This window comes from Carlito syrichta, unplaced genomic scaffold (assembly GCF_000164805.1).
Source record: "Carlito syrichta isolate Samal-C Ts95f unplaced genomic scaffold, Tarsius_syrichta-2.0.1 Scaffold289150, whole genome shotgun sequence".
Classification (NCBI taxonomy): Eukaryota; Metazoa; Chordata; class Mammalia; order Primates; family Tarsiidae; genus Carlito; species Carlito syrichta.
In genome coordinates this window covers 1-72,089 of record NW_007233246.1, presented here as the reverse complement: position 1 = coordinate 72,089, position 72,089 = coordinate 1, and the positions used below count along the sequence as shown (strand labels likewise).

The following is a 72,089-nucleotide window of genomic DNA, read 5'->3' as shown; positions in this document are numbered from 1 at the left end:
AGATGAAACAACTGCAGAATGTGTCAGCCATGGGCACTCTGATTTTTGATTGCAGATTAGACACAGAAAACTCTATCATGTATATTGCAGAATGAACTTGTTTAGGTTAATAACTGGTTTGGTGACTGTGATAGAGGAACTATAGACAAGACTTTGAGACGGTGTAACATGTCATGCGGTCATTGCTTGGGCCATTAAGCTAAGCCCCATGTGCCTCACAGCTCCGTCTACCTCAGTATTTGCTGCCACATGGGAAAGCGAAGAAGCTGATGACAATTCTGCTGTGTGACCCGTATTTCTATCAAGAGTTCAGGAGAAGCTTGTTCCTGAGTGAACTTTGGAACGGAGGATTCTTTTTAGCCTTGCTGTAGTAGATGTGTTTAAAGATATTGGAATGTTCACAAATGTTTTCCCTCTCTTTTGTTTCTCTGTCCCTGTGTTTATGCAGGATATGACCAAAGACCAGATTGCTAATGAGAAAGTGGCACTGCAGAAAGCTCTGTTATATTATGAAAGCATCCATGGACGGCCGGTATGTGATGGAGCGCTTTTTCTGATTGGGGTCAATTATCTGGCTTCAGAAATGGACTTTCTATGTCCAGTGTCTTGCAAATGGGGTTCCCTAATGTTTGCTTTCTTTGCTTTTAGAATAAAGGTGGTGAGTCTATTACACTATTAACTAAGCCTTCTGAAGCCTTAGCTGACAAGAGAGTTCTGCTGTCTAGCAGATGCTGAACTTAATTGAATCCCAACAAAAAATTAGTTTGCAACTAAAATTTTGTCATTCGTGTACTGCTTTGATGGGGAGAAGCAGGGGAGGACAGAGCGTAGGGTGCACAGGGTGTAGTTCTGGAGTGAGATGTCCCTGCCCCCTTGACCTGTCACTAGCTCTAGACTTTCTCATCCTTAAAACAAAGGTGTTCAACTAGAATGATCTGCCCTAAAATTCAGTGCAGTTGTAACGAGTGTTTGTCAAGTTCCAGCTGCCATTCGGAACTAAGAGTGTGAGGTATCCAAAATATGGCCTTGCCTTTTCATAACCACAAGAAGCACTGGAGGTGTTTGTTATGCAGCAGGCATTTACTGAATCTTTGTTCTTAGCTGTGGGGGAGGCGTAGCATGATAGACTTCTGTCCTCTTCCTTGAGAAACTTGTAATCAGGCATCCTTCTTGTCAGTTACTCTTAATAACCTTTTGTTCAGAATGTTATCAAGAACCCAGCAAAACAAATACTTAAAAGCAGGTACAAGGAAGCATGGCATTTAGGTTTACAGATGATTTTATATAGTCAAGAAGCAGAGATCTCTTTTTCAGCCTAAGCCATGACTATATAACGTATAGTGTCTTTTCATCTAAAATATGCTCTATTAAATAAAGAAGCTTCTAGAATAATTCACTAGACTCTAAGGTATGTGAGGGCAAGGGTGCTGGACTTTGTTTATCTAGTGGTGAAGCTAATTCTGGGCATCTAGCACAAGACCTGACACAGCACACTACCTGCAGAATGCATTCTCTCTGGCATTTTGGTTCCGAATTTATCATGTTTAACTGGGGGGAAAAAATGCTGGTGCTGATGATGATTGATTTTGCTGGCCCATCCCTGCAGTGGAAAAATACCACCGCTCCGGGATAATGTTCATGTTTCAGCCAAGTTTTGTTTTGGATTTTTAAAGGCGTTGAACCAAATAGTAATTGCTCTAGAGCTCAGATATATTGTGAAACTGTGTCCTCTATGGGAGTATTCAGAACTTAAGAGGGAGAGCTGAGCTTCTTTTAAACGAGTGAACCCCTTTTCCACAATCGGCTCAAAACCCTTAAGTATAAATCTCCGTGTGGCCATCAGGCAGACCTTGGTTATGGAGGTGGAAGTTGTGTGTTTTCCTTATTTAGTATTTCTTCTTTTCATTATATGGGTTTGGGTTGTGACATTGATAAACTCCTTTAAAGGACTTCCTCATCCGAGGCCCCCAAGAGCTCACTGCTGCATTCTGGATGGACTTAACCTTGCTGCTAGTTGAGCGGTTTATGTAGCCGTGGTATTTGTTGCTCTCAGCTGGGAACAGATTCTCTCATCAGCCTGGACTGGGGTAACGTGCAGACACTGTGCGTCTTAGAGTGGGCAGACCTAGGTCCAGAACCCAGCCCTACTGAGACAAGCTCTGTGACATCAGGCTACTGGGGGAATGAATCTCAGAGCTGTGGTGTTTTGTCTATATGATAGATGTCTGTTACAGATTGTCAAGGACAGTAAACAACATGACAGGCACACACACAGACAAGCATCCATATATACTTAGCTGTGGATGTCTGGCACTGAGGAAAGGGACAGGGCAGCTTTCAGGGTTGCACAGTAAATGATAGTTTTCGCTCCTGTTTCAGTGATATGTTCTACTTTTGATTGAATGGTTAAATCAGGGGAAAGAATGCACATTTTATCCCTCTTATTAAGAGTCTGAAATATTAGTTCCTGGCCCTAACTTGCTATTCCTTTTCTTTCATCATTCTGTCAGGTGGGGCTGGATTCTAGCATCTCAAAGGCCAGGGAACAGATGCTCTGGGAAATTTGAGTACTTCTTTTTCTGGTCCCAGGCCAGACCCTCTGCCCCTCTCTCTGGAACATGTGATCCAGCCTCTTCAGAAAAAGCAGAGTTCATCTGATATCTGGCCAGTTTGAAAATCAGAGAGTAAACTTAATTCTAGATTGGTGATGTTACCATGGACCCTGGACAGTAAATACCATTTGGACAGTACTCTTCTTCGAAGAAATGTACGTGTACTTCCAGAGCTACACGATTGTTTTAAATCCCAATTTATCAGAAAAGCAGATGTTCAGAACCCATGGGTTTTTGCTGAATCTACAGATACTGACACTAACTACCAAAATCTCAGGCCAAAACCGTCACCTGCTACTTCCCTACACTTTTTTAGCCAAAGCTTTTGCTTCAACGGGGCATTCTATAGACTGACATATGTATGGAAACAGAAGCACTTATTTATGTAATTCCCCGGTACTTATTAAAGCGTGTCCTTTTCAACATTTAAAGATCTCATCAAAAGACCATGTCAGAGAAGAACAAGAAATAATTGCACTCACTGTTCTACCTTCCATAGGTCCTACTGTGTTGTGTTTTGCCTTTTTCTGAGTTGGGATCTCTCTAGCACCCAGGCTGTAGTGCAGTGGAACAATCACGGCTCACCTCAGCCTCTACCTCCTGGGCTCAGGTGATCCCTCCGCCTCAACCTCCTAAGTAGCTGGGACTACAGATGTGTTCTACCATACCCAGCTAACTTTTTTATTTTTCTTTTATAGAGATGAGGTCTCAATATATTGCCCGGGCTGGTCTCAAACTCCTGAGCTCAATCCATCCTCCTGCCTTGGCCTCCCAAAGTTCTGAGATTATAGGTGTGAGCCACCACGCCTCACTGTATGTCCTACTCTTTGATAACAAGTGTGGAGGGGAGAGAAGGGGCTGCCTGATCAAAGTCTGCTGGCTCTTCTGGATTCTTTCAGATTGGTATATTTTATTTTATTTTTTATTTTTTCAGTTGGAGTCTCACTCTGTCACCCAGACTGGATTACAGTGGCTCGCTCCCAGCCACCGCAGCCCCGACCTGCTGGGCTCTGGCAGTTCTTCCAAGTAACTGGAACTACAGGCGCGCGCTACCATGCCTGTCTAATTTTTTGATTTATTGTAGAGATGAGGTCTCGCCAAGTTGCCCAGGCGAGTCTCGAACCCGCGGGCTCAGGCAATCCACTCACCTCAGCCTCCCAAAGCGCGGGATTATAGGCTGAGCCACCGAGCCTGGCTCAGATTGGTATATTTTAATCTTGTGTTTTTCAACCTTAAGGGACTGCCATGACCCTAAACATGGCCATGTTCACATTTAAATGCAAATTCTGGAGCCATGTATAAATACTCTCCTTTGGTTAGCTGCTGTTTTGGATTTTCTGATCTCTGTATAAACAGCCTACTATTATTACCAAGAATGAAGAAGAGAGAGTTGCTATTTTCCAAATTAAATTACTGAGAATGCAACAGTTATCAGAATCCATCTCATTTTGTCTTCCCCTTCTAGCAGTTTTTTCCTGTTTTTTTTTTTTTCTTTCTCTTCAGAAATATACCTCTCACACACAGATTCAAACCACTCTGTTTTGGTAAGAAGATTCTGAGCCTGCGTTGTTTCTTTTCTATCGATGACATAATTTCTCACAAGGTGTGCTTTTATGTCACTGTTCATGAACAGAGACTTTTGTAAACACAATACAGACAGAACTCTTTATATTAATGATGAATTGGTTAGAACCTATTAGGGGATAATACTTCAGTGTCACACTGTGTTAAAGACCCTACTGCACCTCATGTCTTATTTGTGAAAGAAAACTGGACTGAAGTCAGCAAGCCTGGGTTCTTGACCCAACTCTGTTGCTGTGAGCAAGTCATTACTCTCTGTGGTGCTTAGTTGTAAAGGCTATAAAAAGGCTTTTCTAGGTCTAATATTTCATGGTTCTAATTTTATCTTTATCTTCAAAGTAAATGTGTCAATCATTTTACCTTTCACCTTTGTGGTTCTAGCCAGGTAACAACAGCCAAATTGATGTTTGGAAGGAAGTTTTATCTGAGGATAAGACAAAAACCATCAGAAAAGATAAAGGCAGGCACATGCAGCTGTATAATCAGGCCTTTGAGGTTTCCATTCAAGACTTGCTGCTAATTAAATGTGGGTCATTATTGGCTAGTGCTTGCTCTTTGTGTTTTGAAATAATGTCTGAGACTTATAGAGCAACCAAATAAAGTAGTGAGAGACCAGTACCAGAGTAGAGAAAGAGTTCTTTGAATCATAAGACAAAGTGGAAATGCTTCCTTCTCCCACTAGGGCTTCAGATCTAGATATCTGTGTTGTTTTTATTTACGGGTAAAAATACATCCAAATGTAACCCTGTTTCCACACATGGGAGAACATCCAGCACTGCCACTTGCACTAAAAAAGTTTTGAAGCAAGGAGTGCTTGGCCAGAAGTCATTTCCAAGCAGCACCTGTAGGTCAGAGAGATTTTCCATCTGAACTCTGCAATTTACCAGTCAGGAAACTGAGGCTCGGAGAACTTACATGGTTCATTCAAAGTTCCATTCAGAGGACTCCAAAATAAGATGTCAACTTCCAAACAGTTTTCCTGGGGTCCATTTAATATCATCTGACCCTTTTGTGACAGTTCAGTCAAGATCCTGCCTTGTTCGTTAGACTATTGGTTAGATTTTTGCTCTACTCACAAACCCAGTACTGACCATTGTTATGATGGGTGAAAACTGTATTAATGTTCAGTATCACCAAGACTTTGGCTTCAGATATATCATGAAAATAATTCTGATGTACAGGGGGGGACCCCTAAGAAACAGAACTTATTTATTTTAAAAATTGTGTATTTATTCTTCCATGTTTAAACTTCAGTCACCTTCAAAGTACTCTCTGTTTGATGCAATACACCTATCGAGATGCTTTTTCCACTGCTCAAAAGTTTTTGAACTTGTCAATTTCGATGCCTGTTAATGCTTCTGCCATTTTTTGTTTCGCCTTTTCCACATGGGCAAAATGTTTCCCTTTGAGGACTTTTTTCACCAAGGGAAACAAACAAAAAGTCACCTGGGGAGAAATCAGGTGATGAACAGAGAGGGTGAGGCACAGAGGTCATGAAGTTTTTGGTCAAAAACTGCTGAATACTCATTATAGTGTTGGCAGATGCACTTGTAAATCACCTATCATGAAATGGGCAAACATGTTGAAAGAATCTCCAAAAAAAAAGTCACTGAACCCAACACAGCCTCTCACAACACCAGCTGGAACACTGATGGCAATGGGCTCCTAGAACACTTACCTGGGAGGGAAGCCTGTACTACAAGGGGCCCGCCCTCCAAAATAAAATTTAAAAAAAGATAACTCCAGTGGGCTTTTGGGGGAGTTCCTCCCCGTAAATCAAGTAGTATTAATTCTCACCTTTCTATCCCCTCTTTAATATTTTTGGTGTTTAGATACTTTTATCAAATGCCATTGCTTAGTTTCGTGGTAAGTCCTAACTCTCCATAGTAAAACACTGGGTTTTATCAGATTCACCTGCTCGTGATTAGTTCCTGAGGGTCACTAATTTAAAACATGAGCAACTGGTAGGAAATCTGGATATCGGTGCCCTGAGCCAAAAAAGGAAGCCAGCGATCCTCTTCATCTACTCCAGCTAGTTTTCCTTGGTTTTTGAACAAGGAATGTATTTTTCTGTGTGTGTCTGACTTATTTTACTGTCAAATTTGTCATATCCAGTTGATTTTCCCGCTAAGTCTTTCTCTACAGTGCAAAGTTGTTTCTGCCAAGTAACTAGGAATTGGATGCTAGTCTACAACAGGGAAACACTGGCACCTTACTGTTATTTCTTTTTTTTTTTCCTGAGTTAAAGTCTCGCTCTGTTGCCCAGGCTGGAGTGCAGTGGCACCCTCACGACCACCGCAGCCTCGACCTACTGGGCTCAGGCGATCCTTCTCCCTCAGTCTTCCAAGTAGCTGGAACTACAGTGCATACCACCATGCTCAGCCAATTTTTTTGTTGTTGTTTATTGTAGAGACGAGTTCTCACCAAGTTGTCCAGGCTGGTCTCGAGCTCCTTGGCTCAGGCAGTCCTCCAGCCTTGGCCTGACAAATTGCTGGGATTACAGACATGAGCCACTGCACCTGGGTTCCTTACTGTACTTTTTTTTTTTTTTGTATGTCTCTAACTACTCGACCATCTATTGTTTATCTTGTTCATTATAGTCCACCCCATGTCATTACTGTGCAGCATACAGTTTTGGGAACACACCTTATGTGTTCTACTGTTGATGCACATGAGGGTGGTTTCTAGCTTGAGACTATTCTAGATAGTACTGTTGTGAACATTCTTACAAATGTCTTCTGGTGAACTGAAGGCCACATTTGTTTGAGATATATATATATATATATATATGTATTGTGTATGTGTGTGTGTGTCGGAGTCTCTGTTGCTCAGGCTGGAGGGCAGTGACACACTCACGGCTACCACAGCCTCGACCTGTTGGGCTCAGCCTTCCACCTCAGTCTTCCAAGTAGCTGGAACTACAGGCAGGCACCACCATGCCCAGCTAATTTTTTAATTTATTGTAGAGATGAGGTCTTGCCAAGTTGTCTGGGCTGGTCTCGAACCCGTGGGCTCAGGCAGTCCTCTCACCTCGGCTTCTCAAAGTGCTGGGATTATAGACATGAGCCACCGTGCCCAGCCTGTTTGGTATATTCTTAAGAGTGGAATTGATGGATCATAAGTTCAGCTTTAGTAGATACTGCCAAATAGTTTTCCAGAGTGTCCCACCCTCTCCAGCAAGTGAAGGAGAGTTGCCATTGTGTGACGTTCTCACTGACACTGGACAGTAGCTTTTTATTTTAGCCATTGTGGTAGGTGTGTCATAGGGACACCTGTGGTTTAATCTCAGTCTTTTTCATATAAAATAGAATGATTTAAACTCCCTTCTAGTTTTGACAGTCATTTTTCTTATGAAACACTAGTTTTAAAACTGCTTTTAGTATGGTAGCTAGAAGCAGAAAAATGTCACTTGCCCTTTAATAATGTGATAACAGAAGAGATATAAATAAAAGGCTATTGTTGTTACTGTTATTATTACTATTGGTAATGATAGAAAATAAGCCCACAAAAAGTGTTGCATGATGGCAGTATCTTCTACTAACTTGTGAAATTTACTTAATGTTGATCACTCTGAGAAAGACAAATACGAAAGGCAACCAAGGAGACTCCATTTCTGAGTAATCCAGAGGTCTCTTTGAAGCTGAAGGCCCACAGACCCATAAGAGAATCAGGCAGAGCTCACACTGCTTGCCCTCCTTTCCCTATAAAGCTCTTGCCTTCTTGTATGTATAATGGTGACAGAATGCAGGAGACTGGAAACAAAGGTCCTCCATCTCATCCCTGCATGCACACCTGAATTGGGCATACCTGTGTGCGAAGTATCCATCCACTTATTTCACAAATATTTATGGACTATTTCCATTATGTCAGGCACTGAAATAGTTGCTAGGGAACTAGCAACTACAAAAACATAAACTGCTCTCAAGGAGCTATAGTCCAAAGGAGGAAATTTGTCAGCAAAGAGCTATGGCAGAGCATGGCGTGTTTATGAAACTAAAGGGTATACCAGGGTGGGATGGTAACACAAACCAAAGGAGGAGGAGATTTCCCAGAACAGGGACTGTTAGAAGAAGGTGCACAGGGAGTTGGCCCTTAAGCTGGACGCAGTGAGGAAGCCAGTTGGGGGGCAGAAGGAATGAGACAAGGAGGTTGAGACAACCTCATTTATTTCTGGAACTTGCAGGAGGTTGGGGAGGAAGGAAGCAGCAGGTGGGGAGGAGAAGCTTCTACGCTATTACAGGGTGGGCTGGAGTGTCTCCCCCAACCCCACTGCCTACACAGTCCCACATTTCAACATTTGAGAGCCCTAGGCCAGATTTTGGGGATATATGGATTAATCCATGTATTTTTCATCAAATGTTTCTTGAATGCTTGCTGTTTGCTAGAATCTTGTTTTTTAAAAAAACAACAGTTTCATGGGGGAGCAAGACAAGTAAATAAATGGATGGCAGATATTCATGATAAGTATTCTAATAGAAATATATGCTCACTTCTTTCCTGGACACAGAGAATAGTCATCTGGGAACTGTGAACCTTGAGGAGCTTTAAGCAGGGACCTAAGAATGATCATAGTTTTGATTTAGAAAAAAAACAGTCCTACTGATAGAGCAATTTCCACTGATCTATAGCTGCAGTGGTATGTTAAATATCTACTGAATAAATAATATTAAATAATATTATCAGTTTAAAATAAATGTTGTAGCCAGGCTCGGTGGCTCAGCCTACAATCCCAGCGCTTTGGGAGGCCGAGGTGAGTGGACTGCCTGAGCCCACAGGTTCGAGACCCGCCTGGGCAACTTGGTGAGACCTCATCTCTACAATAAATCAAAAATTAGCTGGGCATGGTAGCACGCGCCTGTAATTCCAGCTACTCGGAAGGCTGAGGCGGAAGGATCGCCGGAGCCCAGCAGGTTGAGGCTGCAGTGGCAGCCATTGCACTCCAATCTGGGCGACAGAGTGAGACTCCAACTCAAAAAATAAAAAAAATAAAAAATAAAATAAAATAAATATTGTGAGAATGGTAAGTTGCATCACCTGTATTTTCTCTAGGAAATACAGGCCCAGATCTTGCTCAGACTTCTGGTAGAGTGACCCCTAGGATAAGGCTTTCTCAGCTCTCTTGTTCTTGCTTCTCAGGTAACAAAGAACGAACGTCAGGTTATGAAGCCACTGTATGACAGGTACCGGCTGGTCAAGCAGATTCTGTCCCGAGTCAACACCATACCCATCATCGTGAGTACCACACCTTCCTGTTGTTGATACACTCCCTTTCTGTTTGAGTGGGCCCTGGAGATACTAAGAGGGTCCTAACCTGCTTTCTCATGAAAGAATAGGGTTTAATAGTTGAATTAGCCATTGCCACCCATGGCCCACAAGCTTAAGGAATGAAGACTCAATCAAAGATTTCTGAGGCAACGTTTGTCAAAAGTGAGCACATTGGAAACTGATAGAATCTTGTTCTCTTTGGGGTGACATGCTTCGCCCATGCCCCTCTATCTGATGTGCTGGGCCAGAGACAGCACTGAGGGGACAGGGCTGTGCTGTCTCCAGGCCTCCTCACTCCCAGGAGTGCCTCTCTGTTCCCAAGGTCCCCTGTTAATGGTCTCTCCCCATCCAGGAGAGGGATTACTCCCTTGGGAATCATGTCCGTGGGAGAGGGATTACTCCCTTGGGAATCATGTCCTCTAAAGAACTTGAAAGAGAAGCCCCTCTCCTTGGAAGATATGGGGAAGTATGACAATGGGGCTAATAATTGAGACGCTGTTCTCAGTGGCTACCACCTGGACTCAGCTGCTTGTGGCCCCTGGATTTTGATTTTGTCAAAAGTAGGGAGCAGCAACTTGCCTTCAGCCACGGGAAAGCCTTTGGGGCCAGTCCCTGGCCCCAACCCTTACCCCAGTCTCGGCGCCTCCACCCTGGCTTGTGAATGGGGCATTCCTGCCCTGTCCATCTCTTGGGGGAAACACTTGCCTCTGCTTAAGGGTTCTCTCTTCTGCTGGCTTTTGGTTTCTTTAATGGGCAGACACAGCTTCGCTTTGATGCTGCTGTTGAGATACATACAAGGGAAAACCCAGAAAAACCCGGAATTTATTTATAAAATATTGTGTATTTATTCTTACATGCTTAAACTTAGGTCACTTTCAGAGTCCTCTCCATTTGATGCAATACACCTGTCAAGATACCTTTTCCATTGCTCAAAACTGTTTTTAAACTCATCGATTTTGATGCCTTTTAGTGCTTCTGCCGTTTTTTGTTTCACCTCTTCCACATCAGCAAAATGTTTCCCTCTGGGGACTTTTTTTTATCCAGGGAAACAAAGAAAATCACTCAGTGTGAGATCCGGTGAATAGGCAGGGTAGGGCATGGGGATCATGCTGTTTTTGGTCAAAAACTGCTGAACACTCAGCACAGTGTGGGAAGATGTGTTTGTAAATCACCCATCATGATATAGGCAAACGCATTAAAAGAATCTCCAAAAAAAATCCACTGAGGCCGAATGCAGCCTCTCACAACAACACTAACTGGTACACTGATGCCGATGGGTTTCTAGAACACTTACCTAGAGGAGAAGCCTGTTCTACAAGGGGCCTATGCTCCAAAAGATAATTCTGGGTTTTTTGGGTCCTCCCTCATACTCATTTTAGCTGCTGTTTGTATCTGGTCTTGCCTGAAATCACCTTGCTTACTGCTAGGCCTAGGGCATGGTCTTTATATTTCTTTGAAATGAAGGGGGATGGGGGCCCAGAGACCTCAGGCAGGTGTATTTGAAGAAAGCTACTCTTCAGGAAATTTCCCACAGGACAAACTAAACTAATGAAAAGATTAAATCTAAGGAGTCGTTTTTGTGCTCCAGGCAGGAACACGATGGCCCTCAGTAGGGTGGATGGATGACAGGGAAACCCGATTACCTTTGTGCTGCTCTCTGAGCTTGCGGTATTCTCCTTAGCCTATGACAGTTCCAGTACTCCTGCGGTTCCTGTGACCCGGGAGGCAGAGGGTGGCAAGCAGGTGCCCTCCTCAGGTTACGCTGAGTGCTTGGTGAATACATCCTGTGCTGTTCTTGCTCCTCTGTGTTCTTGATTCATGAACGTGGGCTCTCGGGGAAGTGGCACCTTGGAAAAAGAACTTGTGTTGTTTCCAGCTTTTTTGGGAGCGTTTGGCAGGGAGGGATTAGAATAGATCATCCGAAGACGGTCATAATGACTGGTGAGGCCAGCGGAGGCCAAGAGCTGGAGGGAGAGGGCACGGGGTTCGGAATGTAACCTACTTGTCAACGCCTGTCGCAGGGTTCCCCCTCCAGCAAGCGGAGAAGCCCTTTGCTGCAGCCAATTATCGAGGGCGAAACTGCTTCCTTCTTCAAGGAGATAAAGGTGAAGACCCCCAGCTGCTAACCATGCTAACTCTGCATCCCTCCCCTCCCTCCTGCCCTCCCGCCCTCTCTCCTGACAATGGAAAGGGTGTGATCGGCTCTCGGTGATGGCTGCCAGCGCGGTCCCTGGGAATCAGTGGCTGCGTGTAACCAACTGTGATCAATCCCTTTGATTTATATAGAGTCTAGCTGCTTTCCTTCGATTCCTTTCATTTACCCTTCTTGTTTGTTTTTGTCATTTGTTGTCTCTTTTGTTTTTACTTTGCTTTCAGGGTTCTTATTTTGTTTGGTTTTCCACAGTGTTTTTTGTTTGGTTTGGTTTTCCCTGTTTGGGGCATAGATTTTCTATATGCCAGACTCTGAAATTAACTCATTGGACCAACTTTAAAAAAAAAATAATCTAATATGCTGAGTTTATAGAGAAACCAGAATCAACAAAAGCACACCTATAATCCCACCACTTTGGGAGCTGGAGGCAAGAGGACTGCCTGAGCCCAGGGGTTCGAGACCAGCCTGGGAGACTTGGCGAAACCTTGTCTCTACAATAATTTTTTTTTTAAATCACCTGGGTGTGGTAATGTGTGCCTGTAGTTCCAGCTACTTGGAAGGCTGAGGTGGAAGGATCACCTGAGCCCAGCAGGTTGAGGCTTCAGTGGTCATGAATGTGCCACTGCACTCCATCCTGATCAACATTGAGATTCTGACTGGGGGAGGAAAAAAAAAAGACAATTTGCAACATAACACACAATGAAAGATTATAGTTGTATAGACAAATCTCTTAGTAGTCTTCAACAGATTTGCTGGTGCAACCCGCCCTTTCTTCCTTCTGACTTCCCCAGCACATTATATCCTCAAGACCAATTTCCTAATCTGTTCTTAATCTGTGAGTATGCTGCTATGACTGGTAGGCACTAGAACATATGCCTTGACTTTTTTCCAGTAGTAATTATGGATTATGTGCAGATAATCCTTGTCATCTGTGGCTACTTTTGCTGGAATGGGAGGTGTAATCTGGGTCACTGTGTCTCTGCGGGTCCTAATTGGCCTGTCCTCAGAGAAGCCTGTTTCATGGTTTTGTTTCTAGACAACTGAACAAACTGGACTGCTTTATACAGGACTCTAGAGGTGAAACATCAAAGGCAATCATTAAAAAACAAAACAAAACTGCTTATTGCTTTTTAGCAGTTGTTTAACTCCAAAGCAGGAGTTGAACCCAAAGCAGCAGAGAGCTTGAAGAGTTTCACTTCTCATGATTCTGTGATGGTTCAAAGCCTGGGGTTGTCATTTATTGACTGTAGTTAGGAATGACTATTTCAGAATATGAGGGCCTCTTTTCTGCTGAGGGACACCAATTGAGAACCTCTCCATTCTCTTGCCTGAGGTAAGGTAGGTACCACAAGCTGTAAAGTCTTCTTTTATTGACTCACTTCCTTTTCGTACCTCTTAGGGATCTTAAATACTTCACGTGCCTAATTTAAGATATTAGGCCATAACTGTGCTCACTGTTCATATGATTTTAAATGGAATTTGTTTTATGAAAGTGCTCTAAACTTGCTATACTAGGAAATTTGGGCCAGTATGTTATATTGTATCTTTAAAAAATTAGAGCTATTTTCTTACAATAAGCCTTGATGGTAATGAAAGAAGACAAATTTTGTCTAGTGGTAATTTCACCCAAGAATTAAACCACCATAATTGAAGAAAATTGGGTAATTGTGTGTATAAAAATTAGCCTGTTTGTCTTAGCGACATGCAGAAGGGTTACTGGATAAAAATGTGTTCTCGAATCCATCCAAAATATGACACTTAATGGTTGCCTCAATGAATCGAAGATATCCTAATGACTCTCTTTTTAAAAGAGGGCATTTCCCCCTTCTTATCCTTTAGCTTAAAAACTTGTTTTTTTCACAAGTATATTTTGGCCATGGCTTATCTGCTGGTCCACATGATGGTCAGAATTTCAGATAATGTTGCAATGATTGCATTGCTTTTGTAAACAGTGCTGCTTTGGCTCATTTTGTGCCTGTTGGCCAGGCTTGTTGGCATGTATTTGGGCCATACTAATTCTTGGTGATTCTGATACAGTTTAGAATTCGGTGTGTATGAAGATAAGAAGATTGCATCTAAGTGATTTCTTAAAAATTCACCCCTGGTTTTAAATGCTTATGAGGGAACCAGATGTATAAGAAATCAAGCCAACTTGAGTTTGGCCCTAGATTTTCCAGCCCAAAGAAACCCAGAGTTCAGCCAACCAGTCCTCCATCCAACATGAAAGTCCTCTCTCAGACTTCTCTGATGGTGCAGAGGCATCGTCCCTCCTGGGAGAGTCCCTCCTCATGCTTGGAAAGTTCACAGCATGGAGAGAGTAAGGTCACTCATCTCATGACTATCAGTAACAGCTAAAAACATATATTGTTAGTTTTTTGGGTTTTTTTGAGTTGGAGTCTCACTCTGTCACCCAGACTGGAGTGCTGTGGCCACTCCTGGCCACTGCAGCCTCGACCTGCTGGGCTTTGGCGATCCTTCTGCCTCAGCCTTCCAAGTAGCTGGAACTACAGGCGTGTGCTACCATGCCCGGCTAATTTTTTATTTACTGTAGAGATGAGGTCTTGCCAAGTTTCCCAGGCGGGTCTTGAACCCACGGGCTCAGGCAATCCACTCACCTCAGCCTCCCAAAGCACTGGGATTACAGGCTGATCCACTGAGCCCAGCTTATTGTTCAGTTTTATAATTATCATCATTAATTATAAAATACAATATAACTGTATAAGATGTAATTTTAAAATACAGAAGTTAGATAAATAGAAAAATCACAATGAAAATAGTTCAAATTATGATCTTCATAGTTATTATCCATTTATTACACTCTAGCCTATAGGCTAGCTTTTGCTCTTTGATGCAGCACAGCATAAACACTCTGCTTCTTCCCAAGAACACTGATGAATTTACACCCTGGGATGTACACCCGAGAGCACTGATGCATTTACACCTCCATTCCCTGAAAAGATCCTTTGTCTAAGCTCTTCTAACTGTTTCTTATGTGATATGGATTCAGACCTTCCAGCAGCCCCTAGCTCTAGTGTATACACACCTATCCCGCCACGTTGTTCTTCAGAATGATACCCAGAACTGGACATGATTCTACATACAGTTGAACTAGGGCAGTGGACCCTAGACCTTCACTTGGTCTGGACAGCTGAGGCCCTTTCAATCTCCAGTGCTTTGCTTGTGCACCGTCCATGCATTGGGAATTCATCCTGGTCTTTCCTTGGGTAGGGCGTCCTCATCTCATGGTGGACAGTGGGGCTGGACAGCTGCTGGGGGTGCTTTCCTGTGCTTTGTGGGATGTTTACTGGCATCCCTGGCCTCTACTCACTGGATACCAGTGGTGTGTCGCCCCCACCTCCTGCCTAGTTATGACAGCTGAAACCGTTTCCAGACACAGCCTGGTGTCCCCTGGGGATAGACTTACCCCAGCTGGAACCACTGCTCATGCCTGTTCTCTGCTAACTCACACTTTGCCAACTCAGGTACTTGTGCAATGCCACCCATGTGTCCAGCTTTGCTTTTTCCTGACCTAATTAGGGGACCTTGAATTTCTCCAGTGTTTTACTATTTCAGCCTTTTGAAACAGACTATATCTAGATTTCATGTTCCAGCATACCAGATATCCCTACTCGCTTAGTATTATCTATACATTTTGAGAGTATGCCTTTTATGTCTTTGTCTAAGTGTCTCAAATATGAGTAAAGCAGGGCTAGGCCTGCTGTGGCCTTCCCTTCAGGGTCACATCACCACTGGGTCATCACTGCAGAGACATGGGAGGCAAGCTTTCCTCTAGTAGAGCTGCTCACGCCCAATTCTTTACTGAAAGCCAGATACTACATCAGTCCTATCCAAAAAAAGGAAAAATGATTTGTTTTCATGATTTGGTTTTAGGGAGCTAATACTAGTCAGCTGATCACTGATTCTCAATTGCTTGTACGTTGTCTCTGTATTAATTCCTTCTAGAATCTACCCAGCATTCATAGCATTTATGATCTTACTTGAAGATTTATTTTACTATTTCTCTTTTTTCCCATGATTTTCAGAGGTTACTGAGAGTAGTTTTACATTTATCTGAAACAGTACTGAATATGCATTATGTACAAGGCACGTTTTCACATTTGTATGTTCTCTGAGGACTTTGGGATATAATTGATAAAGCCCAGACACCTGATTTCTTTAAAGGCAGTTAAGTTTTTATTTGTAACTCCATTTGTTACCTGTCTAAGGTGTTAATGCTCTTTTAATAGTAGTTATTTGTAGTTGTCTTTGACAACTGAATTTCTAGACTGCTTAGCAGACATTTATTGAACACCTCCTGTATGTAGTCATTGGCCAATCTCTGGGGACAGCAGTGAACAGACAAGCCCAAATTTCTGCCTCCAATTTATGGTCAGGTGATTCTACCCTGTCTTCCTCATCGGGGAAGCAGAATGAGGAGAAGGAACAGAAAACTGATTTGCACAACCAGTGTGCCAGATCTGCCTTATGAGATACCTGACATACAGCATCTCAATTTTACAAAAATGATATAGGTAAGAGTTGTTACTTACTCTTATAAAAAAAGAGAAACTTTAAAATTGCTCTTTTGAAAATCAGTTTTACTCTGTAAATTTTTAGTGTTTTTAATAATGTAAAATGAAAACTTAATTACTGAGGCATTTACTTGTACGGACCAAGCAGAGATTGAAAATCTGAAGTCAACAGCTGAGACAATCCAAGAAGGGTCACCTCTTGCCAGTGTTATCTTCATGCTTCCTAACAGTATTTCTGTTTTACTTATGCAATAGTCCTTTTTTGTTTTGCTTTGTTGGCTTGCTTGTTTATTCAGATTATTTCTCCTCAGAGGCGCCATCATAACACTCCCACATTCGTGGGGAGGAAGTCCACCAAGCACAGTTTACACACTTGCATTTGACCTCCAGTGGCACCTCCTGCCTCCTGGGACTTAACTGCTGCAGTGGCATCGAAGCCCTTGGGTCTAACTGCGATCCTTAATGTTAAACTTACTGTTGTTCATGCAACTGTATTCCTACCAACTTTAAGATTTGTGAAGATGTTCTCTCAGGTCTGACTACATTTGGGGAGTAAATTACTTCTCTTGACATTTTTCAGATTCTTATTTCTTCCTTAGGCTTTACATAATTTTTAATTGGCATGAAGCAACACTGACTTGACTTCAGTGTTTTTCTATTTGCATCATCATCAACAGTCAGAGAATAGCTTACTTGAAATCTTGGATGCTGAAAAATTCAGTCATGGCCCTTGAAATTTCCTTGAAAAACTTAAGAGTTGTATGATTTCAATCATGAGAATAAAAATGTTATGCATTTCTCAGCCGGGCTTGGTGGCTCAGCCTGTAATCCCACACTTTGGGAGGTCGAGGTGAGTGGATTGCCTGAGCCCACGGGTTCGAGACCTGTCTGGGCAACTTGGCGAGACCTCATCTCTACAATAAATCAAAAATTAGCCGGGCGTGGTAGCGTGTACCTATAGTTCCAGCTACTTGGAAGGCTGAGGCGGAAGGATCACCGGAGCACAGTAGGTCGAGGTGACACAGTCTGGGTGACAGAGTGAGACTCCAGCTCAAAAAAAAAAAAAAAATGTTATGCATTTCTCAAAAATTTTCTAAAATTCTGTGCATTAATCAACCTCAAAATATTTTCCAATCTCAACTCATAAATAGAAAGATTGCATTGTTCAATTTCAGAAAATGTTCAGAACCTAATAAATATCTTCTCATACATAAGTAGTAGACGCCTTCAGAGCACTGATTCCTGGTGATGGACTGTTTTTTGAACTGTCACAGAGCTGGAGCATGTTAGATTCTGTTGATTCATTGGATTTAGGCTATAAATTATGATGGTTCTTCCTGCCCTCAACTTTGACAACTGCATCATGCTATAGAATTCATTTAAAAAATAGCTTTATAGCCTATTTTCTCCACTGAGTGACTGTGTTTAGTGTTTGTGCTATTAAATGTGTTTATATAGAAGATGTTCAACAATATATCCATAATGTACATGTGTTGCTAAAAGTAGGTCCAGAAGAAACTCCATGGTATCTGGATAATTAAGTGATTATTGGATGATGCCTATAAGGAAAGAGTGCCCCCAAAAGTGACCAAGTTTTTCTTGGGGTTACTGTGTATCTCCAGGAAGAAGAGGAGGGGTCAGAAGATGATAGCAGCACAAAGCCAGACTTCACGGTCACTCTGAAGACGGATTTCAGTGCACGTTGCTTCCTGGACCAGTTTGAAGACGACACTGATGGATTTATTTCCCCCATGGATGAGAAAATGCCATCCAGGTGCAGCCAGGACACGGGGCTCTCAAATCTCCATGCAGCTTCCATGTATGTCGCCTTGGCACGGTGCTGTTGAAATATTTCGATGAAAATAACTTTCTTAAATATGATTCCAGCCTTTGTATTTAAATAACTTGGCTGACAAAGCAGAAGTGACTACCTGCAGTGACTATTTTGCAAGAAATCTGCCTCAGTATTCTTGATCTGCTTCATCCGTGGTATCTGAGGAGACTTCTGAGTCTTTCTTAAACAACCAGAGGCCTCTCTATAAATGGCAGCGTGTGTTCTGGCCACTGAGCACAGATGTCGTTTCTTTTTTTTTTTCCCCCAAAGAAAAGCATGACAAAGGGCCATGGGTTTTCACAGCCCTAAGACTCACTAGGTGGTCTATGCCAGTGTCCCCGTGTGTCCAGGAGACAGAAGCATCCATCTCTGCCCCTGGGTATCCTCAGCAGCTTTTGTGCTTACTTACTCCCCCTTTCTCCCCAGTGCCTGTCTAGCTGCACATCCATTACATTTATAACAATGCAGATTTCACTTAATTGACTTGAAATTCTTCCTCCCTCTTAGACCTGAGCTCTTGGAACACCTTCAGGAAATGAGAGAAGAAAAGAAAAGGATTCGAAAGAAACTCCGTGACTTTGAAGACAACTTTTTCAGACAGCATGGAAGGTAGTGTCTGTTTCCCCCTCCTTCCACCTCCCCACATGCCCCCTCGTTTTCTGTCACTTCTGTGGGGTGCCTTCAAAGGGGAACTCTTCTACATCCCCCCTAGACCCTGGTCCTTAGGCTTGCGAACAGAGACCCTTAGAGGTTGTCTGAGAGGAGGAGATCTGTGTGGCCCTCCATGAAGAAATGCTTCTTGGATGACGTCCAAGCCTGATGCAGATTCAGCTAACACTTATAAAATGAACCTGTCACATCAGATTCTCATCCACAATGAGCAGCCTCAAGCTGAATTTCCAGTTGATGGCACTAGGGTTTTTTCCTTAAAAACAAGCGGTTATCTGGGCATGGTGGCGCAAGCCTGTAGTCCCCAGCTACTCAGGAGGCTGAGGCAGGAAGATTGCTTGAAGCCAGGCGTTTAAGACTGCAGTGAGCTATGATTGAGCCACTGTACTCCAGCCTAGGTGACAGAGCAATACTCTGTCTCTAACAACAATTAAAAAACTAGGGGCAGAAGGAAGGAAAAGGAGACTCAAAATCTTACTGATTTTTTTTAAAGCTCATTTCAAAAACAAAGGTGATAGTTGCCAAATTTGGATGGAAAAGTATACATGAGAAGCAGTGAGTCTACCTGGATGAAAGGCTGCCTTTCCCCAGTGGGTTTTAAGGCATAATTTAATCATCCTCAGATAACGTGATGCCAAGAACTAGTCTTTAATGTTTGCCAGTGACTGCACCCAGAGCCTCTTACTCAAAGTCACAGTATGAACCCAAGGTAGAGCCAGGAATAGATCTGCATCTCTTACATTGGAGTTAGGTTTTACCATTTTAAATTGGTTTTATTTTAATACAGTTTGCTGAAACTATGTAAATACAGTATCTCTTGAATTCTCAAAAGTTTGGGGAAATAAAATCCCCATACAAATTAACGTTGGCATTTTAAATGTGTCATATTTCAACTTAGTTCAATTACTATAACAATTTACTTCTAGGATGTCTGATTTGGATGTGTCTTATAAAGGACTTTGTCAAGATTTGTGCATTTTGATACTCAAATATTGGCTTTTTATTCCCTATAGTTTTCAGGAGACTTGGAAAATATAGATGAGCAAATAAAATAAATAATTTCCAAAATAATAATAACCCCCAAAGGCAAATCAGGATTCATGGGTTTTTTTGTTTTTTGGTTTTTGGTTTTTTTTTTTTGAGTTGGAGTCTCACTCTATTGCCCAGACTGGAGTGCAGTAGCTGCTCCCGGCCACCGCAGCCTCGACCTGCTGGGCTCCGGTGATCCTTCCGCTTCAGCCTTCCAAGTAGCTGGAACTACAGGCATGCACTACCACACCCGGCTAGTTTTTGATTTATTGTAGAGATGAGGTCTCGCCAAGTTGCCCAGGTGGGTCTTGAACCCGTGGGCTCAGGCAGTTCACTCACCTCAGCCTCCCAAGGTGCAGGATTATAGGCTGAGCCACCGAGCCCAGCTTAGATTCGTGTTCTGATGTTTTTCCTTCTAATTCTTTTTCTTTTTCTTTTTCTTTTTTTTTGAGTTGGAGTCTCACAGTGTCGCCCAGGCTGGAGTGTGCAGTGGCACGCTCACTTCCATCACAGCCTTGACCTGCTGGGCTCAGGCGATCCTTCCACCTCAGCCTTCCAAGTAGCTGGAACTACAGGCATGTGCCGCCACACCCACCCAATTTTTTTTTTTAATTGTAAAGGTGAGGTTTCACCAAGCTGCCCAGGCTGGTCTCGAACCCCTGGGCTCAGGCAGTCTTCTTGCCTCGGCCTCCCAAAGTGCTGGGATTATAGGCTTGAGCCACCACGCCTGGCTGGCTCCAGTTATTTTTCTAAGCATATTTTTGGTTTGTTCATTTATCCTTTTTTTATATTATTAGTCACTTTATGCACAGATATCCTATATGTGAGGAGCTATGTAAAATTATGTAACCCAACAAGTCTTAAGGGAGTATAAATGGTAGAAATTAACTTAATCATTGTCATAAGGTGTAGAACTGTGAGGGCCTTATGATGGTATAAGATCTGATTCCACCAGCAGCTCCAAGAGTCCTTAGCACCCAGAGCAGATGTCCCAGGTACTGGACGCCTGGCCTCATCCTGCCCCCTGCTGAGAAGCTACTAGAACCTTCTCCTAGAGCAAGGCAGGGCATGGATGAAATCAGTTTATATTTTGTCCATGGAACTGATTAAGCCCCACACTATCCCCTTGCCCACACTGGCCTTTTAATAATAACAAAGGAAGCCTGTGTTGGAACGTTTGCCACATGCAGTTTCCCAGTGAAACTTGGAGCAGCCCTGCCCTGCACAGTGGCTGAGAGCAGCGGCGGGGACCCTCATTGCCTGCCCTGGGTCCATCGTACGTAGGATGCAGAAAACAGCCCCATTTATCGAGATGTTGTGAGGATCCCATGAAATATGCCCCATGGTGCTTAGCACAAGGTTTGGCCCATCATAAGCTCTCAAGTACTCGTGCCTGTAAATATGGTGCTTATAAAATGACTCAGCAAACTCTAAAGGCTTATTATATTACACAATCCAGCTACTAAACTCGAAGACTAATTTTATAATAAGTAGGAGTATTAACTTTTTGAAAACCCTGGAACCTGTGGGTGTACCAATTGCTAATTAGAAATTTAATGGCTCGTTAGAGGAAATATGTAAGAATGAGAAAACATTAAGTAAGAATAAAGGATTTCAGTGTATGGGAACTTTTAGCGTGAATGAATACTTAGCAGAGAGGAAATTTCTGCATTTCTTAGCCTTTATATCATTCACAAGTTGCCAGATTAACTATATAAAACCTCAGCTGAGAGTGCCTTCTGGGGGAATTTCATTCCGTATCGAAATCCAGCTCATCCTGTGACCAAGTGCCCCTCAGCAACACTGATTCTACAAGCTGATGAACCACCAATTTCCACATGATGATGATGTGCCTGATAGACGGCTTTGTCCTGGAGAGACAGAAAATGAGTCAGCCCTCTTTTTCTTTATTTCATCAGAAACGTCCAGAAGGAAGACCGCGCTCCCATGGCCGATGAGTACAGCGAGTACAAGCACATAAAGGCCAAACTGAGGCTCTTGGAGGTGCTTATCAGCAAGAGGGACACTGATTCCAAGTCCATGTGAAGGGCTGGGACTGGGCGGATGCGGGAAGTCACTGCCTCCCAGATAAAGAGCAGCTCTGAAGGTAGTGTGGGTGCTGTCTCTGGAAGCACACAGCCCTTTTGCCCTGGGCCAGTGGGTCGGGCTCCTGTTGCTGTGGCCTGCCTTAGACACTGGCTGCTTGGAGGAAAACAGTGTGACCTGACTTGGGAATCTTGTCATTGGAAGGTCAAGATTCCTGTGCGTGCCTGTGTGAAAACACACACAGACACACACCGACACCCCCCCGCCCCGCTCAGTGGGGCATTACTGACACTAGCAGAAATGAATCACTGCATTAGACACACTCATCGACCAAGTAGACACTGCTCTTCCCTGGATGACTGAGAAACACGAGACTGTTTTCTGTCTAACTGTGATGAAAATGCTCTCAGGACTTGACTCTTAGAGCAGGTGTAATGGGGAGGGCCGGGCTCCTGCACCCGGTCCGGGTGAGCGTGTGCCGGAGCCCCTTGTACCGCCTTGGCCATTCTAGTGACCTTCCCACGGCACCGCGCCTTACCCGCACGTGTCAACTGTCTCCCCTTCGGCTCTCAGGTAGATGAAAGCTGCATCTGCCCATGATGGCAGGGCAGTCATCCATCTGAGGGTGTGTTTCTTCAGGACTTTCTCAGCTGACATAGAATGTCAACCCTGACTCAGACCAGCTTGTCTGCCGAGGACAGAGGGATCCTAGCCGCAGCTGTGCTTATGCTGAGTGAAAGATCAGGTCCAGGGTGAAGATCCCAGAGGGTCCTTCCTAAACACGGACTGCATTTATCAGTCCCAGGCTTTAACATCCAACACAGAACAAGGCCAGCATGTACATGGCAGCCTGTATGGGTTGAGTTTTTGTTGTGACACTAGCCAAACATCAAGGGTCTCACTCAATCCTTAGTCTAACTGTAGAAGATCATGGGAGAGAGGGAGCCTGTGTTCTTAGCCTCCTGCATACTTATCAGGGTTTAATTTCAAGAAAAGTAAACCTGCACTAAAATCCCCAAAGTGATGAGTAAATGTAGCCTTCAGAGCTCAGCCTGAGGCAGAATCTAAATCATACTATTCTCAAGATCATGTATAAAAAGAAAAAAAAATGATGTGTGACCAGTTATAATTTTTTCGAAGACTGTGTCACAAAGCTGTCTGTCTATATTAGACGTTTCAGAGGGACCAGGGAATTTAAGACACCATGTCATCTCTTCAGTGTGCTTAACATCACTTTGTTATTTGTTGTTACTTTCTTACCCTTGTGTGTCTGCACTGAGGAACGTGGGTTCTGGGCCCCTTTTTGTGCTTGTGAGGCTGACACAGGTGTCGCTCGCCCACCGTAGCAGGTCTGCCCTCTGAACACAGTGCTGCCAGGTGACGGGTCAGCAGGGATGCCCGCCTGTGTTGTGGGAGTTGCCTTCTTAAAAGGTACAGTCTTGTCTTATTTAATAGAAAAGAGAAAAGAAAGAGAGCGTAAAAATCTACTGACCCGTTGTCAGCTTTTGAAAAGGGTCACAAGAGACTGGTGGGGAAGACTGATTTGCAGCCACATTTTCTGCTGTCGGAGTGAGGCAGCTGCTCTCCTATGTCAGCTGAAAGTGGTTTAGGGTGGGGACGGGGGCAGAGACACCTTTAGGTTTACTCTTAAAAATCACCATATGAAGCATGCGCTGTGTATTGGAAGTGCTCTGGTTTAATCCACACACTTTAAGATGGTACATAATCCCACAGGCTTCGATGTACATAAAAATAGAGTTTGGAATTCTTGGCTCTACTGTTTACATTGCAGATCGCTATAATTTCAAGGAGTGATATTATAAATAAAATGATGCACTTTAGGACATTTTCTATTTTTGAAATCTGAACATGAATCATTCACATGACCAAAAATTATGTTTTCTAAGTGAAATACGTGTCTAGCCTGTCCTTTTAAAGTAGGTGTTCTCTTAAATAAGCTATCAAAATCAAATCATTATCAGTTCACTTTTAAAGCACATCTGTTTAAAAGTATTGTTTTGAGAAAAGACGCTACAGAATTTTTTTAAGCTACATATAAATGAGAAGATACTAAAAATGTTCTGAAATCTGTTGTTTCTGCCAGAGGTGAACTCACCAAAAGATTTATTCAGGAATTCCAAAATTTGTGTGATTCAATAAAAGAAAACATCAAGTTATAGTAAAATAAGTGGTGTATGGGATGTCTGTGTTTTCCTCCGTACATTCTACTCAGTTATATTCTTCATGGAACACTGCCCATGCAGGGGAAGTCTGTCTACACTAGCTCCTGTTTGAAAGTGTGGTTAGTCAGTGGCTTCCAGCTCTGCCAAGGCAAATTTGTTTCCCCGGCAACCATCTCTGCAGCCCAGCAGCTCAGGGCACTAGAGGCAGTGTCTTAATTGGCTTCACACAGACAGAATGCTCTAGACTGGGGCTCTTCCTTGCTCTCTTGGGAATGTGTATGTGTTGACTAGCACATGCCAACAAAATAAATGTCAAGAGGTATTTAATAACGATAAGTAGAGGTAAAGCCTAAGTAAACCTGATTGTGAGATAAGAATTAGAGACGGCAAAGGCTTGCGATTTTCACAAGCACTTGCTATTATTGTGTTCTGTCTGGAGTAAACCTTGAAATAGATGTTTCTGTTAAGTGTGATATCACCATGTTTCATCTTTGAATCATTTAGTCTGGATTTTATTTTCCAAGACATGGAGGTGCGGGGTTTAGAATGTTTAGGGTAAGGACCTGCTTAGAAGTTTTTCAAGACAGTAGAAGTGTGTCCTGTCCTGGTAGGGGGAAAAAAAAAAAACTGGCACAATCTTGGTGATCTCCCAACTCAGGGAAAATTTCCATGAAAGACCCAATCAAATTTCAAACTGGAGTACTGATTTTTTAAATTGCCAGCTAGAATGCATCATGTGCTATGGGGAAGATTCTTTTCCTATGGCAGCCAGTTTGAAGTCTAAAAATGATTCTTTGTTGCCAGGGCAGGGATCGGTGAGATCTCTGTAACATCAGTGTAATTTTTTCTTGTCTCATCCTGATGCAATGCTTGGGTGGTAGGGATGAGCCTCCTGCAAGTGTGGTTGCTCCCAGGCATGACACTTCCAGCCCAGAACAAATGCCTCAGGGCTGTGTTTGTATCATAACTACTGCACTAGGATGTCCTGAGGCCAGCAGTCATGGGACCCCCCCCAGAGGGTTGAGCTTTTGTGGGTGTGGTTGAACTTGAAATTCCTTGTAAGATGGATATTTAGGTTTATTATCAGAATAAAGGCGTGGCCATTATGTTGATTAAGTTGGTTCTGTCTGGGGTTGCCTGCTTCTTGGGAGACAGAATTGGGCCTGGTATCCAGAACTGATCACAGATTTACATTGAAAACTCACATCTTAAAGTCTGATTAGATTTTTTTAGAGATTTAAAATCTGCTGAAGATGCCATTTTCTTACAGGTCTTAGTGCTGTTGATGGTGCATTGATAGTTGAACACTGCATTGTAAAGCTGGTTATAGGCTCCATTCAACTTTGTTTCCAAATGAGCTCTTAACATCCTGCGGATGGTTTTTCCCCCGGTGGGGAGGTGGTTTCTGCACCAAGGTTAGCACCTCTATGATGCTCTTTTGCGGTATCCACTCAGTTAAATCAATAAGGGGAACTAACCATACTGAAATGTTGAGGCAGTGTTTCCTTATTTAAAGCTCACATGTTTGGGAGAAACAGAAAGTGCTTTCCTTTCCTTCAATAATTCCGTTTTCCTGTTTTTCCCACTTGACCCTCAAAATGCACTTAAAAGTAGGCTGGCTAAACATGCTTGCACATTTTTGTTTCTTCAAATTGTACACACGGGCACCACTTCAAAGGGTAGCCAGCACCACACACTTCACACCAGAGTCACATGGATGTCGGGCACTGCATGGTGGCATGGCCACTCTCCCACACAGAGCCTGTGCCCCGTGGGCACCTGTGTTTCTCCACCCTGAACCTAATGACAGATGGATGGATCTAGGCTGAGATCAGAATGTCAGATGTACACAGACACATGTGAGACGAACGTCTGTGGACACATGCCACTTCATACTGCTGTGGAATTATGGCTTTGTCTCTAGAAAGCCATTCCTGGAACCTGGCCAGTTGTGGCCACATGTGTGGCTTGAGAAACAGGCTCAGCAGATCTAACTCTCCATCTGAAAACACCTATATAGTCATGAAAAGCTCCAGAAATCGGTAAAGTTTTAGTACATAATGTGGGCCCAGAGCAATGTTTGTGTGACATGTAAGCAGAAAGCGTTTGAAATTACCATTGTTCTTTTAAAAAATGTAAATGGAATGAAAAACATTATGTACGTTTTTGTACATGACTATTTTATATAAGTTCAAAATAAAATATTTTCAACCGTGTCAGTTCTGAAATGTTTGACGGTGTCACCGGATCGGATGACTGAACCTGCGGCGTCTGTCCTTTCCCCTCTCCAAGGAATCCAGTGATTGCCTTGAGCAGTCCCCCACAAGCCTCCTGGGATTAATTTTGTTGTTCTGTCTCCAGGCAGGGCACTGGCAGGTGGTCACGCCGATTGAGTGTGCATGTTAGGCGTTAACTAGAAAAATGGGATTGTGCTCCATGCTGTGGCCTTTAAAACAATTCATAGGTGAGGCTGTAGGGGTGCACATAAGAAGGTATTCAAGCAAGTCTCCTAAAATGAAGTATATTTGCAAAGGACAAGGCCATCATAGGTCAATCCATTAGCCATTTACTCTTCTGGAAGTAATATGGCCACTGGAAAACAAAGACATTAGAGAAAAGGCACATTTCAGTTGTGTGGAGTGAGCGTCTGGCACTCTGTGTCGCCAGGCGCATCGCCACTCAGGACCTGAATTCCTGGAGAGTTGGCAGGAATTCCACACCTTACCTAACAGCTGGGGACACGCTGCCTCCGTGGTGGGTGGGCATGCAGGTGTCCTTTAAGCTGTGTGTTGTAGATACTGTAAGTGACAAAAGTAAGCATTAAATACACTAAACCTGCAATTTTAAAAAGTTATGGCTTGGAATAAGCACTTTGTCCAAGTCCTAAAACCAGGATTCAAACTCTGCTTCAGACGACAAAGATGCAGTACTACTAATATGGACACGAGTAATGCCGATCTGCCAAAATTGAAGCCACCCTGAATAATTTTTCAACACTGGGTTCAAAGTATTAAAATTGGGGCAGAAGTGGCAAGCGGCATTTAGTGAGGCTTCATTGTCTTCGATATTTTGATGCTGCCCCTTTGCAGGGACCAGAACACTATACAAGCCCAGGTCCACACAGTCTGTGACAAAGCCCACCTACCCTCCGAGTCCACCCCCTTCGCAGTGTTTCCACTCCTAGTTCTGGAATGGTTTGCACAACTGTGGGCTACCTGGAAAGGCCAGAACAGGACCCACATATGGGGTGGGGCGGGCTGAGGAGAAGAGGCAGCCCCCTCTCCATGGGCTCATTACCTCTTCTCGAAATGGATTCTGAATCTCAAGACAAAGTGTCTGAGAGTTCACCCTGAGCAAGGCCAGCTTGGCACGGCTCCCTGTACCCAGAATTTCATGTTCAGTAGATGTCACAGTCCCCAAGTGCAGTTGTGGCATCCTGGCAGGCAGGCAAGGCAAATAGGGCTGGGCAGGAACTGGAACTGCTGACAGCTTGGGTCACTTTTTTCCTCCAGCGACAAGCATTGTACCAAGGGTGGCCCGCACCGTCCTGCAGGCCCTGGGGACATGGCCATGATGCAAAACCCAACAAGAACCAAGTTCTGGGATTGCAAAGACCCCCAGGTCTCAGTTGGTCAATATGTGGATAAAGCAGATATACTATGAATTCTGAAATTCATCATTTTTTAGATGTTTGGAGTTTTCTTGATTTCTCTAATGCAGTTCAAAGCCACGCAACAATCCTCGAGTCAGGCTTCCAGTGCCGCAGCCATTAATACTTCTTGGTGAGACATTTTTGAGACATTGTGACCTTCTAAAACTAACTTCTAGAGAACATAAAATGACCAGACAAAATTAGACAACGAGAGGGAAGGGACCGTATGAAGGACATAGCCCTCATCGTGGCAGAGGGCAGTGCTTCTCAGATTTCAACACACCTGCAACTGTCAGGGGAGCATGTAGCCCTTGGCTCCCAGGGCCCTGGCGCCCTGCATTCATGACAGGTGCGGGTGCAGCCATGCTGCTGGCCTGGGGCCTCCCTTTAAGTGGATGCTGTAGTCTGCAATCTGGGGATTTGTGGAAATGGGAGCAGCTCCAGCTATTAATCCCAAATCCTGAGTTAACAGCAACAGCCAGTTTGACCACACCTGAGGAGGCCATGTGCCTCCTGATACTTGAGGACCACGCTGCAGACAGGCGTAGCTGCATGATCTGGGTCCCTGCCTCACCCCGAAGTCTTGGTTTTGTCATCTAAAAAGTGGTACCTGCCTTACCAGGTTATGAGGGAAATGTGCTTGGATGACCAGAACAGGATCACGTGGTAAGTCCTCAGCAGATGGGAGACAGGGTTGCTATTAGCTGCTTGGAAGCAAAGATCCTTCTTGCCTTGAGGTTCAGTGACACATTCTGAATCCCTGCAGAAAGGGAACTGTGTTTCCCGGTGGCATTTGCTCAACCATCATCCTCTGACTCCTTGTTTGTGTAAGCTGGAAACCGAATACACCTCTCGCACTTGAATTACAAGTTAGTGCCAACAGGATGAGCAAAATGTTATGGGAAGATAATCTCACTCTCCTGGGGAAATGGTAAGATAAGTCGTAATGACTGCTATTCTCCAGCCAATCACATCCAACCCACAGGCCGCTTTCTTGGAAGGATGAAACTTGCTAAATTCCCTCCCTCCCAGAGTAGGACAGACCCGAGTCTACTTTCCCTCAAAACATTTGGGAGATCCAAGAGAAAGTCATGTACAGGGGAGAAGCAGAATGACCATGGAACTAATTTCTAGGTCATTGAGGTGTCCTGGAATTTCTGTCTTGGTGTATTTTTAACAATTAAAAACTAAATGCACCCTTGGGAGGGATGTTGCTCTGATTTCGACAAGCTTCTAATCAATATCCTAAATGTCATCAGAACCTGTGTCCAAGACTGAGACCGGGAGAGGACCTCGGGTCCCCATTACCTTGTCATCCCAGACAGGGGACAAACTGAAGGTGCCATTGCTCTGCTCAGCAACAGGGCAAGCCTTCCGATGCCCATGACTTCAGTCTCATGGAATGAGGCTTTGCCCCTCATGACCTCACACATTTGGAAACTCCAGGTCTTCTCTCCAGACTGCCTGCCAGTGACTTGAACTTGAGAGGCCTTGAACCTTATTCACACACATCTGAGCTCCTAGCGCACCCGGGCACGAAAGGTCAAGAGACCCATTTTTACCACCACCCAGAAGCTGCAGCGGGCCAGCCCTGCAGGGACCACGAGTCAGTACCTACCTGGCACTCACTGTCAACCTTTGTCCTCAAGCACGCCGGCCTCTTAGGACCCAGTGGGGAACATTGTTTCAGAATTCCAGAATCTGCTCTTTTGCTTTCTTTTCCTCTTAATCCTGAAGACAAGGTGACCATGAAGGACTAATCTGGTTTAGTATTTGGCTCCATCTAAGCAGGGGGAGTGTGTGTGTGTATTTTAATTCTTCTTTAAGTTTCTCAGGAAGTTCAGCACCAGTGGGAGCTGAGTAAATAATGATCACAGATTGTATCCAATGCACATGGGATTAGGCCCAGGAAAATCAGCTTTTAGAAGATCTGAAGACCATGTGATTGTGCATCCTGCCAAGCCTCCAGCCACTCTGGGGGCAAAAAGAAAAAAGAAAGCTGACATCTGAACTAATTGTATTGGTGCTACACATAACTAGGAGTACACATGCCACCATTTTGGAAGGAAATAAAGCATCCCAGCCTGGATTGGCTGATCCCCAGGAGAGGCTGTCATTAATACAGATCCAAAGAGTCTGCCATGTTGGGCTGGATACTGCCTCCAGCACCCATTCTGCCACATATCCTGTTACCTCACTGGACAGGTAAAAGGTGTTACAGATGTTACCCCAGATCCAGCCTGACTCTGACAAGCAGCCTCTGCCTGTGTCCGAGTGGTCTGTGGTAGCATCCCGAGCAGAGAATGGTAGTCAGAGACCAGTATTTGCCACTCCCTTGCAGGGCTTTGCCCTCCTGGGGTCTGTTCATCACTCTTTACCAGAAGCCCTGATAGGAAGGACGTGGTGGGAGGATCTGTGTCACTTCCCCTGGAGAACTCTTAGTCCAGTCACAGAGGGGTCTTCACCTTTTTGGAGGACACAGGTCCTTGCTATCTTCAGCCTCTTCCTTATCACAAGCTCTTACTCTGCTCCATGAGATTCTATTCCCCAAAAGAAGGCTGTGAGGGAGCTCACCAATGGCCCCTGTCAATACTCCACAAAAGCACCTCAAAAATACAGACATTCTCGAGTCAGAATACTCATAACTCAAGCAAACTCTGATACTGACACAGTTAAGTTCAAGGTGACAGAGGCATCACACTCTTCAACATTTTAAACTAGGCTTCCTAAATGGTTTAAGATTTGCTTGACTCCATTTTAAGAGCCAAAGAAAATGTAAGACAACCAGCACTTCCATTTCTTGTTAAAAGAAAATGAAATTCTGGTGGCTCATGCCTATAATCTTAGTACTTTGGGAGGCCAAGGTAAGAGGATTGTCTGAGTCCATGGGTTCGAGACCAGCTTGGGCAACTTGACAAGCCCAATAAATCAAAAACTTAGACAGGTGTGGTGACACGTGCCTGTAGTTCCAGCTACTTGGAAGGTTGATGTGGAAGGATCACCTGAGGCAAGCAGGTTGAGGTTGCGGTGGTCATGAGCATGCCACTGTACTCCAGCCTGGGCGACAGAGTGAGAGGCCAACTCAAAAAAAGACAAAAGAAAAAAAAAAGAAAATGAGGAAATTCTGAAGGCCAGTTTTAATTGTGTTTAAAGGATGTGCTTTTTCTCTTGTGCTTGACCCTAATAGGAAATACTCTGTGCATTGGGTTTCGCCTCAAGTCTATTTTGCTTTGCTAGTGTGTGTCCTCCCTTCACATTCATGCTTGCCATCTAATTAACTACTATTTAACTATTAATTCCAAACTATGGTTTTAGGCAAAATGAACAGATATTCAACTGTTCCCCAAAAAACTTACCAAAAGATAGGAGATTCGGTGGAAAACTAAATTTGGGAAACACTATGTACTCTGTTCCCCTCTCAGAGATTCACAAAGTTATCTAAGAAATCTTGAGCCAGGCACGGTGGCCAGGAGTTCAACACCAGCCTGGGAAACATAGAGAGATCCCCATCTCTAAAAAATGTTTTTAAAATAGCTGGGCATTGTGGCACATGGCCATAATCCCAGTTATTTAGGAAGCTGAGGCAGGAGAATCACTTGAGCCCAGAAGTCTGAGACCAGACTGGTCAAGATGGCAAGACCCTGTCTCTAAAAATATATAAAAATAAATTAGCCAGGTGTGGTAGCATGCACCTGTAGTCCCAAGCTACTCGGGAGGCTGAGGTGGGAGGATCGCTTCAGTCCAGGAGTTTGAGGTTGCAGTGAGCTATGATTGCACCACTGCACTCTAGCCTGGGTGACAAAGCAAGACGCTGACTCTTAAAAAAAAAAAAAAAAAAAAAAAAAAAAAAAAAGGCTTGCACTAAAGTTTAGCTTTCTTTGACTCAGAGATAGCCAAACTTAAATAGTACAAATCTTTTTCCTTTTCACTGAAGGTGCTTTCCCTCAGGAAGCTCTGCCTTTTGCTAAAGACTAAGGCCCCAGCACCTACTCATTCCTGCTTCTGAAAGCACAGTGCTGCTTGCCGAGGAAGGGCCCATCAATGTACTGATGGTCCCAAGGCCCAGGAGTAGCCTGACAAACTTCCTGCTCTAAGATACCCTTCACTTTACCCCATTCAGCATGACTACTACCTGGGGAGGTAGGGACAGCACAGAATATCTGCATTCCCATTTCTAGACAGAGGCCAAGCCTTGAATCCCAATATTTACTAAAAGCCTGTTGAGCTAAATGCAATATGGCTTCCTGGATTGGACCCTGGAAGAAGATCAAGTGGAAAAACTGGTAAAATCCAAATACCGTCTGGAGTTTAGTGATTCCCAATGTTGGTTCCTTAGTTTTAATCAATATACTACAGTGATGTAAGATGTTAACATCAGGGGAAACTAAATGAGCAATAAAAGACCAAGTGAGGAATAAAAGAACTATATTATCTCTGCCACTTTTCTATAAACCTAACATTATCCAAAAGGAAAGTTTCCAAATGATGTCAGCAAGACGGTGGAATAGACAATCCCCTGGCATCACTCTGCCCACAAAAATACAACAGAAACTGTTCAATGACAAGAAATGCAAGAAGTCCCCTTGGCATACCCAGTGGCAAGGAATCCCTGAATACACCAGAACTCAGGAGAGAAACAGAAGTACCTCCTAGGCACACAGAATTGAGAGAAGCCATGACGGTAAAAGAAACGGTCAAATCAACTGGGCGTGGTAGCGCATGCCTGTAATTCCGGTTACTTGGAAGGCTGAGGTGGAAGGATCACTGGAGCCCAGCAGGTCGAGGCTGTGGTGGCCGGGAGCGGCCACTGCACTCCAGTCTGGGTGACAGAGTGAGACTCCAACTCAAAAAAAAACAAAAACGGTCATTTCAGACTGTGCACTCCTTCCCCCAGGCCAACGTAACATCACCGCAGAGGGTTTCCCTTGACCCACAGTTGCAGGGGTGAAGGAGGAACTCAGAGGAGGACATTTGATCTCCGCACTGGTCAAAGAATCTTCATGAGCAGCACACTCTAGTCCATCCCACAAGAACCACTGAGAGTGTCAGGAACCACCTGAGGTGATTTGAGGACAGAGAAGGGTGCCGATTACAGCAAGAAGCTACTCAGCACTCTGAACCAGGGATACCATGTACCACAGATTGGCCAATGTCATAGTGTCACATGGGACACCCTCCACAGGAAGGCCCAGATCGCCAGTTGGGTTTTCCACAAAGCCCAAGTGCTGGCATGGAGCCACCTTCTGGCTTGGAAATAACTAAAGGGGGGGGGCTAAAGTATAGAGTTTATTTTTGATACATTTTGTGATAAAAGTTAAGTCATTATCAGTTTAAAATAACTTGTTATAACTATAAGATGTTTTTTGTATGCCTCATGGTAACCACAAAGGAAAAACCTATAATAGAAGCACTAAAAATAAATAGTACAGAATCAAAACATACTGCTAGAGAAAAATCACTTAGCCACAAAAGAAGATAGTAAGAAAGGGAAAAAAGAAAGGATCTACAAAACAACCAGAAAACAAGTAATGAAAAGGCAGCAGTAAACCCTTATCTATCAATAATAACTTTGAATATAAATGGATTAAATTCTTCAATTAAAATTCCTTTGGTGGCTGAATAGATTTAAACACACACACACACACACACACACACACACATGCAAGACCCAACTCTATGCTATCTATAAGAAACTTCACAGGGACTGAAAGGGAAAGGATGGAGAAAAATGTATCATGCAAATGGAAACCAAAAAAGAACAAGAGTAACTATAATTATATCAGATAAAACAGACTTTAAGACAAGAATGGGGAAAAAAAAAAAGACAAAGAAGGCCATTATATAGTGATAAAGGGGTCAACATAGCAAGAGGATATAAGTTGTAAATACATATGCATCTAACATCAGAACACTCAAATATATCAAACAAATATTGATAGACCTAAAAGGAGAGACTGGCTGCAATACAATAATAGTAGGGGACTTCAAGACTTTACTTTCAGCAATGGACAGGCCTTTTATACAGAAAATCAACAAAAAAATCATTGGAGTTTAGACCAAATGTACTTTAGAACAAATGGGCATAACAGACACACAACATTCAGGCCCACAGCTACTGAATACACATGGAACATTCTCCAAGATAGACCATATGTTACACCACAAAACAAGTTGTAACAAAGTTTTTTGTTTTTTGTTTTGAGTTGAAGTCTCACTCTGTCGCCCAGACTGGAGTGCAGTGGCCGCTTCCGGCCACCGCAGCCTCGACCTGCCGGGCTCCGGCGATCCTTCCGCCTCAGCCTTCCAAGTAGCTGGAATTACAGGCCCACACTACCACGCCCAGCTAATTTTTTGATTTATTGTAGAGATAAGGTCTCACCAAGTTGCCCAGGTGGGTCTTGAACCCGCGGGCTCAGGCAATCCACTCACCTCAGCCTCCCAAAGCGTGGGATTACAGGCTGAGCCACCAAGCCTGGCGTAACAAAGTTTTAAAAAGTGAAATCATATCAACTATCTTTTCCGACTACATTGGAATAAAACTAGAAATTGATAACAGAGTAATGTTGAAAACTGAACAGATTCATGGAAATTAAACACTACATTCCTGAACAACAAATGAGTCCATGAAGAAATTTTAAAAGTTTAAAAAGTTACTGAAACAAATAAAAACGGAAGCACAGCATACTAAATCTGTGAGATACAGCAAAAGCAACATGAGGAGAGAAGTTCGTAGTTAAGTATTTAAAGTGTTTTTGTTGTATTTTATGAAATGTTTAAAATGTTTGCAGTGTATTGGATAAAACCTAAGTTTGTATTTAAAATGTAAAACTCCATTTTGTGGCTTGTCTCCATGTTGTTTACTTGTTATTAAACTTCTGTGTGGCTGATGCAAGAATTTTTAAATTTTGCTCATAAACAACCCTCACAGTCCTGCACCTTAGCCAGTGCTCTAACGGTTCCCCCTTATCTGAGTATACTGTATGCCCCCTTATCTAAGCGTACTACGTGTCAAATCCCAGAACATGTGTTTCATGTGTTTTTCTCTATAATGACTCAGTTTCCCAACTGCTTTTGCCTATAAAGACTCCCGCAGATTTCATTCGTCATCAAGAGTCTGGGAGGCACGAGCCCCCTCTCAACCGCCAGCTTTAATAAAGAGCTTACTTATTAATTTGACCTTTAATTGGGCTGGTTATCTGATTTCTAGCGATTCACTTATAACTATAGCAATAAATACCTCTATCAGAAAAGCAGAAAAATTTCAAATTAAAACCTAATGAGGTCCCTCAAGGAACTAGAAAAGCAAGGACAAACCAAATCCCAAATTAGTAGAAGGTAAGACGTCATAAAGATCAGAGCGTAAATAAATAAAATGGAGGCTAAAAAATTACAAACAATCAAGGAAACAAAAAGGTGGTTTTTTGAAAAGATTAAATCAACAAATCGTTAGCTAGCCTAATTAAGAAAAAAAGGGAGCAGAGTGGTGTCTGTTAGGACCCACTTTCTCAGGTTGTGCCTTCTTGCTGTGTCCTCACACAGTAGGAGGGGCAAGGCACCCCTCTGGGTTGTTTGATGAGGGCACTAATCCACTCAAGGGCTCCGCCCTCCTGATGAAATGACCTCCCAAAGGCCCCACCTGCTGATACTGTCACCTTGGGGGTTAGTTCCCAACACAAGAACTTTAGAAGGACACAAACGTTCAGATCATAGCAGTGCCCACTGACATCTTGGTCAGGATAAAGAGGGACTATCCTATGTGACATGAGTCATTATGCATTCCTGGTCCTGGACCACTAAGTGCCAGCCAAGACCCCCAACAGATGGCATGAGAACTGCATGTTTGATCAATGCTGAATTGCACATTGGCCGCAAAGCTAAACTCACTGTGATGTCTTTATAGATGTGCGGTCAAGAAAGTTACCAGCCACATCACGGTGTTCCTTTTATTTTGTCCACTGAGTATCCACAAGTTTGCTGCCCATTTCCAGTAGCTGGGCATAATACAGTTCATGATCAAGTCCAGGTCCCACCATTTTGTGATCGTGAGCAAGTTATTTTCTCGAAACATTCATTCCTTCATGTGAAAACCTGGGATATCACTGGTTAGTACAGTGACCGAGAGCCTATTATGTGTGATGCACTATTCTTTGTGCTTTCTGTGAATTCACTTAATCCTCCTAACAGCTCCATGAGGTAGGCACTATCTCTGTCCCCATTTTGCATAGGAAGAAAATGCACAGAGGGGATAACCTGCCCAAGGCCACAAGCTAGAAAATGGCAGAGCCAGGAGGGCCATGGTGGCAATTAAATTGACTAGTGTGTACAAAATGTTGGTGCAGGGAATTTGTACAAGGTCTACTACTATGCACACAATCAACACAGGTTAGTTATGATCACAGTCGAAACCTTAGTCTCCACTTCCACGGGTTAAGTCTTAGATAAAACTTGATTTTCTTACTACTGTGACAGAAAAGTCCAAACACATGTTTTCTCTGGTTCAACATCCATGTAATTATGATTCAGGTTCATTCTGAGACTTCAGGAAGGTTATCCACTCTGTTCTTGTGATTCTGCAAGTCTGATCTCATGGGGTTTGGCAAGTTCTTTTCTGTAAAGGGCTAAATATTCACGTCAGGCTTTGGAGGCCCAGTCTCTATCATATATCCTTCCTTTTTAAAAATGTTCAACCCTTTTAAAATGCAAAAATCATTTCCCCCATCTCTCCTCATAACACCCCCATCACTTCTCCATATCTCATATCGCACTTCCCAGTCTCACCCCATCACTTCCCCATCTCTCCCATTACTTCCTCCATCACTTCCCCATTTCTCCCCATTACTTTCCCTTCTCTCCCCATCACTTCCTCATCTCTCCTCCATACTTCCCGCATCTCACCCCCATCACTTCTCCATCTCTCTCCCATCACTTTTTCATCTCTTCCATACTTCCCTCACCTCTACCCCATCACTTCCCCATCTCTCCCTCATCACTTCTGCCATCTTTCTCCCATCACTTTCCCACCTCTCTCCCATTATTGCCTCTATCACTTCCCCATCTCTACCTATCACTTTCCTATCTTTCACCTATCACCTCCCTATTTCTCCCCCGCCACTTCCCCATGTCTCCCCTACCACTTTTCCATCTCTTTCCTATACTTCCCTCACCTCTCCCCATAACTTCCACCATCTCTCCCCCATCACTTCCCTATCCCTCCCATCACTTCATCTCTACCATCACTTCCCCAGTTCTCCACATCACTTCCCCATCGCTCCCTATACTCCCCCCATCACTTCCTCAACTCTCCCCCATCACTTTTCTATCTCTCTGCTGTCTCCTCCCCAATCTCTCCCCATCATTTCTCCCAGCTCTTTCCCATCACTTCACCCATCTCTCCCCTGTCACTTCCTCCACCTCTCCAATTACTCCCCATCTCTCCCTACCTCCCATGACTCTCCATCTCTCCCACATCACTTCCCCATCTCTCCTCATCACTTCCCCTAGCTCTTCCCCATCTCTCCTCATCCTCCATCACTCCCCATCTTTCCCCCATCACTTCCTCCCTCTCTTCACTTTCCCAATCTCTCTCCTATCACTCTCCCATCTCTCCTCCATCACTTCCCTCATCTCTCCCCTATCACTTCCCCCAGCTCTCCCTCATCACTTCCTCCATCTTTCCCCCACATCTTCCCATATTTCCCTATCACTTCAGCCACTTCTTTCCCCATATCTCCCCATCATGTCCCTCATCTCTCCCCATCATGTCCCTCATCTCTCCCCATCACTTCCCCCATCTCTCCTGTCTCCTTTCCATCACTTCCCTACCTCCCTCTCATCACTTTTCCCATGCCTCTCTTCATATACTCTTCTCTAGATCCACTGCCAACCCCCTCCCGACTCTGAGATGCTGTCTTTCTGCTTCAGTCCTTTCCACTCCAATGCCTTTGGAGTTCCATCATCCCCTTCTTCCTTCTTAAAACCATGTTCTGGGCTGTTCACTCCAACGTTCTGAACAAACCCCACGTGGCTACCCACTACAGTTTCAATGCTTAACGTGGTTCCTGAGCCCCAAATCTACCTTCTCCCCAGTCTTATTTACCAGTATTCATCATTATTCACTTATTTCCTCTGGTACTCTCTTCAAACTGTTCCTGACCCTTCCCTAAATATGCCCTCATGTTCAAGCCTTTGCTGAAGCCTTCCCTCCCTGAGAAATGCCTTTTCAGCCATCCTGCTTTCATGACCCCATTCCTTCTCATGCCATCCTCTCTGCCCCTGCTTTTGACTCCATTTCCACAGAACTTTGGTTCCTGTCAAATTTTCCACAAATTTGGCAGGAACCAAATTTGACCTTCTATTACATTATTTAGGTATATAAACAAATGCTTTATTTCTGCTTGAAAGCAAGCTGTCTGTTCTGAAATTATAACAAGAAATAGTCTTCAACCAGGCAACATGGCAAGATCTCCTCTCTACAAAACATCAAAAACTTAGCCAGGCATGGCGGTGCACACCTGTAGTCCTAGCTACTTGCGAGGCTGGGGCAGAAGGATCGCATGAGTCTAGGAGGCTGAGGCTGTGATGAGCTATGATCATGCCACTGCCTCCAGCCTGGGAAACAGAGTGAGTTCCTGATTCAAAAAAAGAAAAGAAATAATTTTAAGTTAAAACACCAAATTTATTGCATAATATTGACTATATGCACACACATAGAAAATAAACATTTCATATAACTGTATATCTTTTTTTATCTTGTATTTATAAAGACTGAAAAACTACCAATTTAGCAACTGGAATTAGTTTTAAAAACAAAAAGAAAAGCAAAAATCTACAATCCTTCATTTGAAGTTGATGCTGTATCACGGTTCATAAATACTTCATTTTATATAAATAAGTCTTTTCTCTAGTTACTAGGAATTTAAAATTAGGCTTACATGGATTCTTTAATCATGTCAAATTATCTTACCCATGATGAGGAAGGTTGAGCATGTCATTATTTTTGAGATACATGTATTTGATTTAAACACCATCCCCCGAAATCCCACTGTAAACAAACATTTCAATTGTGATAAACAAAGTCCCATAATAAAGTCCTTAAGTCTTATCAATCAGAGAAGAGAAAAAAAAATCTGAGTAAAAAAAAAAAAAAAAAGACTGCATGCATCCACTAGAAGGAGCAGCAAGGAGGGAGCATCGTATCAAGTAACAGAGACAGAGAAGGGGAGAGGAAGGGCTGTAGGGGGACGTGGGGGGAAGTGAAGACAGGAACGTGACTTTGGGAGGAAGCCAGGCAGGAAGAGAGGCGGCAGAAAGAAAAGTGGTAGAGGACATACAGTGACAGAGGAAGGGACAAGAAACGGATTATGTCTACCTCTCTTGGAGAATATAGAGATTGAAAATAATTAGTGGTAACGGAAGGGGCGGAGCTGAACCACCGTGTAAAGGAAGCTCAGCTGCAACTCTGAGCTGCTCTGCACATCTTTCATGAGGTCTAGGAAACAGGCACAGCCAAGGCAAGGCTGTTGCTCCCCCAAGAATTTTTCTTTAAGCAAGATATGTTCACAAAGTCTCCCATAAATTCTCAAGACTTCTGCCAGAGTAATGGACCCAGACACAGTTTTCAGAGTTGGGAGTCTTTGAAGTCGGGCCTTCCTCCTTCGGGTTACAGGGCTGCCACAAGCCAGGGCTGTGGCCGGGGCTGCAGAGGAAGCAGGTGTTCCACGAGCGCAAGGGAGAGAGGACAGAGCCGTCAGAACCATTATTCCAGAGGAGTGAGAAGTTAGGAGAAGGACACTGTGAGAAAGGAGGGAGACCAAGAGAGACATCTAGGAAAATGAAAATTCAAAAACCCACTGTCATTTTAACCAGCAGAATGTAACACATTCACATGTTATAAGAATGCTGGGGAGTTTGGTTTAAAACAAAAGCAAGACAAACAAAAACAAAACCGCCTCCAGACAAGAGCCAATTTTTCACCCCATCTCCAGCCCCTAATTTTTCAAAAAGGTTGACCGCTTTACAATCCCAGAAACACATCAACCAGGTTCAGGATTCAAAAGTCCCAACCCACTTACACAATAAAAAAATAGAAATCACGCCCCTATGGTTCTCTGTACAGGCCTCAATGTGACACTGAGGAAGGAAGGGAAACCGAGGACAAGCTGGGGAGCCTCAGGCCAGACTAAACCCTTCATAGTTGTCAAGGGCCTGGGTCAGGCGTGCACTCAGAATCTCCTTGCTGCTGTACTTGGGGAGGTCCAGCAGGTTGTAGCAAGTGTGGGCCACAGGCAAGTACTCCTCCCCGCTGGCTGTGGACTGGATGGCGATCTGTAGGCTGGCCATGCCGTAGATGGGGATCCGGTCACTGCCAGTCAGGAACACTGCAGAGAAAGAGGAGAGGCATCAACAGCTCTGTCGCTGTAAGTGGACCTCAGGGCCCTCCTCACAACAGGAGGGGAAGGCCTGACACCCTGTGGCTCGCATGGGAAGTACAGTTACATCTGTGTGCCAACACATATCCATGGAATGATGCTCACATGTCTTCAAAAAAAAGGGTACCTACATAATGAACATTTGTATACCTAACCCTGAGTTGTACTCCACATCTTTAAAATTAAAAAAAAAAACAAAAAACGGCCTCCATCAAACGTACGCCCTCATCAATTTTATGAGCGTTCACAAACCAAAGAGGAAAATAACATTGTTGTTTTTTTTTTGAGTTGGAGTCTCACTCTGTTGCCCCGACTGGAGTGCAGTGGCACGCTTCCGGCCACCACAGCCTCGACCTGCTGGGCTCCGGCGATCCTTCCGCCTCAGCCTTCCAAGTAGCTGGAACTACAGGCGCGTGCTACCACGCTTGGCTAAATTTTTTTTTTTTTTTTTGATTTATTGTAGAGACGAAGTCTCGCCAAGTTGCCCAGGCGGGTCTCGAACCCACGGGCTTGGGCAATCCACTCACCTCAGCCTCCCAAAACGCAGGATTACAGGCTGAGCCACCGAGACCGGCAGAAAATCACTTTTGATACAGGAAAAGAGGAGCTGACCTCAGGGGGAACCAGGAGGAAGACCAAAGTCCCTGTGACCTCAGGGTCCCTTCCACCTCAAGAGCCTGAGGCAGCATTGCCTGTACCACCCTGGCTATTGAGTTTCCATTGACAATTTCATTTGCTCTCTTTTTCCTGTCTCCATCTTCCTTCCTTCCTTGTTGGAGTCTCACACTGTTGCCAGGCTGGAGTGCAGTGGCACACTCACGGCCACTCCAGCATCGACCTGCTGAGCTCTGGCAATCCTTCCATCTTGGCCTTCCAAATAGCTGGAACTACAGGCACATGCTACCACTCCCGGCTAATTTTTTATTTATTGTAGAGACAAGGTCTTGCCAAGTTGCCTGGGCTGGTCTCAAACCCATGGGCTCAGACAATCTACTCGCCATGGTCTTCCAAAGTGCTGGGATTATAGGTTGAGCCACCAAGCCTAGCCCATCTCCATTTTTTTTAATCCAGAAGAGCTGACCCAGGCATTTGACATTTCACTCTTGTGACATGCACTGTGACTTGGCAGAGAAAGGGAGAGGGGAGAGAGAGAGAGACCCAATTGTCGTTCCCTGTTTTCTGGTGCGGAATAACTTTATCATCATTGAATTGCTGAAAATTACTATAATAAAATCTTTTTTTTTTTTTTTTTTGAGTTGGAGTCTTACTCTGTCGCCCAGACTGGAGTGCAGTGGCTGCTCCCGGCCACCGCAGCCTTGACCTGCTGGGCTCCAGCGATCCTTCCACCTCGGCCTTCCAAGTAGCTGAAACTACAGACGCACGCTGCCACACCCGGTTAATTTTTTTGATTTATTGTAGAGATGAGGTCTCGCCAAGTTAGCCCAGGTGGGTCTCGAACCCGTGGGCTCAGGGAATTCACTTACCTCAGCCTCCCAAAGCGCGGGATTACAGGCTGAGCCACCAAGCCCGGCTAATAAAATAATTAGTTAAGAAGTACCTTCAAATAACCTGCCATTCCCCAAGGCTGTGATTATAAACATTCTTGCCCAAATCTCCAGAGTTAATAAAAATGTACTTAAAGTTGGCCAGGCACAGTGGCTCACACCTGCAATCTCAGTTCTTTGCAATCTCAGAGGCAGGAGGATCACTTGAGGCTAGGAGTTGAAGACCAGCCTGGAAACATAGCAAGACCCAATCTTTACAAAAAAAATTTTAAAATAGCCAGGTATAGTGGCACACACCTGTAATCCCAGCTACTTGGGAGGCTGAGGAGAGGATCATTTGAGCCCAGTTCAAGGTTACAGTGAGCCACGATCATGCCAGCTGAGTGACAGAATGAGACTTTGGTCTCTCTTAAAAAAATTTTTTTCCCCATAAGTCTGATAGCTCCTGAAATGTCTTTTTCTTAAAGAAATCTCCAGGCCCATGGGCAGGCTTCTCTTCAATGTCACAGCCCAGAGAGCTCACTCAGCAAATCTTCCCATCATTAGCTCAGATGCCTACTGGTAACTCAACAGCCAACGTAACTGGGCAGAGGCATCACGGGGCCCTTCTGAAGAATTCTTTTTTTTTTTTTTGAGTTGGAGTCTCACTCTGTTGCCCAGACCGGAGTGCAGTGGCACACTCCCAGCCACCGCAGCCTCGACCTGCTGGACTCCGGCCATCCTTCCGCCTCAGCCTTCCAAGTAGCTGGAACTACAGGCGCGCGCTACCACATCTGGCTGATTTTTTGATTTATTGTCGAGATGAGGTCTCACCAAGTTGCCCAGGCCGGTCTCGAACCCGCAGGCTCAGGCAATTCACTCACCTCAGCCTCCCAAAGAGCGGGATTACAGGCTGAACCACCGAACCTGGCTTCTGAAGAATTCTTGAGTGAGATATTCACCTTCTCTCACCGGTGCTACAAGTGAGCAGCAGAATTGGGGGATAAGTCCTGCATTCATACTGATGTATGCTCAGTCTTATAAAGCAAGAGAGACTGCCTCTCACACCCTGAGCTTTTGGCTTTGTATGGATACAATTCTACACCATTTACTGGCTAATTTCTGACCCTGATTCCACACAGACCAAAACGGAGAAGAACCTCAGCTGTTTTTGAAAAGTTGAGCCGTTTATGTAAATTAGACATCATTCTCTTCTCCAAAGTCACTGCCCTTCTCAAATGTCATCTAGCCAGCTACAAAGAACCATATGTTGTGTGATTCCATTTATACGAAATGTCCAGAACAGGAAAACCCCCAGACATAGAAAGATTGGTGGAAGAAATGGGGAATGATTACAATGGGTACAGGGCTTCTTTTTGAGGTGATGAACATGTTCTAAAATTGTGTGATTGTTTCACAACTCTGTGAATATACAAAAACCACTGAACTGCACATTTTAAATGGGTAGATTTCATGATATATGAATTACATCTCAACAAAGCTGCTATAAATCTTATCTTCTCAGTTCTATCTGCAGGTAATACTCTGTAATATTTTTTTAAAGATAAAGAGATAAGGAAGGTTAATCCAAACAGTTTGCTTTCATAAATGTAACATTTAAAGGAATCACTTACATATAAAATAATTAGTATGTTTAGAACTGAAAATCAGTGAAATACTTCTTTTCTTTCTTTTCTTCTTGCAGTCCCTCCTGTTAGGTAACAGGTAGGGACTCACAATCTGTGCTGGACCTGAGATACCATTAAGACAAAAAGCATCAACATATTTAATTACTTGCACTTTACCACCTAAAGGAGTTAAACATTACTTGTGGAGTATGTCACCCTACACTGTGTGTTAGACTAAAATGTGGACAAATACCATATTGAGATTACTGATACTTACAGAGAAACTTCTTCTTCTTTTCCAATGGAAACTCATGAAATGTTTCCCAAAAGAGTTTCACAGTGGGATGTGTGGCTGAATAATCACCCTTGTAGATGGCAGTCTGTCCAAAAAAAGACAAAAGGAAAAAAAATGAATCTTACAGAAGATGATCACAGTGGACATCATACGCCATTTGCATTTGAGACTAAGCAATAAGTGCCGAGACACAGGGACTCCAGATCCTTCTATAATGCCATGCACTTTTGACTGAGGCCGGGCCTGGGCACACCCCTGGGTGGCCACCGCTTTGCCAGAGTATGGGGATGATGTCTTCTGTGCTCACCTCTTCCAGTTCTTTCCAGTTGTAGTTGCTATTCCCCACCATCATGGCCCTGAGCTCTGAAGGTTGGAAGAGCTCAAGGACTTTGCCGCCACACACTTTCAGGAAGCCGCTGGAGAAGGCTGTATACCACTCGTGAACTGAGATTTGGAAGACATAATTCACATAAGCATCCACAAACTCCTGCCTGCCAGAAGACCAAAGAAACAGAAGACATTTAGCTCAAAGTCATAAGGAGTTTATAAAGTCATCCTTCTACATGAGGTTGAGAGTGATGTGGAATGGAACATCATCAAATTCTCACACTAGGAGGCATCCAAAGGCCTCGTGTAGGTCACCAGCTCTCCTCTCCTCCCCTCTGTCCCAGTGCCGAGAATCTACCAAGTGTCTCAGGTGATCTGGGGCAAGGTGGGGTGAGATGGGTGGGAGAGGCAGCCAGGGAGGGAGAACCACGCTACTAACTGGTGCTCCCATGTTCATCTTGTTTAAGGTCCTGCTTTTAAAAATTTAGCTTAGGAAAAAAATAAGACATTTTCTGCTTTAAAAAAAAAAGTCTAAAATAAGAGGTCTAGGCTACTTCCCCTATTCTCAGAAACAAATAAAACTAAATCACCTGATATTTGTATCCTCACCTATTTTATTTTATCTTTGTGGATGAAGGGGTACACATGCAGTTTAGATACACGGATGTATTGTGCAGTGGTGAAGCATATCAGCTTTACTGCACCCATCACCTGAACAGTGAACGCTGTACCCAATAGACAATTTCTCATCCTCACCCCCATCCCACCCTCCCACCTTCTGGAGTCTCCAGTGTCCACTGCTCCCCTCTGGATGTCCATGTGGACCCACTGTTTAGCTCCCATTTGTAAGTGAGAACATGCAGTGTTTGACTTTCTGTTGCTGAGTTATTTCACTCAGGACAACAGCCTCCAGTTCCATCCATGTTGCTGCAGAAAACATGGTTTCATTCTTCTTATGGCTGAGTAGTGTTTCATAGCAGGCATGTACATGTATCACATTTATAATCCAATCATCCATGGATGGACGCTGCGGTAGAGTCTATGACTTTGCTATTGTGAATAGTGCTGCAACAAACAAGCAGGCAAAGGGTCTTCATAAAATGATTGCTTTTCCTTTGGATAGATACCTAGTAGTGCTCACCTATTTTAAAAGGCAATTTTACAACTTCTTTCTTATAAACCCTGCAACTATCTCTGGCAAATCTCAAATAATGGCCCCATCTCACTAGTGATCAGGTAAACGCAAATGAAGACAACTTGCCACTCGTACACCTCAGGCTGGCATGAGCTTAAACATTAGAAGATACCAGCGGCGAGTCAGGTGTGGGGAAATGGGCGCCTTATATGCAACTAGTGGGAGACAAACTGTGAAATCACGAGAACTAAAAATAGCCACCATGGAATAACCGAAGACCGACCAAACGAGAAAAATGAAGGCTATTTGCTGAGTGCACACTACAGCAAGGGGGTCACCCACTGTCATTTATGCTCTGGCAGAGCCTCAAAAGCAAGTAGAGGAGAGGAAAGCTTTACAGTGGAACAAAGGGAAGGCTTCAGGGGTGCCTGATCAGAGGCTGCTGACCTGGAAAGCCGTGCGTGGGTAACAGGGTATCCCAAGTGACTGCTTAAGGGTACGTATTCAGCTTCGTATGGTGGGTCCTAAGTTGGAATGGGGACACAAGTTAGGGAGGCTGTCGGTTATTCATCAAATCCTGGTCAACTTGGGCCCATTGTCGCAGAAGTCAATGAGAGGGAGAGAGAGAGCGGCCAGGCTTCCTGCAGGTCTCCCTCAAGGCAGGCTGGCTTCCTGGGCTGCCTGGTGAGGATAAAAGGTTGGTTTCCTGAGCAGGCTGCTGTAGATTGTGGGCCAGAGCTCTAGGTTTCTATATGGCCTGGCCACTGTCCTCAGGTATGTTCAGTCTCTCATGAGTGCACATGTACACTGTGAGCTGAAACATAAACGTCTGGGGAGAAAATGTGTCTCTGTCCAGAGAAGTTGAAAATGTAAATACTGGCCAGACTCGATGGCTCAGCCTGTAATACCAGTACTTTGGGAGGCCAAGTTTGAGTGGATTGCCTCAGCCTGCGGGTTCAAGACCAGCACAGGCAACTTGGCGAGACCGCATCTCTACAATAAATAAAAAATTAGCCAGGTGTGGTAGTGTGTGCCTGTAGTTCTGGCTACTTGGAAGTCTGAGGTGGAAGAATCACCAGAATCCAGCAGGTTGACACTGGGGTGGTCATGATCATGCCACTGCACTCCTGGGTGACAGAGATTCCAATTAAAAAAAAAAAACTAAAGAAAATGTAAATACCCTTTGACCTTGCTATCTACTAGCAGGTGGGTGACCCAGAGCAACTGTAACTGGTGTAACATGTGTGCACAGAAAGATGAGAACAAGGATATGCACTGCAGCATTTTCTTGTAATAAGAAAATCTAGAGAAACAAAACTCAATATCCATTTAAAATAAGAATGGACCAAAAAAATGGTATAGAAAATTTTAAAATTTCCTGAAACAAATGAAAATAGAAACACAACATACCAAAACCTATGGGATATAGAAAAAGTAGTAACAAAAGGGAAGTTTATAGCAATAGACATCTACAGCAGAAAAGTAGAAAGATTTCAAATAAACAACCTAATCATGAATCTCAGGGAAACAGAAAAGAACAATCCCAACTCAAAATTAGTAGAAGGAAATAAATCATCAAGATCAGAGCAGAAATAAAATCGAGACCAGAAAAACACACACAAGATAAATGAAATCAAAATTTGATTTTTAAAAGGTAAACAAAATTCACAAACCATTAGCTAGACTAACCAACAAAAAAAGTGAAAAGATTCTTATAATAAAATAAAAAACGAAAAGGGGGACATTACAACTGATATCACAGAAATGCAAAAGATCATTAAAATGGTTATAGACAACTACACACTAACAAGTCAGAAGACACACACACAGGCACACACACACTCACTCAGACACACTCACACACCACACACATGCTCTGTTCCCCAGCATTTCCATGGAGGCAAAGGGTATGTTTATGATCCAAGCAAGCCAACCTAAATAAATGGAGACCATGTATAATGAAATATCTAAGTTATAGAAAACTGTACATGCCTAAGCAACTGTGGTCTGAGGCACTAGGTGACCTCAGTTACCCTTTGCCCCTCTCCCAGTGCCTCTGTTTCCTTACTTAAAGCTCAGTACATGTTCAATTTTAAAGGTCCTACAGCTCTGGGTGGGACATACTCATGAATAATGTGAGAATCGTCCCAATCACAGCACCCAATCACAGCGGAAGCTCTCGGATGAGAGTGTTTGGAGGGCTGAGGTGCTGTCTCAATGGGCAGGGCTCGAGTACCAGACTCGAAAGCCATTATTAGGAACCAGCCAAAAGTCACAGTTGTGCTGCCATCTTCTCAGCTCACAGGCCTTCCTATCCCCAGACCATTCCCAGTCTGGCGGCTTCCCTAATCCAGTAAAAGGTGCAGATGGTAGGCAGGTTACAGGAGAAAGCCGACCCTCCCGGTTAAAAGTCCCTGACTCAAGACAGACCTCAAGATCCCCACTAGTGCTGCTGTTGGACAATCAGAAAAAGATCATTAAAATATATTCCCTCACTCATCCCATCTCTGTAGGCCAGAGACACAGGGCAGGGACAGACTCTCTGGAGGCCTGACAGGATTGTGAAAAGGGAAGAAAAAGAAACAAGGGACCCTTGTTTCCTTGGTCTTTGGAATTAAAGCTGCCTCCAGATGAGGGACAGGTAGCTAAACATGACCGTGACAATTATAATTGATGACAATTGCTTGGCTGCAAAAAATATAAACCAAGAGATGTTGTTAGAGATCATGCAGCAGCTACAGATCAGAGAAAAACCTAAGAACCAGGTTTTGGCTATAGTAAGAATCAGAAAACCCCAGAGATGTAATGAAGGGTCTCTTAGGACACCAGTATGAATGGGCTGCATGTGCTTTCTCTGTCTTTCTATCACTGTGACTCTAATCCCAGAACAACAGCTATGAGCATGACCATCTTGGGTCCTACTAATTTATGGTACAGACTAAACACAGTGAGGGAGGACTAAGACCAGTGAGGAAGGACTAGACCCAATGAGGAGTCTCAACGTTGAGTCTGCAGCCATCAGAGGAGATGCTGCCTGGTGCTGAGCAGAGAGAAACAAAGGTTGTCAACTGAGGAAGATGTCACGTTTTCATGTCAATGCAGTGACAGCAGCAGGCCACATATGCCAAATGAGGAGGTGACATGCCGTTCCCAGAGCATGCCCAACTCCAATTTAAAAGTGAGAGGAGGAGCTGGGGATGCTTCTTCAAGAGAAGGTATTTTAAGGACTTTGCTACATTAACTTGGCTCCAACCACTGTCGAGGAATTTCAGGTGGCTTTCCAGAAGGTTTTTTTTTAGCTTTTAATGTTGACATAATTTCACATTTACAGAAAAGCTGCAAGAATAATTTGGGGAACTCCATATACCCTTTACCTAGATTCACTATTTATATCTTGACCCATCCACCTTATCATTCTCTCTCTCTCTATCCTCTGTGTATGATTATTTAGATTAAAATTATGGACTTCTTAGCCGGGTGTGGTAGTGCGTGCCTGTAATTCCAGCTACTTGGAAGACTGAGGCGGAAGGATCGCCGGAGCCCAGCAGGTCGAGGCTGCAGTGGCCGGAAGTGGCCACTGCACTCCAGTCTGGGTGACAGAGTGAGACTCCAACTCAAAAAAAGAAAAAAAAAAAGTATGGACTTCACTGCAAATTGAATGGAGTTAGAGACCATCATACTAAGTGAACTATCACAGAAACAAAGAATTGAATACCACACATTCTCACTCATAAGTGGGCTCTGAACATTAATCACATTAGCACAATGGAGGGATTGGTTGTCACTGGGCAATGCTAGGGGATGGAAGGAGGGAGGGGGACACGTGACAACACAAAGGGTATCTGCTCCCAAACCAGGGAAAGTGAGGACCAGTTAGAGGCACAAACTTCACCTGCATGCAGCTTGCTTATGTAGTTAATCCTTACTTGTATCTCACATTTCTATAATAAAACAATTTTTAAAAAATGAAGTCATATTTTTTAAAAGAAAAAATGATAATGAACAATTACAGAGTGTTCACAAGGTGCCAGTCACTGCAGTGAGTCCTCAGATATACATTATCTCAGCGAATATTCAAAACTACCTTGAGTGAATGTTACGGTATGAGAATTATATCTCAATAAAAATAAAAGTACAAAAACATTAAGAAAAAAACAACCCTTTGAGGTTGGTATGACTATCATTCCAGTTTCAGAACTGAGTCCAAAATAAACAATTAGCATGGGGGCTGGGGCAAAGACGGAAGCCAGAAGTCTGAATACAGACCTGCATTCCCAACAACCTTGCCGAGGTGCCACCCTTCCTCATGTCTTGCTTCTCCGCATTTCCAGCTGTGTGGGAAGTTACAATTCGCCAAAAAAAAGATGTGATCGCAGCTGGGCTCAGTGGCTCAGCCTGAAATCCCGCGCTTTGGGAGGCTGAGGTGAGTGGACTGCCTGAGCCCGCGGGTTCGAGACCCACCTGGGCAACTTGGCAAGACCTCATCTCTACAATAAAAATTAAAAAATCAGCCAGGTGTGGTAGCGCACGCCTGTAATTCCGGCTACTTGGAAGGCTGAAGCAGAAGGATCGCCGGAGCCCAGCAGGTCGAGGCTGTGGTGGCCGGGAATGGCCACTGCACTCTAGTCTGGGCGACAGAGTGAGACTCCAACTCAAAAAAAAAGATATGATCGCATACGGGCTCTACAGTGTTTACAGCTAGGTATTACTGCAGCCCCAATTACACACTAGAGTCTATCAACTCCACAAAAAAAGACAACTCTTAACAAGCTGATGTGAGTTTTAAGCACATACCATTAAAAGGACAGAGACTATAAATACTGCTGATGGTTTTTAGAAGTCTGAATCCAAACTATAGTAAGGGTATTTTTAAAAGCTTATGAAGCTGATTCTAAAATTTATCCAGAAAGTCAAAGGAACTACAAGAGTCAAAACAATTTTGAAAAAGAACACAAAAAGACAACATACATTACAGATTTCAAGGCTTTATGTTATAAAGCTACAGTTATCAAGAGTGGTATTGGCCGGGCTCCGTGGCTTAGCCTGTAATCCCGCGCCTTTGGGAGGCTGAGGTGAGTGGATTGTCGAGAACCGCCTGGGCAGCGAGACCTCATCTCTACAATAAATCAAAAAATCAGCCGGGTGTGGTAGTGCATGCCTGTAATTCCGGCTACTTGGAAGGCTGAGGCGGAAGGATCACCAGAGCCCAGCAGGTCGAGGCTGCAGTGGCTGGGAGCGGCCACTGCACTCCAGTCTGGGCGACAGAGTGAGACTCCAACTCAAAAAAATAAATAAATAAAATAAAATAAAATGTTTAAAAAAAAGTGGTATTGGTGAAAAAACAGACACAGACTAATGAAAATAAATGCAAAAGAAGAAAAAGCCCGGAACAGGCCAATACATATAAGGTCAATTGATGCCTGACACATTTGCAAAGGCAATTCAATAGAGAAAAAGCACTGTTTTCAACAAGTGATGCTGGATCAACAAGACATCATATGCTTCCCTCCCATACAAAAGTTAATTCAATATGGATCACAGCCTAAATGTGAAACCTAAAATTATAAAACTTCTAGGAAAAAGTCTTTGCAACCTTGGGTTTGGCAGACACAAGAATGACACAAGAAGTACAAACCATAAAATATAAATTAATAAAATAAACTTGATCAAAAATTTAAAACTCTGCTTTTTGAAGACACTATTACAAAAATGAAAAGACAAGTCATGAACTAGAAGAAAATATTTGCAAAGTACATATGTCACAAAGGACTTGCATCTAGATAAAGAACATTTAAAACTCAACAAGGAAGCAGAAAGACCAATTTAGAAAAGAGGCAAAAGACTAAAGCAGACACTTTATCAAAGAAGATATAAGAAAGATACAGAAGCATATCAGGAAATACCCAATACCATTCATCATTAAGGACAGCACTACACAGCTATTAGATTAGCAACAAAAACCTGGCAATACCAAATGCTCGCAAAGATGTAGAGCAGCTGAAACTCTCATACACTGCTGATGTGAAATGACACAGCCAAGCTATAGTTTTGATGTTTGTCTCTTCCAAATCTCATGTTGAAATCTGACTCCCAATGCTGGAGGTGGGGCTTAGTCAGAGGAGTCTGGGTCATGGGGGTGAATTCCTCAAAAATAAATTAATGTCTTCTCTGTGGTTAGGGGCAGTGAGTGAGTTCTCACACTTTTAGTTCCCGTAAGAGATGGTTGTTAGAAAGATCTCACGTTGCCTTTCTCTCAGTCTCTCCCTTGCTTCCTCTCTTGCTGTGTAATCTCTGCATACACTGGCTCCTCTTCATCTTCTGCCACAAGAGGAAGCAGCCTGAGACCCTTACCAGATGCCCAATTAAACCTTCCAGCCAGCAGAACTATGAGCTAAATAAACCTCTTGTCCTTATAAATTACCCAGCCTCAGGTGTTTCCTGAGAGCAACACTAAATGGACTAAGACAAGTCATTCTGAAAAACAGTGTGGCAGCTTCTTACAAAGTCAAACATACATATACTTGAGGATCTAGCAATTCCACTGCTGGGTATTAATCCAAGAGAAATAAAAACATATGTTCATACAGAAACCTGTAGAAGAACAATTATAGTAGCATTATCCATAATCACAAAAAAGAAACACAAATGACAATGTGACTCAATAATAAAAAGGAACAAGTTATTAATATACACAACAACACAGATGGATCTCAAATTCACTATACTAACGAAAAAAGCCTAACTCGAAAGGCTTTTGAGTTTCCATATGACTACATTTATATGAAATTCTGGATAAAACAAAATCATTGAGACAGAAAACAGATCAGTGAACACCAGGGCTGGGAGTGAGCGAAGGCCACAGCAGAATCAAGGGGTGTGATGTTACTGTTCTATATTCATTTGTGAAAGCACCCCAAAAAGGGTGAATATTACTATATGTAAATTATGCCTCAATAAACCTAATAATAATAAGCTTAGCTTAACACTAAGTCTTAAGATCTGTTGACATGAGAATATAAAAATCTTGAAAGATGAGTACACCCTATCTGCCTCAAGCACGTTAAGTCAAATGGATTTAATAAGCAAAATTTTGTTTTGTTTTGTTTTGTTTTAGGTCTGTCACAACTTCTGAACTATAGGGGACAAAAGGCCCATTCTCTGCCTCTGATTCTGCCAATTAAGTGACACACACAGTAATATACTATCTTCACTTTATATTTCTGCTTCTGAGTGTATTATCTGTAAAATGAAAAAAGTCATTCCTAATCTCAAGGTGGCTGCAGCTATCGAGAGAAGATGTACGAAGTATATGGATGAGAGACAGAATATAGCGTCAGTCGATCAAATGTAGACACTGCATACTATTACATCAAATTCAGTCAGGTTCAAGACTGAAATTTCAACCTAAATAATAAAACCAGTCATTACAAATGGTAACAAGGAAGGAAGAAAATAAATTCTCTGGAGCAGAATTAAGAAAGTAAAATAAGGCCAGAGACCCGTAATTCCATCACTTTGGGAGGTAGAGGCAAGAAGACTGCCTAAGTTCAGGGGTTCAAGACCAGCCTGGGCAACTTGGCAAGACCTTGTCTCTACAATGAATCAAAAAATTAGCAGGGCGTGGTGGAGCATGCCTATATAGTTCCAGCTCCTTGGAAGGCTAAGGTCGAAGGATTGACTGAGCCCAATAGGTTAAGGCTATGGTGGCCATGAGCATGCCACTGCACTCCAGCCAGGGAAACAAAGTGAGACTCCAACTCAAAAAAAAAAATAAAAGTAAAATAGACAACAGGAATCACAAGGATGTTTTGGGGAATACACTGGGCCTTTGGGCCTTTTGTAAATGGTTACTTTCTTTGAAGAGGAGCACAAAGATGCCCTTTTCTAAGAGATAGTATTACTGTAGGTTATCTTTGCATATTAATAAATGCAATATTTTGTAAAAGAAAAAATTAAAACTATGAAAACTGTGCAACCTCTTTGGAAGACAGTGTGGCGATTTTTGAAAGAACTAGAAATTGAAAAAAAAAGAAAAAAAATTAAAACTTATCAAATGCTTGCTATGTGTCAGCACTAAGTGCTTTAACGTTATTAACTAATTCAATATTCACAAGAACCAAAAGATGGCACCAACTGTGCTTTGGGAAGTTATTTTCTAAGATTCACAGGCCTTAGGAATCACTTGAAAGGATCATCTATCTTCCATATCCAACTTGTAGGCCCCAATCCTTACATAAGAAACTCTCATTTTGGCTTAATAAAAGTAAAGAACTAAAACGTCTACTCACTTTGCTATTAGAGATCATTTGCCATTAGAGTTCGCTGTTTAAGACCTTAAAGTTTTCACATATAAACCACAAGCCCCACAGAGCAGACACTGAGCCGTGGAGCACCTTGGGGATAATGGTCGTGTGTATACACACGCGTATGTGTCCCTGGTGTAGATCAGAGCTAAACACATGCCTCAACCATACAAGAGAGGGCCCTTGCCCTGAGCCCCATGCTTTAGAAAGCCTCCTTCAACTTTATTACTTCCCACGGCCCAAAGATATTGTAGAACCTTCTAGAATACATATGAGAATACCCCAAGTTCTGAGACTTTCTAGCCACATCTCTTCAAACGGCTTCCAGGGTTCACCCTGCTGAGACGACCTTGCCACCAGGGCACGTGCTGTCAGGTATGTGTGGGACAACCAAGGGGACTTACATGAAAGGAGACTGGACATGGACGCGGCCCCAGCCACTCAGTGCACCCCAGGTCCCCAAAGGGGCAGGATGGACTCAAATCTCTGCCTCAACTTTCTGGTGGAGAATTTGGAGGAATCTAAGAGGTGACCAGCACCAGCTACGGAAAAAAGGAGACAAAGGCTAAGACACAGGCGCTGGCAGGTGTGTGAGCGCTTGCGTGGGATTAAGGGGAACGTGGCAATCAGGCTGAGGCCATGAAGCAGCTCAGCATCCACTGGCGTTTCCAAGGTACCAGTGGAGTTTCCCAGGCACCCACTGGCGTATCCCGGCCCTGCGCTGCAGGGGAGCAGGTCCACGTGTGCGGGGGGGCACAGGATGTTCAAAGATGCCCAGGCGAGGACTGGTGCAGTGTGCGCGGCCATCAGCTGATCGCCGGAAGCCAGTCGAGAGCTGCGGGGCCAGGGCGGGGCGCGGCCGACGTCACCGCACGGCCGCGCGTCACCGCCGCTTGCCGCATCCGCAAGATCTCCCCGGACCAGCTCGGGAGCAGGGCCGCTGCGGGAGCCACCAGATCTCTGCGGTCCTCGTCCATCATGGCCGACTCGGAGAACCAGAGCCCCGTGGAACCCAGCCAGGCGGCGGCGGCGGCGGCGGCGGAGGCTGCGGAGGAGGTAATGGCGGAAGGCGGCGCGCAGGGTGGCGATGCGGATGGCGCGGCGGGGGATGCGGATGGCGCGGCCGGGCAGATGGCCGAGGAGCCCCAGACCCCCGCGGAGAGTGCGACCAAGCCCAAAAATGACTTCATCGAGAGCCTGCCCAACTCGGTGAAATGCCGGGTCCTGGCGCTCAAGAAGCTGCAGAAGCGATGCGACAAGATCGAGGCCAAGTTTGACAAGGAATTCCAGGCCCTGGAGAAGAAGTACAACGACATCTACAAGCCCCTGCTCGCCAAGATCCAGGAGCTCACCGGCGAGATGGAGGGCTGTGCGTGGACCTTGGAGGGCGAGGAGGAGGAGGAGGAGGAGTACGAGGAGGAGGAGGAAGAGGGAGAGGAGGAGGAGGAGGAGGAGGCTGCGGCGGAGGCTGTTGCGGGGGCGGCCGCGCGCGCGAAGGATGCGGGTGCCCACGAGATGCCTGACGATGCCAAGAAGTAAGGGGCAGGGATGGTCGCGGGGGGACCGGCGGAGAACACAGCCTTTTTTTTTTTTTTTCCAAATATGGGTGGACTCGAGGCTCAGGTTTTTGACCAAAATGCAATGTGAATCCGTTCAGACATTCCTCAAAGAGATCAATTAGATCCTGGTCAGCCCGATTCAAATTTGACTTTCATTTCTAACCTGATAAGATCTATCTACCAAAAGGCGTTGAAGGAAACCAAATTAAGTTTAACATTATCTTCCCATGACTTCTTCGGGGAGGGCTAGAACGGAGGCTCACGAGGGGTGTGAGCGGATGCAGAGAACGTCACCTTAAACCCCATTCATCACGCGGTCATTACGCGGCACTCGGAACCCCCGAGCCAAGACGCACTCCTGATGCCTCATCCTTGCATTTCGTGAGTCCTGACATTTCGCAGTGCAGAGGAAGCAGAACCCCAGGAAAACGTCATCGCAGACTTTGCTCTTGTAACCCAGACAGCAGCCTGACGCTTCAGAGAAGGGTGATGGCATAGGGGAAGCCTGCGACGCAGATCACGCACCGCTGTTAACGGGGCCGGGAAAACTGCCATTTCAAGTTCTGAATAACTGAATGTAGGGAAACAACATGGTTCCAAGAGAGGGCGTGAAGCCTGTATAATATCGTCAACATGTGTATTCATTAGTTATGATCTCATGTTTTATGTGTTTTCTTGGTGGTGTCTATTTACAGAGGCGTAAAAAATATCCCAAATGTTTAAGTATTAAATCCCCTTACCTAGTGTTTTATTAGTATTAATTTACTTGAAGAAATGTAGAATGTAGCAAGCTCTGTAAAGCATGTGTATCCAGTGTTATGTCGTTTGATCCTGTGAAGTCTTTCTGTCATGTAGCTTTTAGGGTATAGCTGTGAAAATCATCAGAACCCTTCATTGAAGCTAATGTTTGGAAAAATATATACTTGAAGAACTAATCCAAGTGTGTGCCCCTAACCCCAGCTCAGAAGTAGAAAGGGTTTGAGTTTGCTTGTATTAGCTGTGCCTTCATTATTTTGCTATGTAAATGTGACATATTAAATATAAAATGGTGCATAATCAAATTTTACTGCTTGAGGATAGACTGGCATACAGAAAGGATTTTTAGGAAGAACATATTTAATGTAAAGACTCTTAGCTTCTTTGTGGGTTTTGAATTATGTGTGAGCCAGTGATCTATAAAGAAACATAAGCATAAAGTTGTTTACCACTGTGGTGTTAATAAAACAATATTTTCAAAAAAAAAAAAGACTTGGTACTCTGACTGCCTATATTCAAATCCTAGCTCTGCCTTTTAGTAAGGCACCCTGGGCAACTCAGCTAACACTCTCAGTGCTCAGTTTCTCCTCTCTATAAAAAGGAATACAATTAGTCCCTTCCTCATGTGTTACTATAAAGAACAAATTAATAAATGTAAAGCCTGTAGAACAATGTCTGACACACAGTTAAGTGCTGAATAATTTTCAGCTATTACTATTACATGAAGTATAAAGACAGATTAGAAAGTTAATCCTCCTTCTCTCCCATTACAAAAGGGGAGAACATGGACGTTATTGTGGCCCTATGTTTATGGTTCCTTATGATGAAGAATGTGGCCTTTAATTCAGAAACACAAGAAATTCAAAATAAACTATCTCGATTTTGTTTCTTCAGTATAAAATCAGGTTTTGATTTTTTCCCCAGAAAGGAAAAAGACTATTAATGTGACATTATAAATATATTAAAGATGCTATTCTTTAAAAATATTTGGGCATTCTGATGAAGCAAAACAATTTTTTTTTTAACTAGATTCCAAAAAAAATTGAAATTTGATGCCATTTTCTTCCATTTCCCTTAAGGGTTAAAATTACAAAGAAGCAAAATTACTGCTTTTCTGTAGGGAATGGAAGTACTGACCTGTTGCTACTGTGTAAGGGCCTGTGCAACAATTGAGTACAAACAACCTGAAGGTAATGTTAATCTTCCTTATGGCCAGGCCAATCAAAAAAGGAAATTAAGATATTATATTACATAGAAGTTCTAATAATCATGATTACCTTAGTAGAGAAAAAATGTAATAAGATTTAATATTCATTTCTCCAGGAATGAGAGAAGCCTCATTTCATATTTTCATTTAATATGTAGATCAAGCAAAATAGAAAAAATGACTAAGTTGTGACTAAAGGTGTAATTACTAGGAAAATTTTTTTGCAGGCAATTTTTTTTTGCAGGAAAATTTTTATTGTTACTTCAACTAAAAACAATTCAATTCAGTAAGTTTGATGAACTTATCAGTTACCAAATAAATAACCAAAATTCAATAACTGTTTCTAGGTACTAATAATGATCAAAATATATAGGAAAGACTCTCTTTCATAGTAGAAATAAGAAATCAAAATATTTACAAAAATCTGTAATAAAAAATGTGTATATCCTATGTGAAAAGAAAAAACAGAAATGTAACAAGCCTTTGGATAATATGACTGAATATCACAAGTGTCAGTTCTTCCCAAATTAACTTTTAATTTATCAAAATTCTAATCAAAACCCAAATTGGATCTGGAACTTAATATAATTACCATAATGTTCACCTCTAAGAACAGCTAAAAAAAAAACAAAACCTTGTAGCAATTTGTAAACAGTTTAGATTTTTACCTCAGACTACAGATTTTTTTAAAATGGTTTTTGGGGTTTTTGTTTTGTATTTTACTGTCCTGTTCTACCATGATGGAAATTGTTTTGCATTGAAGAAGATATATTAAATGTCTATTACTAGACAGAAAAGGCAAAGACTAGATTAATATTAGACCAAAAGAAATATCAGACATGGCAACACAAAAATTAAGTAATTATACACAGTTAAAGACATACACTCAACATTTTCAAAAGCAAAAATAGAATAAAATTGACAATACATATGGGTGACAAAAGGATAATAATCTTAATAGAGTTCATACAAATCATAAGACAATTAGTCTTGATAGAGAAATATGTAAAGGACATCAGAGACTATTGTAAAAAGAAGACAGAAAACCTTATTTGAGGCAAAAAGACACATTCTTTAGCCCATGGCACCAGGCAAGCCAGGCTCAAGCAAGATCCAGAGACATGCATCCCCAGCTGTGTGCCCTGGCCAGCAATCAGTCTTCTGTTTACGGTAAGACTTTAGCTACCGGGTTTTCTAGCCACCACTTGTACCCCTGTTGGTCACTTCTCTAAGGATACAGGGATATTTATGATGCCCTTCATGATAGCAAGTGACTCCTACCATTTCCTAATGGGGCTGTCCTCTATTCTGTTTCCCAGACTGCTTACTGGAGAGTTCCTCAGGCAGCCATAAAACCTGCGACATTAACATCCAGCAGGATACCCTCGCTTCAAAGCAAACCACACACTGTCACTCATAAACCATTTTTAACCTGTTATAGGACAAAATGAGTCAAAGCACAAAATAACTGGCAGACAGAAAGGCAGCATGTGATGCACGCTCAGCCAGCTCCCTTAGTATCATGCAGAAAGCTGTAGCACACAGATGCCACTGTGCAGCAGGCACAGCATGCCACAGCCACTGCCCTAAGTGTTTGTACTCAGTGCATACACAGAGACACATGTACACAGACACATACCCATGTACACACACGTATACAAATCATGCATACACAGATGAACACATGTACACACATGCACGTAACGCATACAGAGACACATGGCATTCACATGTACACATGCGTGTGCAAACCATGCAAATACAGACATGTATGCATGTACACATGTGTACATAAATAATGCATACACACAGACATGTATATGGGTACACACATGTACACAAACCATGCATACACAGACATGTACACATGTACACATACACAAACACTTCTTTATTGAGGTGAAATTCACATAACATAAAATTAACCATTTCAAGGGGAACAACTCAGTGGCATTTTGTACATTCACAATGGTGTGTCTATTTAATTCATTTTTTAAAAAACAACTATTTTAGAGATAAATAGCAGTTAAATGGATTGATATTGTATAGAATATGTAAAGTAGCCTATATGTGAAAAAATGCAAAACTTTCAAAAATGAGATTGAATTTCTTATTAAATCAGTTTTTTAAAAAGAGAGAAGGCACACAGTGTTTAAAAGGACTAAGCGAAATGGATACTTTCATACACTGATGATAAATAAGCAAGTATAATTCATTAGCAAAATCAATTTAGCAAAAATATCAACAGATTCCAAATGCTACACCCTTTAATTCAATTTCACACTTGGGATCTTATCATTAAATAGCAATTTTAAAAGCAAAAACTCCCTTAATACACAAAAGATATCTGATATCATCTTATTAAAAATGGTGGGGGTGGGGGAGAGAGACAGAGAAAAGAACACACAAACAGGTCAAGAGTGAAGAAGCAGAAAATACACATTCACATAGCAGACCACACACCCATCCTTTACAGGTGTCCTCTTTGTAATATAATCACTGTCTTCACCTAAGTTCAAAAATTCAGACATTCAATTTCATACGTATACAGTATGTTTATAACCATGTCAACTTTGTTTTAAAACAAAGGGGAAACAGCCAACACTTCACAGTCATGTTTCTTCCGGGGTGCGGAAGGGGGCAGAAGCTCAGGAGGTCAGGCCTTGGTCTCTACAAGGCAGCACATTTATGCTCGTGAGCACAACCCATCTCTGTCTCAACCACCAGGCTCTGAACCCCGCACTCCCAGCTGTGTAACCTTTGTCAAGTGACTTGGGCCTCTTAGTGCCTCAGTTTTCTCATCTGTAAAATGGGAAGGCTTATATGTAAAGTACATGGTAAGCACTCAAGAATTGTGCCGGACCTTTTAATTATGTGCCATTCCTGGAATAAAAACCTGTAATAAAAAATGTGCAAATATAGTGCAAATCTTAAAGACGGTGTCCTTTGCAGACTACATGGGAGATCAGCAAGTCTGGCAGCCTCTGAGCATCAGCAGGTCTTAAGAGCTAGAAGTGCTCGCCATGCATGCGTTTTATTCTCAGGTTCTTACCATGGAATCTACATGCCCTATAGAGCACTTATCTTAATCCTGGCAGTTCTCACTGGATGGTTCTTTTACTATTCTGCGTGTATGTGTGTATGTGTGTGGGTATATGTGTGTGTGTCTTTTAAGACGGGGAAATGGGAAGATAGCAATTGCATTTCATTTAAAGGCATTGCACTGAGGTAAATCTGGGGGAATCTAGAACTATATGCAGGTATTTCATTAATGGTAACAACACCATGTTACAGAGTGTGAAAAGTGCTTAGCCCAGAGCAGTCATGTGATACAGTATCATCCAGATGTGACTACCTGTTGTGGTAAGATTTGGTTGTGATGTAGCCACTAGTCATCAGCCACAGATGTTCTTTTACCTGGATGCCTCCCACTCATTTGACAGTGTAGCTCTTGTCCAAGGATAGAAAGCAATTTTAAAACCAAATTGGATGGATTAAATTATGGGTACAGACTTGACATTCCTCTGGCATTTCTCCCTAGGGCAGCCATGGCATTACTTACTGTTAACAAAAACAGCTTCAGTACCAGCAGTATCCATGTATACACTGCCTAAGTTAAAAACTCAGCAGGTATTATTCTCACAGCTCTTCATTTCATTTCCTTAGTCATATAATACAGGACCTCCAATGATGAGATGGTAGCATCACTGAGGAAGTAACAACCAGAATGACTCATCTTTTACAACTTCACACCACCTTGCTTACCAGGATCTCTACGCACTTTGCTGATAAGATTTCTATTTTGTGCAGCATAAAATGAAAAGAAAAACGATTTATGTATGTCTTTTTCTGGTGTTTGCTAACCATAGCAGCTATATTAAATAGCGTGGCAGTAACCACCCTAGGTCCTTGGAAGTGGCTCGGCGGTGCTAGGGACTGAATGTGTATGTTCTCCCCAAAATCCCTAGGCAGAGACCCTGCCCTGCAATGTGATGGTATTAGGAGGTGGGGCCTTTGGGAAGTAATTAGGATTAGATGAGGTGAAGCTGTGAGGGTAGAACCCTCAGGAATGGGATGAGTGTGTTGGAAGGGTCCTGAGAGAGCTTGCTTACCAGGGCTGCCTTTCATCATCCAGGACCCGAGAAGCCAGCAGAACGCAGCCTGGAAGAGGGCCCTCACCAGACCCAGTCATGCTGCCATCCTGACCTGGACTTTTGGTCTCCAGGACTGTGAGAAATGCATTTCTGTTGTTTACTAGCCACCCAGTCTCCTGAACAAAGATGAACAAGCAACTGTGACAGTAATAAGTTCCTCTACTTATCACCGAGTGACACAGACATGTCCAGCAGTCCCTAGAGCAGCATGGATGAGCTCACTATGTGTTCAGTGAGTGCTAGTGTCTCTGAAAAGTCAAAACCTAAACTTCCAATGAACACTGAAGCTGTTTCAGACTTTTTTTCTTTTGGGAGGGGAAGAAGGGTGGAGGGAGTCAAAGTCTCACTCTGTCACCCAGACTGAATTGCAGTGATACCATCACAACTACTGCAGCCTAAACCTGCTGGGCTCAGGCAATCTTCTGCCTCAGTCTTCCAAGTAGCTGGAACTACAGGCATGTGCCACCATGCCTGGCTAATTATTTATTTATTTATTGCAGAGACAAGGTCTCACCAAGTTGCCCAGGCTGGTTCTGAACCCCTGGGCTCAGGCAATCCTTTTGCCTTTACCTCCCAAAGTACTGGGATTATAGGCATAAGCCACCATGCTTGGCTCCAGACATTAATCTCTAACAGAGTATATTGGCAATCAAAATTTCTCTGCCTGAAATGACAAACCAGATTTATCTACCACTTTACAGAGCACCTTCCATTCTCATGCCCTCTTCTCTACTTTCTAGTATCCAGATCTTAGTGGGCTTCCAAACATAGCTCTCTCCCATATATCTGTCCTCCCAGATGCATCTGCCCAAGCCGGTTTCTCTGACGCCTTCAGATTCAGTCACTCAATTTAGTCTGCATATTCCATTTATGGGTACATGTGAGAACAGCTTATCGCCCTAAACAAACTGTGTCATGTTTTAGTATTCCTCACAGTGTCTCTTGCAACTGTTGAGTCAATTAATGGTTGATTCAAAGAAATGTCTGCTGAATAAGGAAAAAGACAGTGAGGGTAACAGGGAGAGAGAAGCAGAGAGACAGAGAGAAAAACTCAGACTCAGAAAGAGACAGAGATAGAGAACAAAAAAGAGACAAAAAGTACACTAAGAGAAATAACTTGATATAAGATATGAAAAGGAGTTGTAAGTGTTAACAACTGCCTTAACTGCAGACTGTGTCATAAATCGCCCATGCCTAAGCCAAATCACTCATTTCCCAGTCTTTATGTCACACCCACATACTAGGATGACTCACCGAAGTACTGGAACATTCTGAATGTTCCCCTTCCTCAGGCTGCCCACCTTCCCATTGCTAGCTTCTAACACATGATGCACACATCATCATGCCTGATATCTGATGCAAAAGCTAAGACATCCTTTAAAAGACTAAAGTCTATGTATGTACCCACTTAGACCCACTTAGGTACACACATACATATACTATGTTATAAAGCAATCACCAAAACCAAGAGGGAAGACAAATCATCCAAGACTACAAATCCACTTGGTGATCTGCCACAAATGTCTCAATTCTAAAAGCACTGTCAGACTATATGGAATAATAAGCCTGCTCCTACTAAGAAAAAAATTTCCTGCAAATAAACGATCTGCTGTTAACAAAAGTACCAACAATATACAGATAAAGGAAACTGCTTTCAGTATCAAGAGATGCTTATCAAGTAACAGCTCTGACTGAACACTTTGAGACAAGACTAGCCTTCATATGAGATTTCTAGAGCCAAGGTAGTATTATCCTCTGAAGCCATTTTTGTTGGGTGTTCACCAGATTCTGTGTTCACTTAACTCTAACATAGCAGCTCATACTTTGCCCACAGCTGAAGCTTCCTGGACAGTCTGGAAGGTTTATATGTCAAAAATGGTTACTAAATGTTGCATTAGATCATACTATTTTCTAGTTGTTATTTAAAATGCCAGAGAAGGGAAGAAGTCTGTCAGTTGTTCTATCATTCCTATTTTCAAAAGGGAAGATTTACAGAAGGAAACCAAGACAGATCACTTGGGTAGAGTGAATTTCCTAGGATCTCTGACAGCACCCTTGCAACCATGCAGAGGAAGCAGCCAAAGGAAGCCCAGAGCGAGTAGTTTTTCTCCCTGCATGCTTACAAACTGAAGCTAGTTTCTCTATATCTGTAACTTTTTCCACAGCTCCCATGAAACCTTGCTTTCCCTCCCTCACAACCCCCATCTCTCATCTCTCCTCACCCTCTACTCGCTCTTCCTTAAAGTCAAGAGGCTTTCACTTTAGCCTCTGTGATCATGATGCTCAAATCCTTATCTCAAGGAGACACCTCTAAGGATACACAGTTCCCTTGTCTGTGTTTTGTGTTTGTTTTACTTGACCATTTCCTTCTTGGTGGTTCTTGTATGCAACCTCGAACTCCCTGGTGATTGAAGTTGGCATAAGTAATTAAACTAATAAAATTTTCACATAAGACTTCTTTATTGAGAGATGTAAATTTTCTACTCTAAACATACTGCCTGGGTATCACAAAGACATGTCAAAATCAACATATTCAAAATGGAACGTTCCCTCCTCAAACCTGCTTTATAAAGTCTGTTTCCTATTAGTCAGTTGTTTGAATTAGAAACTTCAGCATTGTTATCAATACATGTCTTTCTCATGCTATTCATATACAAGGGGGTCCCCCCAAAAAGGGAATTATTTTTTTGGAGGGCAGGCCCCCTGTAGTTCAGACATTCCCCCGCTAGGTTCCAGGAACCCATCAGCATCAGTGCACCAGCTAGCATTGTGAGAGGCTGCGTTCAGCTTCAGTAACATTTTTTTGGATTCTTTCAACATGTTTGCCCATTTGATGATGGGTGGTTTACAAATGCGCCTGCCCACACTGCTCTGTGTGCTCAGCAGGTTTTGACCCAAAACGGCATGACCCCTATGCCCCACCCTCCCTGTTTACCCAATCTCAACCTGAGCAACTTGGTTTTTTGGTTTCCCCAGAGGAAAAAAGTTCTAAACGGGAAACGTTTCACCAATGTGGAAGAGGTAAAACAAAAAACAGCAGCATTCAAAGGCATCAAAATTGACAGTTCAAAAACTGTTTTGAGCAGTGGGAAAAGTGTCTCAATAGGTGCACCGCATCAAACGGAGACTGCTTTGAAGGTAACTGAAGTTTAAACAAGTAAGAATAAATCCACAATGTTTTATAAATAAATTCTGGGTTTTTATCTCATATAACGAGATACTAGCTCCTATTGATTCTATAGCCCACACATGAACAACTCAGTGTTCTACTACTCTCATTCTGGCCTTCACCATCCTTTAAAAAGTCTTCGAATGGGTCTCCTTGCACATGGTCCATTTCTACACAATCACTGAAGTCATCTTTCTAAAACAGAGACCAACCATGTCCTAGTCCAAGCCCCATTCAAGGCCTTAGGGACCTCCACTCTGACGCTATCGCACCCACTCTTCATCTATCACTAGTCCTCACCCCACAAGTACTCAACAATCTCTGTCATGTGTCAAACTGGAGAGTCCTGACTCACATTATTCCCTGTACCTAAAATGTTTTCCCCCAGTGCATTCTTCAGTGTCCCCCAGTGCAGCCTCTCACTCTAGTTTCATGGCACCTGGCCTAGGACTCCTTTAAAACATATCATCCATCTGCAATCATTGAGTATATTAGCCCTTCTCAACTAATCTAGAGTTTTTTTTTTTTTCCCTGAGTCTGAGTCTAGGCTGGAGTGCAGTGGCATGCTCATGGCTGCCACAGCCTCAACCTACTGGGCTCAGGCGATCCTTCCATCTCAGCCTTCTAAGTAGCTGGAACTACAGGCATGTGCCACCACGCCTGGCTAATTTTTTTATTTATTGTAGAGACAAGGTCTCACCAAGTTGCCCAGGCTAGTCTCAAATCCCTGAACAATCCTGAGCAATCCTCTTGCCTCAGCCTTCCAAAGTGCTGGGATTACAGGCTTGAGCCACTGCGCTCGGCCAATCTTGAGCTTCTTGAGAATGGATGCTATTGCTCTCCTATACCTAGCAACATGCCTGGCACACAATAGGCACTCGTTTGTAAAGTGAATTCATTTATATGAGGATCATCATAATTTATAAGAAATTCAATAAAATCAACTATCTTTTCTCATTTAAACAGATAACTCAGAGAATGTGAGCCATCCTGAGAAATCAGATGTAGTTAATTTTCATGAGGGAGAAAGAATAACTTAATTTAAAACTCATACTACAACTTCTTGAGCAGTAAAATAACAGTAATAGTAAGCATTTTTATAACATTCACTTATTTAACACATTTTTTTTAGGATTTTTGCTAGATACTAGAAATCCTGTGCTAGACGCTAAGAATTCATTCATTCTGAAATATTTTCCTATAAATTATCTAACTTATTCTCACAACCATCCCATGAAGTAGAGAGGGCAGTTATTAAAATCATGATTTTATGATGAGAAAACTGAGACCAAGCAGTTGACGTAACCTGCTCGGTATCAAAGTCAATAACAGTATATCTAGAAATAAAAGTTATCCCCTGATTTCAGGTCTGGTACTTGCCCTACTATTAAAAACTCTAAAATCTGCAAATTCTTGTTCTATCACCCCTACCGCTTCTGCAGAGGGGATTAAAATGTAATTTTAATCTTGGTCTTAAAAGTCAAACTGCCGAGAAATGAAGCAGCAATGTCTGCAACAGTCCAAGGTCAAGACTAACCTGTTATCCTTGCACACAGTCACTTTGTCTCCTCCTGGTATCAGCTTTTTCTGTTCTATCACTCCATAGCTTTCTCGGCAGATCTATATTTAAGGTGGAACAGAGAAATGCTTCAATTTTGTTTGCCACTGATCTTTCTAGAACCCAAATGCCTGTGAGAGGCTTTAGGAACAAATGTAGCTTCACGGCTATTTATTACTACAGAAAATTCTTGAGAAGATCATGAGAACTTGAGTCAGAAAACAATAGCACCTTAAAAAACATCTCTTTTTTTTGAGTTGGAGTCTCACTCTGTCGCCACCCCAGTGTCAACCTGCTGGGTTCTGGCGATCCTTTGGCCTCAGCCTTCCAAGTAGCTGGAACTACAGGTGCATGCTACCATGCCTGGCTAATTTTGTATTTATTGTAGAGACAAGGTCTTGCCAAGTTGCCCGGGCTGGTCTCAAACCCACGGGCTCAGGCAATCCACTCACCTAGTGCTGGGATTACAGGCTGAGCCACTGAGCCCGGCCATCTTTTGTTTTAAGACATGGAGTGTCCAATAAATACAATCAAAGAGAAATGACATGAACTCTAGAAAAGAAATATCATGCACATGTCAGGAATAGAGAGGATTAATGCTTCAGTAATTTTCATAAGTACACAGATCATTCATTCATTTATTCAACACATTCACTGGACTCCTGTAATAGTCAAGGCACTATAACTAAAATAATGTGATTCAGAGAAGCATCTGACGTCATCCTTTGAAGAAGAATGCAGAACATGGAGAAGAACTCATGTTAATAATGACTTGTAAGCATGATGAAAGAGACAGCCACAATCAAAAGTGAACTGTGGAAACGCTTACCGTGAAGTTGAGGCAGAAAGTCTCCTCTACATCCTCTCCAGGATAATCTAAAAGCTCTTGAAGACTCCTAATCACAGAATGAGAGAAAAAAAAAAAGGCAAATCAGACACTGCAATAGTGTTTCTAGTTCAGCCACATGTTTAGGTCACCGGCAGGGAAAAACTATGAAAGAAGATTCTAGAATGAACAAAAGAATTATGGCAGTAGACCTGTAAAACATTCATTAATTGTTCTATCTTCTTACTGGCAAATCTTACGGGATTTATGAACACATTCAGGGACTTTTAAAAAAGTCTGACAGACTTATGTCCTCTTAACCCTGCTATGGCTTGGAAGTGTGTGTGTGTGTGTGTGTGTGTGTGTGTGTGTGTGTGTGTGTGTGTGTGTGTGTGTGTAGAGACAGTACTTCAGGGGCCTTCCAGACTGGCTTCAATGGCTTATGCATTAGTAAAATGAGAGAGAGAAGGAGAGAGAGAGAGAGAGAGAGAGAGAGAGAACACGCACGCGCGCACACGCACAGAGCTGTCTCATCTACATAGGAATCAACACTAAGGAACACTGAAGAAAATGTGCTCTTAAAAGAAGAATATGTTTATGCCAACAACAGTCACACCCTAGATCTCAAGAAAATACATTCTAGCTGGGCTCGGTGGCTCAGCCTGTAATCCCATGCCTTGGGAGGCTGAGGTGAATGGACTGCCTGAGTCCGTGGGTTTGAGACCCATCTGGGCAACTTGGTGAGACCTCATCTCTACAATAAATCAAAAATTAGCCGGGTGTAGTGGCGCACACCTGTAGTTCCAGCTACTTGGAAGGCTGAGGCGGAAGGATCGCCGGAGCCCAGCAGGTCAAGGCTGCGGTGGCCAGGAGCAACCACTGCACTCCAGTCTGGGTGACAGAGTGAGACTCCAACTCAAAAAAAAAAAAGAAATGCTGTTTGCAGAGAGGTTGATTAATGGGTACAAATATACAGTTTGCTAGAAGGACTAAGACCTAGCATTTGGTAGACTAGTAGGGTGAGTATAGCTTATAATAATCTATTGTGTATTTCAAAATAACTAGAAGAGCATAATTCAAGTGTTCCTAGCATACACTGATTTGAGATATAACACAAACTATATAATGTATTAAATTATCACATGTACTCCCCAAATATGTACATCTACTATGTATCAGTAAAAATATTTTTTAATTAAAAAAAGAAAGAAGGCTGGGTGTGGTGATTCACACCTGTAATCCCAGCATTTTAGGAGGCCAGGATAGGAGAATTGCTTGAGTCTAGGAGTTTGAGACCAGCCTGGGCAACATAGTAAGACCTCATCTCTACAAAAAAATAAAAGAATCAGCCGAGTGTGGTGCCGTGTGCCTGTAGTCCCAGCTACTAGGAAGCTGGGGCAGAAGGAATACCTGAGCCCAGGAGGTCAAGGCTGTTGTGGGCCACGATTGTGCCACTGCACTCCATTCTGGATGACAGAGTGAGACCCTGACTCAAAAAATAAAATTAAGAGGAAAAAAAAAAGGAAAAAGAAAATACAGTATTTGCGGGCTGTGAAACCTGGGGAGAAGAAGGGCTGACTTTTCATATCCCTGGGTTTCTGCAGGGCCACTGTGGGACTTGAACACCCGTGGATTCTGTTATCTTCAGGGGTTCCTGGGACCAACTGCCCTCAGACATCAAGGGGTCACTGTACTGACACATGCTACAACATGGACGAACCTTTAAAACACACTGAGTAAAAGACACCAGGCACAAAGAACCATACACTGCATGAGTAGGCAAGTCTACAGAGGCAGAAAGGTCTGTGGTTGCCCAGGACTGGGGGTGAAGAGGCTGAAGATAATGGCAAAAGATGTCAGGTTTTGTTAGGGCGATGAAAACACTCTAAAATTTATTGTGATGATGGTCACACAACTCTGTGAATACACTAAAAGTCACAGAATTGTACACTTTAAATGAATAAATTGTATTGCATGTAAATTACATATAAATAAACTTTTTTTTAAAAGTCTCCCTGTTCAATCTTCTCTTCCCCATTATCTCTGGATCATGACAAGACTCGACTTCCTTATATCTTTAGAAAGGCAGAGATTACTTGTAATCCTAAACAACTCTTCTTCCTCTTTATCTTTCTCCCTCTGCCCTTACAGTAACACAGGCAGTGCTTCTAGCAAACAACTGTGTAGCTATGTCTGAAGACAAAACATACACAACAGAGTCTAGCCACAGAATTGAACAATCTCCAACTTGTACAAATGGTATTTTCAACCTTCAATCCCTTTGTAAGAGGCAGCCAGAACAGTTCTCCACACCAGTCACCTCTCCCTTTAGCTCTGTACCTTCCTTCAGTGGGTGACAGTTCCTTTAAGTCTTCCAAACCAGGCTTGACATTCAGCAGCTTCTTGTAGAGAGCCAGGGGGAAGTGGAGGTCAACCACCGTGGAGTTGTAGATGGCTAGGCCACAGGTTATGCCAATCAAGTGAAACCAGTTGTGCTCTACAAAACACTTTTTAGGATGGATACAAATGTGTCAAAAAGAAATGCCGTATTTGTGGTCCTCAAAACATTCTACTATTTACCTCAAAATATTTTCAATATAAAAGAATAAAGGCTTCATTCATATTTAGTTATCTTCTGAAGCACAGAAACACACCTGACAAAAGCTCAGTTACCACCCAAAGATGCAATGTAGACAATGTTAAGCCTTTACTGCTTACCTAGAGACAACAGCTCATAGTCACCTAGAGCAAGACCATCCAACAGGACTTTCAGACAAGATGGAAACAGTCTATTCTGTGCCATCTCCTGTGGCAGTCACTGGCTACATGTGTCTACTGAGCACTGGAAATGTGGCTAGCACAACTGAGCAAATGAATCTTTAGTATTATTTAATTTTAACTAAAAGAAATTTAAATAGCCACATGTAGCTAGTGGCTACCTTTTCGGACAATGCAGGTTAGGAAAAAAGCCCTGACAGAAAATAAACTATAGTCTAGCTGAAATTAGAATGCCTTTTAAAACTTAGTTCTTCTATTGAATTTTCAAAAATGAAGCATTTGTATTATGTGTATTGTGTGTGTGTGTTTGTGTGTGTGTGTGTGTATGAAAGGGGACTCCCCCAAAAAACAGAATTATTTTTTGGATGGCAGGTCCCTTGTAGTACAGTCTCTCCCACTAGGTAAGAGGTCTAGGAACCCATTGGCATCAGTGTACCAGCAAGCGTTGTTGTGAGAAGCTGCGTTCAGCTTCAGCGAATGTTTTTTTTTGGAGATTCTTTCAACACATTTGCCCATTTCACATGGATGATTTATGAGTGCACCTGCCCACACCATGCTGAGTGTTCAGCAGTTTTGGCCAAAAACAGCATGACTCCCATGCCACACCCTCTCTATTCACCTGATATCACCTCTAGTGACTTTGTTTCCCCAGATGAAAAAAGTCCTCAAAGGGAAACGTTTTGCTGATGTGGAAGAGGTGAAACAAAAAAAACAGCAGAAGCACTCAAAGGCATCAAAACTGACAAATTTGAGAACTGCTTTGAGCAGTGGAAAAAGCATCTCCATAGGTATACTGCATCAAATGAAGAGTACCCTGAAGGTGACTAAAGTTTAAATATGTAAGAGTACACAATTTTTTATAAGTAAATTCTGGTTTGGAGGGAAGTCCCCCCTCATATGTGCATGTGCATTCATACACACATTGTCATTGTTAATATGTCATTTGATTACTGGCTTTCCACGTTTCATAAAACGAATTTATCATACCATGCTCCTTTTACCCTTCTCAGTTAATAAGACCTAGTAGCATCTGAACTACTAGAAATAGAAATGGGGCTGATGGCTGACAAAATGCACTATGAGGTCTTGGCAATAGTTATAAATGAAGGTTGGATACATTACTTAGGCATTTAAAATTTTTATCTGTATCATGTTCACTTTTCAAAGTTAGAAGTCAGGGGATTGGTCCGGCAACAAAAACAAGGTGTAATTTAATCCATCTGGTGAACTGTGGCACCACTAACTTACTGTATCTGAAAACCACAAGAGACTGGAATCTTGATAGTAGGTAAACATTCCATAGATGGGATTCAGAAGTTCTTTTAATAGCAAAAGAAAGAATTCCTTTGTCACACCACCAGCATCTACTGCTTCTTCACCATCAAAGATTACCTTAAAATAATGGAATAGAATGAATACTTCAGGGAAATCTTTGGCAAATTATATCTCTTTTTTAGAAGATTCTTTCTAAACTCAGGACACAGTAAGGAAGATGTAACAGAGAATCTACACTGATGCAATGCAAACTGCCAGGCATACCTGTGGATTACTGCTGGTAGCATAAAGTTTAACAAGGTACTTAAAGATACGTACAATTTTTACTAGGCGTTTCAACAGGTACAAAGAAGTCAGGAGTTTACCATACGTTCACAGAAAGTCTACTGTCTACTTAAGGGCAGTAAGGCAAACATAAAGGAGGCAATTAGAGAACACATTTTCTTTTCTTTTCTTTTTTTTTAATGTTCTTTTGAGACATTTCTATTCATGTCTTTTGCCCACTTTTTTTAGAATCAATATCTTTTATTATGATATTATCTAGATTTCTTTGATTTCTTTTCTGTGTTGTTTTTCTTTTCAGCACATTTGAGTTCCTTGTAGATCCAAGATCTACAAGTTCCTTATAGGTCTATTCATGTCTTTTGCCCACTTTTTTTATAATCAATACTTTTTATTATGATATTGTGGGGTACAGTTAAGGGTTAGGTATACAAATATGCTTTGTTCAGGCACCCTTGTTGATAAGAGTTGTCTCCCTGTCCCCAGAGAGATATTTACTACTGTTAATCCCATCTCCTTTCCCCTCCCCCCCATAGTTTCCCACTGTCAGTCATTTTCTTATAGCATTACGTTGGATGTTCAAGGTACACTATATGAATGAGAACATGTGATACTCAGATTTTTGCTTCTGTGAGAGATCACTCAGCATTACAGACTCTAGTTCCATCCAGGTTGCTGCGAAATTCATGATTTTATTCTTTTTTATGGCTGCGTAGTATTCCATCGTGTATATGTACCACATTTTTTTAATCCAGTCCTCTTTTGATGGACAGCATGGTTGCTTCCAGGTTCTTGCTATTGTGAACAATGCTGCAGTAAACATATGTGTGCAGGTATCTTTTTGATAGAGTGATTTGAATTCTTCAGGGTATATTCCCAGTAGGGGGATTGTGGGGTCATATGGGAGGTCAATATTTAGAGCTTTTAGGAATAGCCATACTGTTTTCCATAGAGGTTGCACTAGTTTGCACTCCCACCAACATTGTAGAAGTGTTCCCTTTTCACCACACCCTCTCCAGCAACTGTTATTTTTTGAGTTATTGATAATTGCCATTCTGACTGGAGTTAGGTGGTATCTCAGTATGGTTTTGATTTCCATCTCCCTGATGATTAGTGAGGTTGAACAATTCTTCATCTGTCTGTTGGCTGCTCGGATGTCTTCCTTTGAGAAGTGTCTGTTCATATCTTTTGCCCATTTTATAATGGGTTGTTTGTTTTTTTCTTTTCAGCACGTTTGAGTTCCTTGTAGATCCAAGATGTTAAGCCTTTGTCAGACCTGGTGTTGGCAAATACTTTTTCCCAGTCTGTAGGCTGTCGCCCTGCTCTCTTGATGGTTTCTTTGGCTTTGCAGAAGTTTGTCAGTTAATGAT

At 42.9% G+C, this 72,089-nt stretch overlaps 3 protein-coding genes across 4 annotated transcripts in view; 2 read left to right on the top strand and 1 right to left on the bottom strand.

Moving 5' to 3' along the window:
- FAM13A (family with sequence similarity 13 member A) overlaps positions 1-26,119 on the top strand; it is a 311,993-nt gene extending 285,874 nt beyond the window's left edge. For both annotated transcript variants that reach the window (XM_021710474.1, XM_008054145.1), the window contains 6 exons: positions 449-532; positions 9,330-9,425; positions 11,480-11,563; positions 17,765-17,961; positions 18,484-18,585; positions 21,594-26,119. In XM_021710474.1, the coding sequence (XP_021566149.1) occupies positions 449-532; positions 9,330-9,425; positions 11,480-11,563; positions 17,765-17,961; positions 18,484-18,585; positions 21,594-21,720 (690 nt within the window). In that variant the 3' untranslated portion in view covers positions 21,721-26,119. The remainder of the gene's footprint in view (positions 1-448; positions 533-9,329; positions 9,426-11,479; positions 11,564-17,764; positions 17,962-18,483; positions 18,586-21,593) is intronic.
- A 12,090-nt stretch (positions 26,120-38,209) lies between these two features.
- Positions 38,210-70,554, bottom strand: LOC103256245 (probable E3 ubiquitin-protein ligase HERC3; the record flags this gene model as incomplete). Its single annotated transcript, XM_008054149.1, has 7 exons — positions 38,210-39,932; positions 43,373-43,475; positions 43,698-43,881; positions 65,538-65,620; positions 66,388-66,454; positions 68,725-68,891; positions 70,411-70,554. Coding segments are annotated over 7 exons (957 nt in total), but the record flags the coding sequence as incomplete, so codon positions are not given.
- Positions 54,035-55,960, top strand: NAP1L5 (nucleosome assembly protein 1 like 5). The gene has a single exon (XM_008054143.2). The coding sequence runs from the start codon at positions 54,134-54,136 to the stop codon at positions 54,692-54,694; it is 561 nt and encodes a 186-aa protein (XP_008052334.1). The 5' UTR covers positions 54,035-54,133; the 3' UTR covers positions 54,695-55,960.
- Positions 70,555-72,089: the final 1,535 nt, after the last annotated feature.

Coding starts and splice junctions, on each gene's coding strand:
- NAP1L5 (XM_008054143.2), top strand. CDS start 54,134: ATGGCCGACTCGGAGAACCAGAGCCCCGTGGAACCCAGCCAGGCGGCG.